This window comes from Euleptes europaea, chromosome 13, assembly GCF_029931775.1.
Source record: "Euleptes europaea isolate rEulEur1 chromosome 13, rEulEur1.hap1, whole genome shotgun sequence".
NCBI classification, from domain to species: domain Eukaryota; kingdom Metazoa; phylum Chordata; class Lepidosauria; order Squamata; family Sphaerodactylidae; genus Euleptes; species Euleptes europaea.
Genome location: NC_079324.1, coordinates 44,470,098 through 44,531,576, shown reverse-complemented (window position 1 = coordinate 44,531,576; position 61,479 = coordinate 44,470,098). Strand labels below are relative to the sequence as shown.

General features: G+C 46.7%; 1 protein-coding gene across 1 annotated transcript; it reads left to right on the top strand.

Moving 5' to 3' along the window:
• Positions 1-18,353: 18,353 nt before the first annotated feature.
• On the top strand, positions 18,354-53,357 carry SEC14L2 (SEC14 like lipid binding 2). Its single transcript, XM_056859408.1, has 12 exons — positions 18,354-18,410; positions 33,290-33,365; positions 40,930-40,973; positions 42,008-42,067; positions 42,207-42,395; positions 43,481-43,576; positions 44,184-44,244; positions 44,346-44,429; positions 47,855-47,961; positions 49,261-49,400; positions 51,026-51,195; positions 53,209-53,357. The coding sequence occupies exons 1-12, from the start codon at positions 18,357-18,359 to the stop codon at positions 53,355-53,357; spliced, it is 1,230 nt and encodes a 409-aa protein (XP_056715386.1). The 5' UTR covers positions 18,354-18,356.
• The last annotated feature ends 8,122 nt before the right edge of the window (positions 53,358-61,479 follow it).

Here is a 61,479-nt window from a genome sequence, read left to right as displayed (position 1 = left end):
GAGTTGTAGTTCCAAGAGAACTTCAGGCCCCACCTGGAAGTTGGCAAGCCTAGAAAGGTGGCAACAGGGCAGTGCTTTTCAGTGTCCTGTAGAAGTAGGGTTGCCAGCTCCGGGTTGGGAAATATCTGGAGATTTTGGGGGTGAAGCCTGAGGAGGGCGGGGTTTGGAGAGGGGAGGGACTTCTATGCCATAGACTCCAATTGCCAAAGTGGCCTTTTTCTCTAGGGTTACTGATCTATATCAGCTGGAGATTAGTTGCAATAGCATAAGCTCCCCAGCTAAGGTTGCCAACCTCCAGTTATTAGCTGAAGATCTGCTATTACAACTGATCTCCAGCTGATAGAGATCAGCTCCCCTGGAGCAAATGGCCGCTTTGGCCATTGGACTCTAGGGCATTGAAGTCCCTCCCCTCCCCAAATCCGCCCTCCTCAGGCTCCACCCAAAAAACTTCCCGCCAGTGCAAAGAGGGACCTGGTAACCCTATCTCCAGCTAGTACCTGGAGGTTTGGTAGTCAAACAGAAATAACTAGTGCCCCAAAGGAGACTGTGAACTCAAAAAATTGAGCACTTATGGTATAAAAAAGCTGTTAAGCCTATTTCAGAATAGTGCCACCTTTATCTAGGTCCTTGACACTTGTAAAATACAGTGTGTAGCCAGCTAGCAGGGGAGCACCTTGCCGCTGTACAATTGTTAACAAGTATCACAATTTACAATTTTTTCACAATAAAGTGGCTTTTCAATATTTGTGGTACATAACACAACACAATAGAAATGTCCACAGAGGCCACCGACAACAGGGTTCCAGTATTTTATCCCATTTCGCGTCCCCTTCTTGGGTCGTGGCGATCCTATGTTGATTGTTCCGACTGGAACTTTTGTTCCATTCGTACAGTGTATGACTTCCTGCTTCTAATGGATGACTGGATAACAGCTTAAAGCTGTTTTAATTCAGTTGTGATCTTAAGGTATATCCATTGGACTCATTTGGCCTGTTTAATTTATTGGTATGGTTTGTTGTTGATTTTGTTGGAAGATCAGCACTTATTTGCCTTCTTGAGTGCTGACAAGGTGCCAAGAGGGAGAATGGAAACAGACCTTGTGTTTGCACTAGCTACATTTAGTATTTATTTTATGTAATGTATTTTTTTAATTGATATGTCACTCAAACAATTTTCAAGGCCGCAATTTTAAAGCACTGGCATAACAGTAACATGCAATCAATGCTTAGTGAGGTTCAGTCCCTTGAGCTTTTTAGCTATTAATTGTTTTAATCGTGAACAGCCTTGGCGACTTTTGAGTAGAAGGGTGGTTTTAAAATATGATCACTAAATGCAAATGCAGCAACAGACAAATCAGCCCCAATAAAACAAAGCTAGTCTGTAATCATGGCCAGGATTCAGTCCATATTAATAAGAGTAATCACTGTTATTGTGTGTGTGTAAAGCGCAGTCAAGTCGCAGCTGACTTATGGTGACCCCTTTTTGGAGTTTTCATGGCAAGAGACTAACAGAGGTGGTTTGCCAGTGCCTTCCTCTGCACAGCAACCCTGGTATTCCTTGGTGGTCTCCCATCCAATTACTAACCAGGGCTGACCCTGCTTAGCTTCTGAGATCTGACGAGATCAGGCTAGCCTGGGCCATCCAGGTCAGGGCAATCACTGTTATTAGGGCCTCTTAAATGCAATAGATGGTTGTTTTTATACACTGTTAGCCGAAATGCTCTTTTAGTGGGGAATTAGCAAGCAAGATGGCAAACTACAATATTTATAAAGCGGTAGCAACCTTTGTATACCAGAGCCGGTAACCGTGACATTTAAATAAAGACAGAAGCAAAGGATTCCGAATTAAGAGAGTTTATGTCGTTCTTTCATTCAGTGATGCAACACAAACAAACAAAGGTTCTAAGAAATAAAGGTAGTAGAATACAGACAGCTGCCCATTTGGCAGGAATCGTTGATGGGGTAATATTTACCGTTCTTGAAGAGGAGTTGTCCAAGTTCCAATAGACTAAGATAGCAGAAAATAAGAGCAAAGATGGGGGCAAGGGATTCCCGTAGACTTGGCCAGCAAGGCGGGAGGGAGCGTGGTCAGGCTGCGCAAAACCAAACCAACAGAGTTACGGCGTAGAAGCCAGGAAAGACCTAAGGTAACCTTATGGGCTAGGGGCACCCCAAATATACTGTTTTTCTGGGGGTGGGGAGAGGGGATTTACCCCTCTTAGGTTCCCAGGTGACAAAAGGTGACAAAAGGATTAATCTTCGGTTGCCGGGGTGGGGTAGTGAGAATTTGGAAATCTATTCTGATTCCAATGGCATTTGCAACCTGGGAGGAACCGGGAGATCTCTGTTGAAGTGATTAACGTTCTGGAACAATAGGCGCGATCTCTGCAAATGTCTGGGGATCGCTGCTGCATAGCTGGAGGAACGACTAATCGCTGATATCAGGATCGCTGCTGATTGCCCATTAAGCTGCTGATGTTGCAATGGGAAAGGGGGGGTGTTGGCACTGACTGCGTGACTGTCTACTTTTCATGACATGGCTGCAGCTGGAACAGAGTCTGCACAGGAACATGGAGTCTCTCAGGTTCACTGGAGGTTGCCCTTGCTTCTGCTTCCTACCTGCCAGCTGCACGAAGCTCGCAGGAGTGGCCGTGTCAGTTTCAACGGAGCACGCAGTGGCCATCCAGTAGCGTTTGGGGCTGGCGCACGGCTGGCACAGTAGTCGTGTGCCTGCATATCAGGTTGCCAGGTCCAGTCCAGGAGTTTAGGCGGCCCGTATGCTTACAACACCTTCTGATGGGGCTAAGTTTACATCCAAGTGAGGGAAATCTTGGCCCTACCTCTGGGAAGGCCCTGTCAGACATACCTGCCTGCCAACCACTGAGGGCAGTGGAACATAGAATCATAGAGTCAGAAGGGACCACCAGGGTCATCTAGTCCAACCCCCTGCACAATGCAGAAGATTCACAACTACCTCCCCCACATACACCCAGTAACCCCGACTCCATGCCCAGAAGATGGCCAAAAAACAATCCTCCATGGTATGTGGCCTTTCCAAATGACATAAGGAACAAGGTAGCTTTCAATAGGTGAAGATGGCCCTTGAAGTATCCTCTTGAGGAACCTTTGTGGTACAATGGCTCTCTACATAGATCAAACCAGGCACAGAAGTGAGAGCTGCCTGTTATTGTGATCTCTTATTGCAGTAATTCTCCTTTTTGCTGCCTCTGAAAGTGGGTAGCTCTACTGTGTCTTTACAGTTTGTGGAATTGGCTCATGTAATCGCTCCAAATACAGAGATGCAGTCAGAGGACGCTGTTAGGGTTGCCAGCCCCAGGTTCTGAAATACCTGGAGATTTGAGGCTGAAGTCTGGGACCGGGGGGTTTAGGGAGGGGAGGGACCTTGGTAGGGTATAATGCCATACAGTCCACCTTCCAAAGCAGCCATTTTCTCGGGGAGAAGTGGAATGCATTTTTTAAATGACTAATGAACAAATAAGCAATGTGTGTAGATTGGAGATCAGTTGTAACTCCAGGAGATTTCCAGCCCCCACCTGGAGATTGTCAACCCTAGACACTACTGTGGCATTTCTGTATGAATCAATGGTTCATAGCTCAGGGTTTGTACAAACATGCATCTTAGACTAGTAAACCACTGTGGTGCTGCACTCATCCCGATTTGGTCAGGCATAATACGTTCCCTGCAGAACGAAGCTCAGGGGAAACAGGTTCTGTTTGTTTCCCGCAGCAGCTGGCTGTGTACCGCTCTGATTGGCTGGCTCTTGTGCCCTTCCACAGAGCTGTTTTCCCTACAGGGACAGGCACGTGTGGTTTCCCCATTGCCGCTGTAGCTGACAATATTGCACAGTGGCAATAGGCCTTCCAGGTGGCAGATATCCTCACATGTTGCCTGCCCCATCCACCTGGCAGCTATTTCCTGCCTGGCTTTTGCTGAGGATTTAAAAACTACAAAACAGGTAACTGATGTAACAATATCCATGTAGTCCAACCCCCTGCACAATGCAGAAAATTCCAAACTACCTCCCCCCCAAACCCCCAGTGATCCCTACTCCATGCCCAGAAGATGGCCAAGATGCCCTCCCTCTCATCATCTGTCATAGAATCAGCACTGCTGACAGATGGCCATCTAGCCTTTGCTTAAAAACCTCCAGGGAAGGAGAGCTCACCACCTCCTGAGGAAGCCCGTTCCACCGAGGAACCGCTCTAACTGTTAGAAAATTCTTCCTAATGTCTAGACAGAAACTCTTTTGATTTAGTTTCAACCCGTTGGCTCTGGTCCAATCTTCTGGGGCAACAGAAAACAACTTGGCACGCTCCTCTATATGACAGACTTTCAAGTACTTGAAGATGGTTATCATATCCCCTCTCAGTCTTCTCTTCAGGCTAAACATACCCAGCTCCTTCAACCTTTCCTCACAAGACTTGGTCTCCAGACCCCTCACCATCTTTGTTGCCCTCCTCTGGACTCGTTCCAGCTTGTCTACATCCTTCTTAAATTGCGGGGGCCCAAACTGAATAAATTTGTTTTCTGAAGTCAAAAAGCTCCTTAGTGGCATGGGAGGGATGGCCACCACAGGGGCTGGGGCAGGGGAAATGGCACACAGTTTGCCAGGTGGAGGTATGTGGCAGCTGGAAGTGCGCAGCATTGGTGCCGGAAGGAAGCTGCCGCCTTGCCTCTGGCAGTGGGGCTCCAGCCTGCAGGTTGCAGGCTCCTGCGAGGTGGGGTGAAACACTGGCTGGTGCTGGGGCACGAGGAAGGTGGGGGGAGAGGGGGGGAGAGAGGCGCGGGTCTTGAGGGGGGGGAAGAGCCACTGCTGCTGCTGCCCCGGTTTGACCCTGTCCCCATGTGTTTAATTTTTTGAATGTGGGATCAGAAGGTGCGAGACCGGACAGGGTCAAACAAATGCAAAAACAGCCATGTGTAAACATGGGACCAGGAAAATCTGGACTTTCCCACATGGTAGCCATTCTGGCTTTCCCGCAATCCTTCCTGAAACTGCACAGAGGGAAAATCCTCCCTCGTGGACTTTCTTTTGCCCCTGCGAATGCAGCCATAAGTGCGTAACACAGAATTGCCCTCATGTGGAAGCAGCTTGGGAGTACTTTCAAGCGTTTCTGCCAGATCAAAAGGTTTGCTTCCAGACTGTCTGAAACTCAGAATCTCTCATTTTACAAGTTGCTGAATTGCCACCCTCTCCCCCATGGATTATGGTTAGTGCATTTGGAATGGACATTGTAATGTACATTTGGAATGGACATCGTCTTCATATGGGTGGAGGCAAAATCAAATCTGCGACTTCTCCTGAAACCAATTTAATTGAAATACAGGGAAGGCCCCTCCCAAAATCTTCTAATCCCAACCCACTCAAATTTGGACAAGCTCTGCTCTCTGATCTTATCTTGCGGCATTCTTGCAAGAGTGAAGCGATCAGTCCCTTCTTAAACTGCCATGATTGTTGTTTTAATTATGTGAACTCCTGAAACACAATGCTGAATGTAACAGGTTTACATGACGAATATAACATTTGGAAGAATACATTGTGGGGGAAAACCCCCAAATATTTATGCTCAGCTGATGTTGAGTCATCACGTGTAGGGTTTTCACTTGGTTAAAATGGCATGCAGATATTGTAATATGTCCTGGATTATTTGTGAGATTCTATATATGTTAACTTGCAACTGAGACAACACCTCCAACATTCCACAGATGAAAGTGAGGGCACTTGGCTCCGCCTAGGATTGCTGTGTTGCTGTGCTAGTAATATCTCTCTGTTCACCTGTGAGAGTCACACTTGCATTCATTTACTTTGCAAATAGTCTCTCCTGCTTGGTTAGGTCTTCTGCTTGGAGCTCTGTAGCTCTGTGTCTCCTCCCTTTAAACAGCAGCAGATTTAACGCTGGTTTCCTTCAACCTGCCAGGTTTTCATTGGCTGCTCTGCGGTTTTTCCTAAACCTGCTTTGCTATGATCTTTTCATACTCAGAGTGCGTTTGGGAAAGTGTGGAAGGGAACTTATGCATTTCCACATCTACTTGCTCACATCCAGCACCATTTCCCCCCATAGTTAAAATGCTATAGTTCTATCAACTACCGATACTACTTTTGCATTCACAGCAGCAATCAGAGCAGAACGGAGAATCGTTCCCATGAAGAAGCTACCTTACTAAACTGACCATAACAATTTAAAAAAGAGACTCATTAACTGAAGATTCTTCAGCCTTTTTATGTTTACTCAGAAGGTTTGCAGACACTTGTAGACCTTGGCAAGACGTGATATGTTGTCTCATTTCTCATTCAGCCAAGGATAAGTAATCCTCCTTGCAGACTTATGCACTTGTACTTTGGTAAACTTCCTTCTCTTCCTAAATGGCCATGACATAAGGACCTTTTGTTTTCTTTTCTTTTCTCTTCTTTTCTTTGCTGTCAAGTCACATCTGACTTCTGGTGACCCCTGGTGGGGTTTTCAAGGGAGGAGACGTTCAGAGGTGGTTTGCCATTGCCTGCCTCTGCATCATGACCCTGGTATTCCTTGGAGGTCTCCCAGGGTCGACCATGCTTAGCTTCTGAGATCTGATGAGATCAGGCTAATCTAGGCTATCCAGGTCAGGGCGGATTTTTACTGGTACCAGAAAATAGGGACTGCCCTGATAAACAGGGACGGTTGGAGCATGGGCACAGGACACACAATTATGAGGGCTCATCTACACTACACATTTATATGTTTATACCAATATAGAGTTTCCTTCTCTCCCTCCCTTTCAGCACAGTTCCCGGGGAACAGCTGTTAAACCACTTCAGGTCTGCTGCCAACCCTCCAGGGCCTTTCTACACAGAAGTTTCCGACATTACTTATTTGGTGCCTTAGTAAGGCAACTGAAATTATGGGGTAGCGCAATCTGACACGTGAGAGGACTGGCTGTCTGTCTAATCTTCAGCCCAGCCTAGAGTATGTTGGTAGAGGAACGCCTGTTAATTCCTTGTTGGCCTCGTTGATAAATGCCAAGTCTCTAAGGGGGAAAAAAAAAAGAACTCGCACCTCCAGGATTTAATTATGGAGGAAGGCCTGGCAACTTTGACTGAAACCAGGCTGGACGATAGTGGCAGATCTATTTCATCTCAGCTTCAGCTGGGTGTCAACCTCAATTAAAGGGACAGGGAATGTGTGTGTGTGTGTGTGGGTATAATCCTTCAAGAAGTTGTTTTTCCTTTCACAGACACTCAGTGCAGACAGTGATGACACGTTCTTTGTGGTGGGTCCCAGGAAAAGGTTAGGGATCCCACTGGTGTACCAACCACCTAGCTCTACATTTTGCTCCCTGGCTGAGCCGATAGAAGTGACCTTGCTGGAGACTCCTACATTTGTGATCTGATCTTGAAGGACCTTAAGATCCTTATTGAGTTATGCTCCATACTTCATGGCTTCCATGGCTACTAATGGACAGTCCCAGGCTGTGTTGATTCCGACACACACAAAAAGGCTACACTGAATTTTCTTTTCTGCACTGAGCAATTTTCTAGGGACATGGCTTAACCCAAATGCCGACAGCTATACCGATGGTCTGTTGGTCAGCGTCTCAGCAGCAATGACCTGATGAGAAAGGGACCCCAATTCCTTCTGGTGTAACACCTCACCCCACTTCCTGCTAATGTAGCTCAAACCGGGCCCTAAGGTTGCCAATATCTAGGTGGGGGGCCAGAGTTCCCCCAGACTTTTTGGGGCGGAGCCTGAGGAGGGTGGGGTTTGGTGAGTGGTGGGGCTTCAATGCCGTAGAGTCCAATGGCCAAAGCGGCCATTTTTCTCCAGGTGAACTGATCTCTATCAGCTGGAGATCAGTTGTAATAGCAGGAGATCTCCAGCTAGTACTTGGAAGGTTCAGCACGTGTCTCAATATATTCACAAGTGAAATAAGAGCATGTTACATCACACACAAGAATATTTCAAAATCAATATATTCACAACAACATTCAAAACTAAAATAAAACATGTTACATCACATGCAAGAAAACCAAAATGTGCAACCCACATTTCCCCACTCAGTTTTGTTTGCCAGCACACCAGCATCTTCACAGGTAGATTGTATGAGGTATGTTTTGTAATCGGACCAAAAAAGTTGCCTTCCCCTGTGACAGAGTTTTACAAAATGATATCCGGGCTAGAGACAAGCGGATAGAGACATTTTTCTTTCTTTTTTAACACTAGAATTTAGGTTCTCGTAGGTTATCCGGGCTGTGTAACCGTGGTCTTGTAACCCACTGTGTAACCCAGTGTGATAGCAAAGAAAATACCAAGACCACGGTTACACAGCCCGGATAACCTACGAGAACCAATGAACTCTGACCGTGAAAGCCTTCGACAATACTAGAATTTAGGCTTTCAGAATTTAATTGATCAACAGGATAGGCAGTATACCCCAGAATATCACATGCTGGAGACAAAAATGAACAAACACAAACCTAGACCTTCAGATCCTGCTGGGTAGAGAGGCATCAGGTTGCCTGCTATCGAAATGACATGTTGGATTTACTAAAGGGATATTTGCTGTGATCCAGCCAGGGAATGTCTGTGTTCCTTTGTGTGCCTACTCTGCATTGTGTGAAGAAGTACTTCCTGTTGTTTGTCTTGAATCAGTTTCACCCCAGAGACCGGTTTTCTAGGTATGTGCAATCAGGGAAAGTATACCTTTCCAGGATCCAAGTGGCCCTGCCTGAGCTGCAAGTTCTCTGCCGTTATGTTGTGTATTTTTGTCATTTCAGAAATAAACAGGCATGTCTCTTCACGGTTGCCAGCCCCCAGGATGTGGCTGGGGATCTCCTGCTATTACAATGGATTTCCAGATGACAGAGATTAGTTCACCTGGAGAAAATGGCTGCTTTGGACTCTGGTATTGTACCCTGCTGAGGTCTCTCCCCTTCCGAACTCTCACCCTCCTTATGCTCCATCACCAAAATCTCCAGGTATTTCCCAACCCAGAGCTGGCAACCCTATGTCTCTTCCATATGAAGCTGCCTTACACCAAGTCATGTGGCTGGCCTACCTTGGTCAGCCATGTCTCCTTGCCTGGCAGTGGGCCTCAAATAGTTCCCAGCATCTGTTGGCTCTGGGTGTCTTCCCAGAGTCATAGTTATGGGGCAGATGGAAGTGAGCACACCACCGCCAACTCTTACTGCGCAGCCAACTGTCATGTAATTGCATTGGCTGCAGTATGGGTTCTTTGATGTCAGTTGTGCGGCATGTAAACCAGGTGAGTGTAAAGAGTTTCAGTCAACAGTCAGAGCAAGGAGAAGTGCCTTCATTTTCTTCACACCCTGTTCTTACCACTGGCGTTTGTGGCCCATTACTTGTTTATGTGTGTTAAGTGCTTCCAACTCGTGGTAACCCTATGAATCAATGTCCTCCAAAACAGCCTTGCTCAGGTCTTGCAAATTGTGGGCCGTGGCTTCCTTTATATAGTCAATCCATCTCATGTTGGGTCTTCCTCTTTTCCCGCTGCTTTCTACTTTTCCTACGTTATTGTCTTTTCCATGGAGATAGATCATGATGGGTAGCTGTCTTTGTTGTCTGTAGCATCTGAAGAAGTGAGCTGTGACTCACAAAAGCTCATACCCTGCCAGAAATTTTGTTGTCTTTTCCAGTGAGTCTTGTCTTCTCATAATGTGACCAAAGTGTGATAGCCTCAGTTTAGTCATTTAGCTTCTAGGGACAGTTCAGGCTTGATTTTATCTAGAACCCATTCATTTGTCTTTTTGACGGTCCACGGTATTCGTAAAACTCTCCTCCAACACCACATTTCAAAGGAATCTACTTTCTCCCTGTCAGTCTTCTTAATTGTCCAACTTTCACACCCATACATACTAATCGGGAATTCTATTGCATGAGTTAACTTGATCTTGGTCACCAGTGACACATTCTTACACTTCAGAATCTTTTCTAGCTCCTTCATGGCTGCTCTGCCCAGTCTCAATCATCTTCTGATTTCTTGGTAGCTGGTTCCCTTTTGGTTGATGATGAAACCAAGGGATAGAGAGTCTTGAACATTACTTGTTTAGGACATGCTAATTTTATTTCTGAATCGGCCTTCCCGAGGTTGTTTATCTGGCTCATTGCCAGCCCTGCTAAACTTTATTCAGGATGCATGCAAAATGTTTGCCAGTTGTTTTCATTCTGAAGGAAAACAAAAATGGTATAAGACATTCAGTACACCTGCATTGCCATTTTATCTCACTCACTCAGAGACAATCCATCCCATTGTATTCTGTTGTTTTCTCTGTTGTCCTCTTATCTCTCCCCCCCACAACCCATTTGTAACAATTTTTAAAAATTCAAAATGCAATTGCAACTGTCCAGTTTGGAAAGCCCATGTGCTTTGGGGGTTTTGTGGGTGGGTGGGTGGGGGGAGAGAAGTTAAGCCCTGCATGTTGCATCATAACCAAAACTATTGCTCAGTTTTATTATCACAGTTTCATAACAATGCAATTATGACTTAAAGGGTGCCTTGAGCTAGCTGCTCTTTCCCTACCTAACTTTCCTCAGAGGAGTATTATGAGAATAAAACGGAGGAGAGAACCATACAGGTCACCCTGAGCTTCTGGGTGGAAAGAGGGGCAGAAATGTAACCGACAGATTTGTGGCATTCGCGCATCCACACATCTTTGGATGTTGTGCTATTGTTGCACTATAGCAGTAAATTGCAACTGAATTTTTCTATCAGGACATGGCAATCCCATTGCGAATAATTGCTATAGTACAACAGTTCTGAAGAGCCCCATGGTGCAGAGTGGTAAGCTGCAGTACTGCAGTCTAAGCTCTGCTCACGACCTGAGTTCGATCATGACGAAAGTTGGTTTCAGGTAGCTGGCTCAAGATTGACTCAGCCTTCCATCCTTCTGAGGTTGGTAAAATGAGTGCCCAGCTTGCTGGGGGTAAAGGGAAGATGACTGGGGAGGGCACTGGCAAACCACCCCGCAAACAAAGTCTGTCTAGTAAACGTCGGGATGTGACGTCACCCCATGGGTCAGGAATGACCCGGTACTTGCAGTTCTGTACCCACAGGGTTGTTGTGAGAATAAACAGTTCTATAGCCACAGGGTTGTTGTGAGAATAAAATGAAGAACAATGTAAGCTATTTTGCAACCCCCACTGGGGAGAAAGGCAGGATGTAAATAAAATAAATAAATAAATGGATGCAGCTAGTTTGCCTGAGGTAAAGAGCAAGGAAATGGGGTTCCTTCCCTGCTTTAGTTATAACATGGTGCTTTATGGGGGGCCCATTCCCCATCCGCTCACCACCATTGGGTTTTGTTTTGGGTTTTTTTTGTCAGCAATCACTCGCAAATAGAAAAAAGGGTTTCATGCCTTCAAGAGGATGCATGGGGATGGGGAATCTGTCCAGCTGTGTTCACTCCCGGATATGGCAGACAAAAAACATTAGCAGGCTTGTGTCCTGGGTGCGATTCTCTTTGTTTGTTAAAATGCTACAGGGCTCAATTAAAAAATAATTTCTGAGTTCAGGAGTGAACACAGCTGGGCAGATTCCCCCACAAACACACACACTCACCCTCTTAAAGGCATGAAACCTTTTTTTCCCGTTTGTCTATGGAAAGATGCAATGGAAATGAACCTGCCAGTGTTTTTCTGTCCTTATAACTCCTACATTGAGCTAGCCTGAAACAAATTGGTGGTGTGTGTGTGTGTGTGTGTGTGTGTTTCCTGACCCATTTCTGCTTTGGTTGTAAAATGACTACATGGTTAATTATAAATGCAAGAATCCCGCTGCAGGGCTGGCAATGTATTTCAAAGAACACACTACAGCCAATTACAAAGCAGCATTGTCATGTGGGAGGGACTCAGAAGCTCCGTATTTTGCTGGGGTGAATAACTGAGGGCAAGGTATTCCTGGAAGATCTTCAGGGCAAAAAGACCCCATGAATAACAGTTTTTAGAATTCAGATCAGAAAGCTTGAGCCACAAACCCAGCGCAAATCTCCCCTGCATAAATTGCCTCTGATTGCCAGATCTTCTGCAGCAGGAATTAGGAGCTAAAGCAGCTGTTTTCTCCAGGGGGCTTAATCACTGTAGTTTGGAGATCAGGTGTAATTCTAGGAGATCTCCCGGCCCTATCTAGAAGTTGGCAACCCTAGTTACCAGCCTGCCTAGTGGGCTCCTCTTCCCGCATGATATGAATGGATCTCCTGAGGCTTGATTTGAGGCTGCACCACACTGAAGTCAGGCCTCATCGTGTCACTGCAGCAGAATGGGAAGGAGCTGCATGACTAGGGTTGCCAACCTCCAGGTGGTGGCTGGAGATCTCCTGGGATTAAAACTGATCTCCAGGCGACAGAGATCACCTGGAGAAAATGGTCGCTTTGGAAGGTGGACTCTATGGCAGTATGCTCCACCCCCAAAATCTTCTGGTATTTCCCAACAGGGAGCTGGCAATCTTATGCAAGACAGAAGCACCCAAGCTACAAAGATCATGCCAGAACAGGCCCCAGGATCCAAGCAGCCAAGGGAAAACAAAGGCTTTCATAAGTCTGATCAAATAAAGTCTGCTGGACTTTGTTCAAATCCTTTTTTTTTTAATTACTTGTAGCTGCTGTTGATGGCATCACATTTTTTCCAGCTTGAAAGCACTGATAATTGAGCACTGAGAAGATGTGATATCCTCTCGGCAACCCAAAAAGGCAAGGCCTGAGTGGGTTAGTGTGCAGGAACTGAGAAATGGTTGCTAGCTAGTCAGGATCCTGCCTTTTCTTTAGGTTACCCTGTGAAGCTGCAGGTTATATCAAATGGTGTGACAGTAATAATAATCATTAACTACTATTCAATTCAAGACCTTTATTGGCATACATCATTAACTACTAATTTACGTAATAATCTCTTGTGCCAAACACTAACCATGCAGAAGTACCCTAAGAGGCTTCTGTGGCAGAAGAATGCAGGCAGGTCTCCTAAACCCCTCTCACCTTATACAACTGATCTGTGGGTATGCACAGTAATGCAGCTGTTGACTTAAACCCGGGGCCTTGACGAATCGAAGAGATCAGTAAAGTGGATGCCAAAATGTTTGGCTGACATGGCCCGGCTCCTGTTCGGCCAAACAGACAGCAACAACAGGAAAGGATTCATTCCTGGAAAGAAGTGAGTGGGAAAAAAGGAGCAAAAAACCAGTTGCTTCAAGGCAAACCTTGACGAAGAGGCCCTACTGAAGGGAGTTGGGGATTGGGAAGCCAAACGGAGCTTTCTGCTGCAGCACATTGATGCTATCTCCTCTGCCTTCCCACCCCCGTCTTCATTAAATAACCACGGTCTTGTCTAGGCGTGTCTTGTGGGTTCTTTTGTGAAGGCAGGGACGGAAGCTTTAATGCCGTGGATCCGGGCTGCATTCTTTAATTAGTTTCACTGGTGGACTCGGCAACAAATTCTTGCACTTGTTAATCACCAGAGAGCAAATTTTAATACACGAGGATCAGTTTTAATATATTGGGGCCGTGGATGTGCAGCATAAGTGTCTACTTCACAAGGCTGTCTCGGGCCTGATGTTTTCGCCACAACAAATGGACAGGATGAGCCAAGGAATGAAAAATAAGATGCCAAAGACAACCTTCCCTTTTAGCAATGAGAGGCAGCATGTTTTAAAATTAAATTCGTAAATTGCATTTCCTACAAAAACTAAAAAAAACCCAACATGCACGAAGATTTTGGAATAAGGCAGCTTTATTTAAATTAATCAGCTGATGCATCAGTTACGAAGGACATTGGCTGGTTGCTTTAGATTTGATGCTATTTTCACAAAATTCTGATTTCAGAGGGTTTTGCTAACTGTTTAAAATAATTTAAACATTTTTTTTAAATACATGGAACAAATAAACTGATCTGGAGATCCAGAGAAGAAAGGTACACAATTGAACGCATGAACACATCAAGCTGCCTTATACTAAATCAGACCCTTGGTCCATCAAAGTCAGTATTGTCTACTCAGACCAGCAATGGTTCTCCAGGGTCTCAGGCAGAGGTCTTTTACATCACCTACTTGCCTAGTCCTTTTAACTGGAGATGCTGGGGATTGAACCTTGGACCTTCTGCATGCCAAACAGATGCTCTACCACTGAGCCACAGCCCCTTCCCATTCTCTGTTCTGAATGCATTTCTCTCTCTCCCCCTCCTCATATTTCCTTATTGTTCCTCCTTTTGCATAGTTCCAGTGCTTGTATTCCAAAGTCATTTGGACAACTTGTGGAACTCCCTGCCCCAGGATTTGGAAGGCTTTAAGAGGGGAGTGGACATGTTCATGGAGGAGAGGGGCTATTCATGGCTACTAGTAAAAATGGCTGCTAGTCATGATGCATACCTATTCTCTCCAGGATCAGATGGGCATGCCTATTATATTAGGTGCTTTGGAATACAGGCAGGACAATGCTGCTGCTGTAGTCTTGTTTGTTGGACTTCTTAGAGGCACCTGGTTGGCCACTGTGTGAACAGACTGCTGGACTTGATGGGCCTTGGTCTGATCCAGCATGGCTTTTCTTATATTCTTAACTGTTATTACACGTACTAAGCACATGAAGCTGCCTTATACTGAATCAAACCATTGGTTTATCCAGGCCAGTACTGTCTACTCTGACTGGCAGCCGCTCTCCAGTGCCTCACCCCTTACTTAGCTGATCCTTTTAACTGAAAATGCCAGAGGTTGAGCTGGGGACCTTCTGCATGCTAAGCAGATGATCTACCATAGCCTCACCCCTTCTGCCCCCCTCCATCCGCAACTGGTGTGTGTCGAATTCTTCCTTCCATTTGCCATGTCAAAAGAGATAACAGCTTGCCACATATGTAATTAATTTGCCACTTGGAAAATGTCTTTCCACATGTTTTCTGTCCGCCTGCACTCAGTCTTAAAATTAGCACACAGTTATTCACTTGTGTTTCAGACATGGGGTTTCTATTCAAAGGTAAAGGTTGTCCCCTGTGCAAGCACCGGGTCATTCCTGACCCATGGGGTGACGTCACATCCCGACGTTTACTAGGCAGACTGTGTTTACGGGGTGCTTTGCCATTGCCTTCCCCAGTCATCTTCCCTTTACCCTCAGCAAGCTGGGTACTCATTTGACCGACCTCGGAAGGATGGAAGGCTGAGTCAACCTTGAGCCGGCTACCTGAAACTGACTTCCGTGGGGATCGAACTTAGGTCATGAGCAGAGCTTAGACTGCAGTACTGCAGCTTACCACTCTGCGCCACAGGGCTATGTATTGTTTCTATTTAGGCAGTATTATTCTGGGATGTCCATTTAAAACTCTGGAGGGCTCATTTTGTGCTGGGAAACTGTGGAGGGGAAAGAGAACTTTCTCTCTTCTATAGGCTGTAATGGCTTGGATAGTCCATCCAGGGTCCCTAGTGGACCACTTAAAAAGAAAAATATGCAGCAATATACACTGAAAGCATGCTGTGATCTGGAAGGGCTAGCCCCTGATCCCAGATTGTAGCAAGGTGACAGCACTCTGCACATGCTTTTAAGCCACCTTTTGTAAGCGCTCTTCATCTTGTCTTACACCCAGCAGGTGGTCTTAGACACTATTTCCTCAGCTCCAGATAATGATCAACGGTTGTAGGGATTTCTGAAAGAATGTGAAGGTACCTGTGAAAGTGCTATTCACACCTTAGTATTAGCAATGTTGTTTGTTTTGCATGTTCCAGGATAAGCCTCTGGAACTGAAAACAGGTTTGGGGGTTCAGAAAACCCCTCCTCCATCTATGGCGTAGTGGTTAGAGTGTCGAACTTGGATCTGGGAGACCCAGGTTTGGATAAAATGAAAGAGAGGAGAGTTTTGTAAGTTGCTTTGGATCCCCATTACGGAGAAAGGCAGGGTATGAAGTACACATGAAGCTGCCTTATACTGAGACAGACTCTTGGTCCATCAAAGTCAGTATGGTCTACTCAGACCGGCAGTGGCTCTCCAGGGTCTCAGGCAGAGGTCTTTCCCATCACCTACTTGCCTAGTCCCTTTAACTGGAATTGCCGGGGATTGAACCTGGGACCTTCTGCATGCCAAGCAGAGGCTGTACCACTCAGCCACAGCCCCCCCCCAAATAAATACAATAATGTGGCTCAGGGGGAATGAGAGCCCCCACCCCCAATTGTGTTTCAATCCTCCCCTGCCATACCCAAGCACTCTGACTCTGAAATATGCAGCACAGGCAGGAGAAGAGGACTTGTAACCAAGAGGGCAAAGCCCTGAAAGTCCAAGGCCAGAGCCAAGAAAGGCAGCTTGGTTCCATGCTCTTATCTGTGTGGGGGCGGGGGGGGGGGGTTGATGCCCCTGCCTGTGTCAGCTGGTGCTAGGGAGAGGGCGGTGCCATTGGCAGCAATTGCCACTTTTGCAACACCCCTTTACGGTCAACAAGGTTTCAGCCAGTCTCAACTCCTACGCTTTGTGCAGCGGCTCCGTGTGGTGGAATTATCCGGTTGCTCCATATAGTTCAAAGCCTCACTGGCTGATTTCTGGTGGTGGAAAGTCACAGCGGACTCATGGCAATCCCCTAGAGCAATGATGGCGAACCTTTTAGAGACCGAGCGCCCAAACTGCAACCCAAAACCCACTTATTTATTGCAAAGTGCCAACACGGCAATTTAACCTGAATACTGAGGTTTTAGTTTAGAAAAAACAACTCATACATTAACATCCCCACTTCATCCCATGCTAGTGGAGTCGCTCTGCAGAGGATCGGGTGGCTGGACAGTCTCCAGGGGGTGCGCCCCTCACCTTATAGAGCGCGTAGTGCAGGTACAGGTAAGGGGTGCATCGCTGGAAGTCGCACAGGGTCTCGGCCGGTGGGTAGTGGAGCTGGAAGATGGGCAGGTCGCTCTTGCACTGCCGCAGGCAGGAGGCGCACCACAGGTCGCGCCTGAAGAGCTCCAGCTCAGCCAGCCCCTCGTCCGGCGTGGCGCCGGGGCCCGGCTCTCCAGGCTGGGTCCCCCCTCCTCCTTCTTTCTGGTCAGTTGGCAACCCGCACTTTACCACCCTCCCTTGTTTGCACTGGCCATTTATGCTTGGTAATTAGCAGCGCGTTCTAGGCTGAAGTGCCCCGCAGCTTTTTTTTAGTTTGGCACGCTGAACCATCATTCAGGAAGTGACTGCGAAGCCGGCGCAGACCTGCTTCGCATTTCTGAAACGCGACCTCTTGGGCGAAAAGGCACGGTCGCTTTATCCTCCTTTAATCCCTGTTTCAGCCAGGATTCAGCCAGGATCGAACACGTGCGTTTCGCCTAATGTGCGTTCGATCCTGGCTAAAAAAGGGATTAAAGGAGGATAAAGCGACCGTGCGTTTTCACCCTGTCTTTGCTCCGCCCTCGCCGCGAAGAATCCCCTCAAGGAAGCATGCAAAATTCACAGCTGCGCGTTAACTATGCAAACGGAGGTTGCTAATGGGAGGATCCAAGGAGCAGGCGAGCGGGGGTGGGTGGGTAGAATTTTTCCTTTTGCGTTGGGGCCGTGAATAAGCATTTTAAAGGTCGCATTTAAAAAAAAAATTCACAGTGGGTAGCCGTGTTAGTCTGTCTGCAGTAGTAGAAAAGAGCAAGAGTCCAGTAGCACCTTAAAGACTAACAAACAAAAAGTTAGTTTTTTGGTAGTCTTTAAGGTGCTACTGGACTCTTGCTCTTTTCTATTAAAAACAAAAAAACAGCTTTGAGCGAGCATCAAAATTGACCCTGCATCTATCTACATATATATATATATATATACACACACACACACACACACACATACACACACACACATATATGTATATACGCACACATATACATATATACACACACATATACATATGTATATATATAATGTATATATACATATATGTGTATATACATACACACACACACATATATGTGTGTGTGTTTATGTATATATGTATGTATACACACACACACACACACACACACACACACACACACACACACACATATATATATATATACACACACACACACACACACACACACACACACACACACACACATTCCCTTTGCCCTTCTGGTTCAGTATAAGGCAGCTTCATGTGTGTTCATGTGTGTTCTTCCCTTCTGTATCCCATTTATTATTAAAAATCAATAAAAAATATTTTTAAAAAACCAACCCTGCATCAATGGCTAAGGGCCATTGAGATCTGCGCCCCGGTCGCTGCGAAGCGCCGCCGCCCGGCTGCAGGCAGCCCGGCGCTTCCCCTTTAAAAAAGCGGGCGTGGCTTGGAGAGGCGGGGCCACCTGGGCTGGCCATCAAAGGCCCCCGAGCCGGCGGCGCCTGTCTTGGCCGCGAGAAGCCGGAGCAGCTGCTGCCGGGGAAGTCATGAGCGGGCACGTCGGAGATCTGAGCCCCAAGCAGGAGGAGGCGCTGGCCAAGGTGCGGGACCGCGTCGCAGTTGCTGCCCCTGGGGGGGATTCCGGAGCAGGGTCGGCCCTCCTTCTCCTTCCATGGAAGGCTTTGCCTTGGAGTTGCCGCCCTCTGGATGCACATTTCCCCCATCCGAATTGTCAAAACTCTGCATGGGGGCTTCTGGTTGAGTTTTGAGAATAGGGATGGGGGAAAAGTGCATCTAAAGAGTGGCAACGCCAAGGCAAAGCCTTCCAAGGCTCTCCGCCTTGGCGCTGCCCCGAAGAAGAAGCCGGCGGCAGATGTTGATTTCCCTGGGTAGCCGCCAGGCTCCCCTTATTTATTGGTTTAATATCCCGTCTTTCTCCCCAGCGGGGACCCGGAGCAGCTTACGTGGTTCTTCTCCTCTGCTTTATCCTCACAGCAGCCCTGTGAGGTAGGCTAGGCTGGGAGTCTGTGACTGGCCCAAGGTACCCTTGCAAGCTTTCATGGCAGACTGGGGATTTGAACCGGGGTCTTCCAGATCCTAGTCTGACGTTTTTAACATCTACGCCACGCTGGCACCGAACTGAGACGATTGATGGTGGAATTTTTAGAAGGTATATATAATGATTTGTAGCATGATCCTCTCCGTGCTGCTTGTTCAGTGTGCTTAGGGTTGCTGTTGTGGGGTGTTCTGGGTGTTTGGTGTCATTATTATTATTTCTTTGCACCTCATGACAGCTCTGCGAGGTGGGCCAGTGTTACCTCTTTGTCGCAGAATAAGGTGGTTTGCCTGCCTCCTTAAACTCATGACAGAGGTGGAATTGGATTTAGGGACATTGTGGCTTTGGTCTCTATGTAGCTCTTCTGTAAGGGAGAGAATCTTCTTGGCGTTTGCCTTTAGAGATCTGGTCATGGTTTACCTAGTAGGAAACTTAGATAAGGACTGCCCTGCAGCATCGGACCAAAGGTTTGCCTAATCCAATATTGTTTCCATTAGTATCGGATAGGTCCAGGACACTTGCGGGTAAAGCACATAAAAACAGCAGCACTTCAGCATCTGGTATCCAGAGGTACGTTGCCTCTGTACATGGAGGATTTGTTTGGCTCTTCTGGCTAATGACCCCCATTACACCTCTCCTCTATAAAAGTGTTCTATTTTTTTTTTAAGCTACCTAACCTAGCGCCCATATCTTGAGGCAGTGAATTCCATAACATCGTCTGTAGCCCTGTTCTCATGTTACAGCGTCAACACACATATATCCTGCCTCTGTGTGTGTGTGTGTGTGTGTGTGTGTGCGCGCGCGCAACTGTTGGTAAGAAAGAACCAACGTGCGTTCAATTTACCAATAAAACCAGGGACCAGACCCTGGATAAATGTGGGGGAACGTATCACACATTCAGGTGTTGATGGGTTGGGAGTGAGATGAGAATTACTCAATACGCATTTAAAGAAAAATCAAGTGTACACAGTACATGGGTTGTATGTGCGTTCACTGTGACTTGTAAACAGGATTACTGTCTTACTTTCAATCCTTTTCCTAGTAAGTCCTTGCACTTAGCTCACCTTTTCTTCTACAAATGGAAGCGATGTTTCCGTTCATCGCAACCCTAACTTCTCTTTCCAGGTTAGTCCGACCCCATCAAAAGATAGGCGAAGATGAGGTGTTTCATCTGCTTTGATCTACATCACTTGAACTTGCTGTGATGTGCACAGTGTCACTTGGGAGGCTGGTCCTTGGCCTTTGCCAAGTGACACGTTCAGTGTGTTGATACGAAACAAAAAATGCATGGATGTCGGAATTCATACCTACTTAAGGAAGAGGTTTGGCCCAGGGGAGAAGCTGGAAGGCATTGTGTGTGTGTGGGTGTGTGTCCTTCCAAACCCCTGTGTGGCATATGTCTAAGAGTCTTGGTCATGGAGACAAAAACAGCCCTGTTGCGAGGTGAAGTGGCCATCTTGCACAACAGGTTTGGGTTGCCATGAAGGGCGGCATAAGCATTCGCTAGAGCCAGCCTCATTAGGGTGGCTATGTGTGGAGTACTGTTTCCAGAGGCCCTGAATATCTAAGCTCTTCCTCAACTTCCATTCATGTCAACAGGGCTTGTGTGGGAGAATGTCTCAGCGGATTGTGCCCTGTTTCCATGATTGAGGTGTGTTATTTGGGGAGGGAGGAGTCATTTCTGGCATCTGACTGTCCTGGACTGCATAGTGAAAGCTGGATTTGGATGGGCAATATGGAAAGGTTCGGGCATGAGAGTGATGCTTGAATCTCAAAAGTGCTGAGAAGATTCTCCAGCCAGCCAGGATTCCTGGGTGCCTGTTTTTCTTTGCCTCCAGCACATCAAGCAGAACTATTTGCATTTTTCAGGTGCCCCATTGATGATTCTGGGATCGATTTTCTATGCTTGGAGAGCAATAAAAGGTGATCGTGATTCACGTGGTACCGTGGTTGAGAGTGTCAGACTAGGATCTGGGAGACCCAGCTTTGAATCCCCACTGTCATGGAAGCTTTCTAGGTGATCTTTGGCCTGCTACAATTTCTAGATCTGGCCTACTTCATAGGGTTGTTGTTATGAGGATAAACTGGAGGAAAGGAGAACGATGCTGCTTCGTGTCCCCATTGGGAAGAAAGGCAGGATAAACATGAAGGAAATTAACAAACGAATAAATAGAGGGCAGCAATATTGGAACAGGAGTCTTTCTCTTGCCTTTCTCCCATTCCTGGGTTTACTTTTGTGGCCGTTCAGGGTCCTAGGAAATGGCGCTCTGCCCATGTTCAGAGCTGCTCTCTTCTTGCCAATTTCTTCACGTGTTGGCAGTGTTCCTTCCTTAGCACTGAACCAAGTGAGCTCTGATGCCAATTAATATCGGGATGGGATGCCAGACTCGCTTAGTGGGTTGGGGGAGGGAGCCATTCAACTCTCCGGAGAGAAAGGATGGCTTTCTCCAAGTCCATGGCTGTGCGAAGCCTCTTTCAAAAAGGGAGCGTGTGAGTCCAAACTGCAGAAATCCTGTTGATTTCACAGGGGGTGGGTGGGGGTGGGAGCAGGATAGCAGTGCCAATGTTGCATAACCACACAAGTGATGATGTGTTAAGAGCACTTGAGTTGCTTTGCCGCTCAGGAGCTGAGAAAACCAGGTGCCCTGTTGCCACACAACAAAATTAACAAGCATCGTTCTCCATAAAAGCAAACGGCCCAGTGCAGCTGTAATCCAGAGCAGTCTTGAAAACAGGCTTAGCCAGTCAGCACCCTCAAAACGCCTTGAAAAATAGAACCATTGTAGGGAAACTATATGCAAGACACATGGTAAATAAACTCACGTTGTGGATGACAGCAGAGAATTTTAGGCCCTGAGCAAGCAGGCTTCTGTCAAGGAAAATCTTCATTGGATTATTGTGTTGTTTTAAGAAGAAGAGTTGGTTTTTATATGCCGACTTTCTCTACCACTTAAGGCAGAATCAAACCGGCTTACAATCACCTTCCCTTCCCCTCCCCACAACAGACCTCCTGTGAGGTAGGTGGGGCTGAGAGAGCATGACTTGCCCAAGGTCACCCAGCTAGCTTTGTGTGTAGGAGTAGGGAAACAAATCCAGTTCACCAGATTAGCCTCCGCCCCTCATGTGGAGGAGTGGGGAATAAAACCCGTTTTTCCAGATCAGACTCCACCGCTCCAAACCACTGCTCTTAACCACTACACTACGCTTAACCTATCTTGTCACCAAATACAGTTGTGGGAAGAGCTCTAAATTAACGGGGGCCTTTTGGGATCTAAGAGGAGCTTTTGGTTCTAGACCTGGAGAACGGTTATGGGATAAGCTCCTGAAGATGGGTATTGATAAGGGATTATTATACCTAATAAGAACGCTCCATATCTCTACAAGTTGTCATTGTCTGTTCACAGTAGAAACTATCAAAGGAGGGAGACCATTGGAGGGAGTAGATTTTATAAAGTGGGGGCTGCCACAAAGGAAGACCTGATCTGTGCCCCCCTTGTGCGTGCAAAGTGCCGTCAAGTCGCAGCCGACTTATGGCAACCCAGTAGGGTTGTCAAAGCAACAGACGTTCAAGAGGTGTTTTGCCACTGCTTGCCTCTGCATAGTGACCCTGGTATTCCTTGGTGGTCTCCCATCCAAATATTAACCAGGGCCAACCTTGCTTAGATTCTGAGATCTAACTAGATCAAGTTGGCCTGGGCCATCCAGGTCAGTGCTGCGCACCTTCCCTTAGCCGTGCTAAAAGAAATAAGGAAGCAGGATACCTCAATGGTCAGAGGAAGGATGGATGCAAAGTGACTTGCATTTTTCGGAACAGTTCTTTCTCTGAAACCTCGAGGAAGTGCAGAAATGAACATCATGCAGGCAGGGAAGTGTAGACATCTCATGTTCCCACCTATGCCTCGGCCCTGTAAAGGCAACACCAGATCCATATCTTGCAAACAGAAGCAATGGCAGAGGGTTTCCTCTGTAACTTGTAATCATGCAGCGCTTTGCAGGGTGTCCCCGGGGATGACTGAGAGAGGAGCTGGCACTTCCACTGGGGGAATGGTGTTGCTTGGAAACTAGCAGCTGGGGAGGCATACTAAGGGAAATGTTCTTGGGGCTTGGGTGCTGGGGAGGCCAAGCTGGCTGATTGTTGTTTGAAGTGTATTTAGGGCTCCCTGAAGACAATGACTTCCTGCTGAGCTTCATCCAGCTCTTGTTAGCCTGGTACCATGTCATGGTCAAGAGGGCGATCTTACTTCGAAAGCGAACAAAGTGTACTACACTGTCTCACCATCTTTGTCCCCTTTTGCAGTAACGCCTACTTGAAGTTGACAGGATTGCTGCAAGTGGTTGTGGGGCAAACTGCTAATTGTGTGGCTAAAACTTGGGCTGCACCAGTTTTGGCGGAACGGCAGGATCAGATGCTCCCCCACTACAAAGCTCCTTGCAAAAAAGAAAGCTGGAAGCCCGGGAGAAGAGTAATCGACTCACTGTCTCCCTGACTTTTGCAAGACAGAACCAGGAATGGTTTACAACATGCCTGACGTGATGTGGTTTTGTTTAAAGGCTTTTTGATCTACCCATCAAAGGAGGGGCCAAGGTGGATAGCAGTAGAAGTTAGAACGATAGTACAGGAATGAAACACAGTTGTTAAAAATGCAATGGAGACCCGCTGAAGAGGGAAGAACAAGATGAGAGCGCTTACCGCTCTCCCTCACGGATGTTGGTGCCATGAACACATGAAGCTGCCTTATACTGAATCAGACCCTGGTCCATCAAAGTCAGTACTGTCTACTCAGACCGGTAGTAGCTCTCCAGGGTCTCAGGCAGAGGTCTTTCACATCACCTACTTGCCTAGTCCCTTTAACTGGAGATGCTGGGGATTGAACCTGGGACCTTCTGCATGCCAAGCAGAGGCTCTACCACTGAGCCGCGGCCATCTTCATGTTAGTGCCGAACTCACCCTGCCAGTGGTCTTGAGGCCAGGGCAGCCAAGGGTTTTGCCACAACATCCCGGCGAAGAAGAGGCCTCTATTCCTACCAGCTTTACTTCCCATTTCCCACTTAAACTGAGCTAAAAATTCCTCTGTTCTTGCCAAAGCCTTGTTCCCCCAGGGAGCTCTGGGCTTTTCGGAATACCTGAATAAGAGAGGGGCAGGTGCTTAGCAGATTTGTTTCCCCATATGGCCCCATATGACCTTTTCAGAATTCCAGGGCAGATGATGCGCCTGGAGTGCTACCCAAAAAATGTCATGTGCTCATGATGGTTGGAACTCCGATCCTGTTTCTTGCAGCTTCAGATAACCAAATGAGGAAAGAAGGTGACTAGGATAGCTCTGACCTGCTACCTCACTAGGCCAGCTCCACCCCTAGAGTGTGTGACAACACCCTGTGCAGGAGGCATTGAGTAAGCCTTCTAGGACTGGAAGCGCTTCCTGCTGAAACTCCCACATCCGAGGTAAAGGTGGCCATTCCTGTTGTGGCCTAGCAACTGCAGCATGCTCTCTCTCTCTCCCCTCCCCCAGTACATTTGCTGTTCCAGAGCAAGTACCCCTATTGAAGGGGAGAGCTGTGTGGGCATGGCTGTCGTGGGTTTTCCTGCCAACGCCTCCTCGGATGAGGAAGAGGTAGAAGAAACTGGCCCCAGCCCTTGGGATGCTGCAGGAAGACCCGCCAGGCAAGGTAGAGACTCCCATCAGGTGCAGAGCTGGAGTCTCAGGCTGAAGTCAGCGCGCTATGCCCTTAGCCTCACAGCCCGGGAGCCAAAGCTGCAGCTGCCAGCCTCACCCCGAGAGCCCTTGGAATGCTGGGAAAGGCAGCATGGAGGGAGGCGCAGGACCCGTGCCATAGCATGTGGTCAGCAGCCCAGTACTGGTCCACCTCTACCTGTGAGCTGACCACAGGATCAGAGCTGACACCCACATAGGTTGCTCAGCCATCGATGAATTGCACCTATCCTTGGGTGACGGGGCTGGCTGAGGATTCGCATTAGTTCCTGATCAGGGTTTTCTTTCTTTCCTTTTTTAAAAATAATTTTTATTTTTTAATACAGAGGGATGCAGAAAAAAGAAAAAGGAGAAAAAAAAGTTATTGGGTGGGGTGGGGGACAAAAATATCCACATATCTGTGCCCAAGACACCGTATCATAATAAATTCTTATCCCTCTCACCTACTTCAGACTTAAATTAATAATCTCTGACCTTTATCCATAACATATCCTATTTCTAAGATGTCTGTGTAAAGTGCCGTCAAGTCGCAGCCAACTTATGGCGACCCCTTTTTGGGGTTTTCATGGCAATAGACTAACAGAGGTGGTTTGCCAGTGCCTTCCTCTGCACAGCAACCCTGGACTTCCTTGGTGGCCCCCCATCCAAATACTAACCAGGGCTGACCCAACTTATCTTCTGAGATCTGACGAGATCAGGCTAGCCTGGGCCATCCAGGTCAGGGCATTTCTAAGATACACATATAATATAAAAAGATTAAAAGCCATTAGTTGATTACTAATTATGAGGTGCCATTATAGTAAAGTTCATATCATAAGCAATGCAAATATTTTCTATGCTAATTAAATAAAAACTACCAACTTCAGGTATTAGATACAAATTCTGCATTTAGCTCACTACATATTCAAAAACACTGGCATTTTAGGCGCATGTGTATCATAGTGGTTGCCACCAGCTTAAATTCATCTATTGAGTTCCTTTTCACCAAATATGTTAATTTTGACATATTGCTGTCAGTGTTGTGTCAGGTATGGTTCTTAGGACAACATCCCATGCAACTTCAGTCCTGCTTGAAGAGCTGCACTTCAGTCCTGTTCCTCTGTTGTAGGACTGAAGTACAGTGAGACCCATTCTTGGGGCTAAGCAGCAACTGCACCTGTTTTTCCATGGCAAACAAGTTGGCTAGAAAAGCACTTGAAAGAAAGACAAGGTACCTACTGCTGCAGGTACCTACTTCTGCATTGAATGTACCTTCATGTTATCTGTGGAATTATCATACATGAACCACAAGAGGAAAAATCCCATAAGGTTTAAAGCAAATTTGTCTGTGTACAGCATCACTTGGTACCTAACCTCCCCACCCTGTGATACTGGGTAATCACGTATTCTCCCATATAAAACATAATACTAACTAAATATACATGCCCTGTGGCTAAAATTTCATAATGTTGAAGGCAGTTGATATCGCACTTTGTATTCCCAGCGTTGTATTAAGAGTTTGAAAATGTTGTAAAAAAACATCGCTTTAAAAGGGTTTTTGGATACCACAGCTTATAAATGGTTGGAAGACGTCTTCACAGCTAAAGGGGCCAAAGTGCGAACAGTATTTTTTATAACATTTTCAAACTCTTAATACATCGATGGGAATACAAGTGCGGTAACCCCCATTGTTTGCCAGACTTCTGATAAGGTACAGAGTACTTCTTATTCTGCCCTCTAGGGATAATTAAGAGTTTCTCCCCTACCTAATTTCTCTCTATGTTCTGGGATTTTGAGTTGCATGAGCTTGTTTTTGGAGCCGCCCCACTGCTCTTCGGTTTTCATTTCTGGGTTTTGTTCAGATGGGTGGTGGATGTGGGAACTGCCCTGATGATACCACAAAACATTAACCTTTTGCTCAATTGCATCAAGAGTCCTTTTTTGTGCAGTGATTTAATCGATATGTGTTGGTGCACCTCTGTGGGCTGTGAAAGAACAAGGTATGAACTGAAAACTATGCCAGACTGTGCATAGTTTTCAGTTCATTTCAAATTTCAAAATCAGCAGAGCAAGATACGGGACAGAGCAAACCCATGACTAAACGGTGGAATCTGCTCACCTGTACTCTATAAGGAATTCAAAGTGAAAGCACATTCTACTCAGTCTTAACACTTAAAGGCTTGTGTTTAAGTAGGAATTTCCCAATGCCCTTTGCCTCTGCAGAAAGAACCATTCCAAGCATGCCTACTCATTAGAAGAAGGCAAGGGCTCAGTAAACACTCTTTGTGGGCGGATAATTCTCTTAATGACTGTTCTGTCGTATATCCTGCTTCCATTCGGTCTCCTGGATGCCACAGGAATTGTGTGTCGTCTTGGACCTAATCTGAGAAGCCCATTCATATTTCAATTAAAAGTGATCTGGGTGGGGGAGTCTCACCCCTGTGCAATTTAAACAGTGAGGGGGACTTCTTCATTTGCCCCCTAATGTTCTAAGCACGGAGAGTTCAGTGGCTTTTGAAGACGTGTTTCCAGGGCATTTTGTAGATACGCTTGTTTGCATCCACGAAGACTGAGGCTCTTCATTTATAGCAGCTCAGTGGTACCTGAGCATATTTTTAAACACGTGCCCTTTGGACCAACTGGCTGGAATTGATATCAGGAATAGTTTGCTCTAGTAGCTTCATTTTTTCGTGCTCGCCACGTTGGTGTGCCTGCTTATACTTATTATCTTACAACTCCTCATCTTTCTAGAGCCTTCTGTTGAGCTAGACTGAATGCAAACCCTTCTATGGTCCTGCAAGACAGAATTTTGAATATCCCATACCCAGACAGGACCTGTCCTTGCTCTTCTGGCTCTATTGATTCATTAGCTCATGCCCTTTTGGAATGCCGCTTTTATGAGGAACTTAGATCACGTTATATCTTTCCCCTTTTAACATATAAACCTAATGCCTCTGTGTCTGACATAATGGCTTTTTTATTAAGTGACAGGGTTCCCAAGGCTACATTGTCAGTGGCAAGATTTATTTGGGTCCTTATATCCCTCAAACATTAGATCTAAAAGTATGCTGCTCAAGATCAATGGATCAAGGAGCTTCTAAGGGATAAAGGAAAGGTAGCTTCATTTTTATCTGGCTGATGAGTTTCGGAGGGTGTTGTTGGGAATGGTTGATCGACACCAGGGCTCTTGTGTCATGAGTTTCCACAGGAGTCTATTCTAACACACACACACACCCCATACTTTTTAGTATTTCCACAGGACTGTTGGGAATACAAAGACTTGAAGTTGGGAGATTATCAATAAGTTGAGGTGGTGGGTATCTGGCAGATGTGCCTGGAGCTGATAATGGGCTATGTACTGTCTGAGATTGTCAGCTGAGGCCCTGCTCCTTGTGCCTCCAGATGGATGGCTACTAAGGACAGGCCCTTCTCTGTTGTGTGATCTGGCTTGTGGAATGTCCTCTGTCCAGTGCCAAATGTGTTAACTTTTTGGTACCATGTTAAAGCTTTAAAAAACATTTTCCCAAGCATTTGTAACTTGTTGATTTGTGGTGTGTGTCCCCTTTCAGGCTGGTCTTCTGTTGCATTTCAGGACTTGAGACTTCTTAGATCTGTAATTTTCGTTTTAACCTTTTGCTGTTGGTCACAGTCTAGTTTTTTTAATACAGTTGGGTGTGTTTTTTTTGCTGTTACACTTTTGATGTTGTGCTATGCTGCTTTTATTGTTAATGTTGTTTTATATGACTTTATTTGGAAACCACCTCAAACATATTTTGAGAGTAGTCTATGACTATATTCATCTATCAATGCCCCTTTTCAGTAGCGGCCCCTGAACCTTTGGATGGACAGTCTGAGATTCCTGATTGGCTGGTATTTAAAGCTAAATTGGCTTGAATGTCTGTAGTTGCTGGTTGGTTTGGACCCTCTAACATCAGTGGCCAGCACTCAGGTGTGGGAATCTCTCACCTCCCCCTTAGTGATGGTCCCTTGCTGGACCTGATTATTTATTTATTCAAATTTAAAGCCCACCCTCATCTCTAGCAAGCCAGGCTCAGGGCAGGTAACAATCATTAAAATACATATGATGCTATTTTAGCCACTGATGTGCAAGATGGTTGCAGCACTTAAGAGAGTATCCTAAGGTATTCTTCTCACCTTGCAGGTTCTGTTATCGCCTGAAAGGTGGGATTTAACTCCCCCCACAAATAATTTTTATATAATGGGGTACAGGGGAAAAAGGGAAAAGGAAGGGGGAGAAAGTCGAATAAAAACAATATGTCGGTGTCAAAGCTTCAATATAATAATGATTACAGAAATGGATGCAGTCTGGGGGACAAGATACCGGCTCGACCCATCCTCCCGCCTCTCCTGGCGCCGCTTTCTGGCGGCGCCAGCACAGGCTTCCCGGGGGGCCGACCAAGCTGATACCCACCTCGTCAGATCGGGCTCGGTCCGCTCTCTCCGGAGGCAAGCTTCCCGGGGGCTGAAGGGAGTCCCAGGTGGAGGATGGAGGCGGATTACGCTATCCCCTCTCCCCCCTGCTTTGTAATATGTCCAAGTCTTGATGTGGCAGTCTTGGCATCTAAGCACCGACTAAACGGCCATCCAGGTCCCAGGCCCCGGCAGTGGCGTTGAAGCCACGCCTCTGCACTCAGTGCGAGGGGAAGGCCGAAGGGACAGAATAAAATGATTACATCCATCCATCTTCAATTTAAAACTTACACTATTAAAATCCTATATTGATTATTCATTTATGAATCTTCTAAGCGACATATTGAAAAGCAAAGATATTGGGAGCTCTGGTTGCTTATTAATAATCGGGTAATAACTATTGCAGTACAACTATACATACCCTTTTTTTTTTAAGAACAGTATTCTAGAACCACAGACTTCTAATGCTGACTACTGGTTTAAAGTTCAGCCTCTATACCTGCAAAAAAGCCAGAGAACTTGAAACAGATGAATATTTGTCATATAGTGGTTAGGTAGGATTTAACTTTAATTTCTAGTTATGTCATGGAATCAGAATAAGGAATACAATTTCTACAGGTAGCTTTGGTTTTGTTTTGCAGATTTAAAAAGTAAAGTAAAGGTCCCCTGTGCAAGCATTAAGTCACTTCTGACTCATGGGGTGACGTTGCATCCCAGTGTTTACTAGGCTGACTGTGTTTATGGGGTGGTTTGCCAGTGCCTTCCCCAGTCATCTTCCCTTTACCCCCAGCAGGCTGGGTACTCATTTTACCGACCTCGAAAGGATGGAAGGCTGAGTCCACCTTGAGCCGGCTACCTGAAACTGACTTCTGTCGGGATCAAACTCAGGTCGTGAGCAGAGCTTTTGACTGCCGTACTACAGCTTACCACTCTGCGCCACGGGGCTCCTGGGATTTAGCCAGGAGGGAAAACCTGGTTCCTATTTTGGGGGGTAACAGAAGCTAGGTATCTGGAGCTTTGCTCCCCAGCCACCATAAACTGCTCCAAACTTTGATACTCTAACTTATGCCAGTGGTGCGGTTCCAGTGCTCAGTGCATCCAGAGCGATAGCCAGGCCTTCTGGAGCCCCCCTCTTGCCCTTTGTGAATTGGTGGGGTACTCTGGAATGCACTAGCAAAGACTTGTGGCCGCCAATTGCATGGGAAGATTGAGGGCAATGCTGGGGAAAGCTGCTTTCCAGGGACCCTTTCTTGCCACTCCTGGTTGTCTAGATGAGAAAGCCCAAAAGAAACCCCAGGTTCACCAAGCATGAGCAGACCACCACCAGTGTCTTCCAGAGCTACTAAATCGCTGCTTTTGTTTTTGCTTTTTTATTCCCAGTGTCTCATTCTTAACTTTTAGTGCTTTGAGAGCCAGCATGGTGTAGTGGTTAAGAGTGGTGGTTTGGAGCGGTGGACTCTGTTCTGGAGAACCGGGTTTGATTCCCCACTCCTCCACATGAGTGGTGGAGGCTAATCTGGTGAACTGGATTTGTTTCCCCACTCCTACACATGAAGCCAGCTGGGTGACCTTGGGCTAGTCACACTCTCTCCGCCCCACCTACCTCACAGGGTGCCTGTTGTGGGGTGGGGAAGGGAAGGTGATTGTAAGCCTGTTTGACTCTCCCTTAAGTGGTAGAGAAAGTCGGCATATAAAAGCCAACTCTTCTTTTTCTTCTTTGAGAAAGCACTTTGAATTTTGCTATTAGGTAGAAAATATTTTGACTGTAAGGAATATCTTCTCCTTTCCACACTAAATGGCAGATTAGAGAGGAAGGTGATGTTATGTGGCCATTGTGGTGTAGTGGTTAAGAGTGGTGGACTCTAATCTGGAGAACCAGGCTTGATCCCCTACTCCTCCACATGAGCGGCGGACTCTAATCTGGTGAACTGGGTTGGTTTTCCCCACTCCTCCACGTGAAGTCTGCTGGGTGACCTTGGGCTTGTCACAGTTCTCTCAGAACTCTCTCAGCCCAACCTACCTGACAAGTTGTCTCTTGTGGGGAGAGGAAAGGAAGGCAATTGATTGTAAGCCACTTTGAGACTCCTTAAAGGTAGAGAAAAGCAGGGTATAAAAACCAACTCTTCTTTTTCTTTTTTCTTCTTCTTCAAACTTAACATGCTTCTCAGCCCTGCTGTCTCATTCTTCCTAAAATCAGCAAACCACTCTCAAACAATGCCTCTAGTTAGGGAGAGGAAGATGATTATTGGAATCTATCAAAATCTCTGCCAAGCCACCTATGCTCCCAACTAGAGTCCTGTCCTTACTTGCTGCAATTCGAGGGATGTTGTTGTCAGGGGTGGTCAGTCCTTGGCTTAATTACACCTAATTTCAGACTTGATAATCTAGTTAATTTATTAAGGAGGGAAGGACATGGTACAATCTGTTCTGTAGGAGGTGGGGTTGGAAGATTAGGAAAGTGAGTTGGCCTGTTTCCAGACTCTTCTGTTTGCCTTGCTGCTGACCTGAGGGTATTGTCAGATAAGTAGGATTGCCAAATGAAAAGTTAATGATCCTTCAGCGGGTACATAGAAGGGGGACTGTGGGGAACTTTCATCTTGATGAGCGAAGCTGCATCTGTTATCGTACTTGTGATTTAGTGAGTTTAGAGTATCAGACTAGGATCCAGGAGAGCCAGGTTCGAACCTCCACTCTGCCATGGAAGCTTGCTTGATGATCTTGGGCCAGTCATGCACACGGCCTACCTAGCCTGCCTCACTGGATTGTTGTGAGGATAAAATACTCTATCAAGCTACTTTGGGTTCCCGTTGGGGAGAAAGGTGGGGGTATAGATGAAGGAAATAAACATACTTTCCGACCTTTCATGGATGAAAACAGGGGCACGCTGTTCACCCCCAATAGCCCTGTTATCACAGTAAGGATCACTGACCACGTCTCGTACCTCCCCCTTTATACAGGCCTGACAAGGACTCCAAGAGGAGGGTTTGTCAGCCCTGCCCAACCCTGTCGAAGTGGTAGATGCTCACACACTGCTTTCAAAGGCATCCCCAAGAGCAAAATAAGGACACTGATTACAGGGGACATCTTTGCAGTACTGCAATCCACTTAGATAAAACTTTCATGGTGCTTCAAACGCTTGCTTTTGGATAGAGTCAGTTCGCACATTCAGTTTGGGTAGAGTCAGTTCACACATTCAGTTTGCACCTTTTTAAAAAAAATGCATACTAGTAGCTTATCACTAGACCACTACTGCACTACATGCTTGCTTGCACATGTGAGGTGGGCTATCGCAGACAGAACTTTCATAAAGCTTCAGATCAACTCTGATGAAAAGCTTTATCATGGGAATGATTCACACATTCAGCTGTACAATAATCCAGTTTACTGAAACCAAGTGATGTATGTTTAATATGGCCATCTCCATTACGTGCAATTGAGGGGGGCAGGCATGAGAATCTGGCCCCATCCCCTGCCTATGCATGATCACCGGCTTAATGAACATGCACAGACAAAGTCTTTGCAGATACACACAGCTTCTGTAACCGGGAAGACTTTTTTTAACATTCCCAATCATGGAGGTAGGGCCTGTACATGTGGATTCCATGCTTATGAACCAGTAGAGGTGGGATCTGTGTGCTCATGCTCTTTTCCCTCTATGCACATTGATTTCATGAGTGCAGGGTCATCTGTGTGAATCATTTTGTAAGTGTTTGCAGAGAGGCCCTTACACAGTGTTAGAGCACCTGCCTTGAGTGCATAAAGCCCTCTCAGGTTCAGGCCCAAGCATCTCTTGCTAGACTGATGGTCTGATGTGGTGCAAGACATCTGCTTGGCATGCAGAAGGTCCCAGGTTCAATCCCCAGCCTCTCCAGTTCAAGGGACCAGGCAAGTAGGTGATGTGAAAGCCTGAGACCCTGGAGAGCCACTACTGGTAGACCAGTACTACTGAGTAGACCAGTAGTTCCCAAAGTGGGCAGTACCACCCCCGGGGGGCGGTGGGATCACCTTGGGGGGCACTAAGAGGCAAGGGGGCAGCAGGGGCGTCCTAGAGGTGAGCCCCTTCAACTGTGTTGTTGGATAGGGTAGGGGGCGCTGGAGTTGAGTTTGTGGAACCAAGGGGGCGGTGGCCCGAAAGGTTTGGGAACCACTGGAGTAGACAATATTGACTTTGATGGACCAAGGGTCTGATTCAGTATTAGGCAGCTTCATGTGTTCATGTATTCAGTACTGTATGTTCGGAAGCATGTGAAAGTAAAACCCAGTTCATGGATTGCACCCACTAATATATTTCTTTTTCTCTCAGTTCCGTGAGAATGTCCAAGATGTCATCCCGGGACTGCCTGCCCAAGATGACTACTACCTCTTGAAATGGCTCCGAGGTAAGAGGCATATCTGGGAATTATTGCTATGTAGAAATGGGTCTCCTGCCAACCAACCCAGGATGCACAGTGTGGAGGTGCATCTAAGATTTTGCTGCAACCCATAAGTGGGTCTTTCATCACCACAGGTCTGCCTTTATGAATATGCCCAGATCAACAAAGTGTGCTTATCTGAGAAAGGAATGTAATCCGAAAATAAAGATGCTGCTGTTGGCCTCTGTTACACAATCTAATTTTCTTCAGTTAGACGCATGTTTACTCCTGCCTTGGTCTGAAAGGCACAGAAGCCTTGTTAGCCTCTGTTACAAAATCCAATTTTCTTCAGTTAGACACATGCTTGCTCCTGCTTGATCCAAAAGGCTCAGGAGAAGAAGAGTTGGTTTTTATACGCTGACTTTCTCTACCACTTAAGGAAGAATCAAACCAGCTTACAATCACCTTCCCTTCCCCACAAAAGACACCCTGTGAGGTGGGTGGGGCTGAGAGAGTGTGACTAGCCCGAGGTCACCCCGCTGGCTTCATGTGTAGGAGTGGGGAAACAAATCCAGGTCACCAGATTAGCCTCCGCCGCTCATGTGTAGGAGTGGGGAATCAAACCCGGTTCTCCAGCTCTGAGTCCACCGCTCCAAACCACCACTCTTAACCACTACGCTGGCAGAAGCTTTGCATGAGCAGAACTGGGAGACAGATCAGTTGCTACCAATCCAAACAGGTAGATGCAAACTGCCTTGCTAACAGCCCCTTCTTAAGCACTATGACTTAGAAGTAAGAGCCCCTGAATTCAGTAGGGCTTTCTTCCAAAGGAGTATGCTTGAGACCAAGAGTTCCCTGCCTATCAGGCAAACCTTTTGATGGCTGCAGCTCCTTAGCCTGGGCATACAGTAATTGGGGAAAGGGGGGGGCATTGCATATTGAGTCTTTGCCAATTGTGAAACTGATTGAAGCACAGGATGCCAAGCTATGCAGCTGGCAGCAGAGGATCGGTGTCCTGACCAAGCAGGTTGCCTTCCAGCAGAGTATGTCTCCCCCTACCCTTTTAACCGTGCCACAGTGTTGGGCAAGAATTTATTTTAAGGCTGCATAGATATAAATATCAGGACATGCAAGTGAAGAACACATGCCCCCCCCTCTCTCCCCTGCAATGAGAGAGTCTACACAGATTGCAAAAGGAAGGATGGTGGTGCTTAACTATTACACCTAGCAGCCAGTCTTTCCCTGAAAGTCTCCTTTCCCTACCCCTTGTTTGCAAGGTAATAAGGAAACGCTGGCATGGGAAAAGCAACCAAGGAAGGGGCAATGTTTAAAGTGAAAATGTTTAAAGTGAGGGGTCTGGAGACAAAGTTTAAAGTGAAAAGGTTTAAAGTGAAATGTTTGAAGTGAGGGGTCTGGAGACCAAGTCCTATGAGGAAAGGTTGACGGAGCTGGGTATGTTTAGCCTGAAGAGGAGAAGACTGAGAGGGGATATGATAACCATCTTTAAGTACTTGAAGGGCTGTCATATAGAGGAGGGTGCTGAGTTGTTTTCTGTTGCTCCAGAAGTCGGATCAGAACCAATGGGTTGAAATTAAATCAAAAGTGTTTCCGTCTAGACATTAGGAAGAATTTTCTAATAGAGCAGTTCTTCAGTGGAACTGGCTTCCTCGGGAGGTGGTAAGCGCTCCTTCCTTGGAGGTTTTTAAGAAGAGGCTAGATGGCCATCTGTCAGCAATGCTGATTCTATGACCTTAAGCAGATGATGAGAGGGAGGGCATCTTGGCCATTTTCTGGGCATGGAATAGGGGTCACTGGGGGTGTGGGGGGGAGGTAGTTGTGAAATTCCTGCATTGTGCAGGGGGTTGGACTAGATGACCCTGGTGTTCCCTTCCAACTCTATGATTCTGAAAGCAGCTAGCGGTGACAGTTCTTGGTTCTGCTGCAAAGCACTCCTTTTTCTCTTCCAGTGCAGGGTACTAAAGCCTTCTTTCTGGTCATGGGAAATCTTACTCAGAAACGCTCGCTTTCAAGCATATCTTTTCCAACAGAAAGGGCTATGAGCTTACTTTTAAAAGACAGGGAGAGGGAGAGCTGAGATTCATGAGAAGGTGAATTCTGCAGCTTTTCTGCTGCCCCGCAGAAAGCAGTCCTTTGCAGAGCTCTGGAAAGGCATCTCCTGGTATTGTCTGGTCCAGAGCCAACAGATCAGATCATGAAGCCCGATTGCAGAAATAATGCAAGGGGCTTTATCTTCCCTCACTGGGATGTGTAAAGGCATATGAGTAGGCAGGTACTTAAATTAGAGCTGCCAACTCTGTGTTAGAAAAGTCCTGGGGATTTGGGGGTGGAGCCTGGGGAAAGGAGGGAGCTCAGCAGGGGTGTGATGCCATAGAGTCCGCCCTCCAAAGCTGCCATTTTCTCCAGGGGAACTCACTGCTGTAGTCTAGAGATCAGTTGTAATCCTGGGAGAATTCCAGACCCCACCTGTAGGTTAGCAACCCTACTTGTGTATGTTTGTGTGTATATTTTAATAGATCAGCATATGCAAATAAGGCTTTTTGGGTGGAAAAATGAGCCTTAGCCTTAGAATGCTGAAGGCAAATGGCAGCCCAACACGGAGTACACCTTGCTTCAAGAGACCACAGGGCTAATATAACATTGTGGCTAAGAGTCTAAGCTGAAGAGTCTCCTCTCCATTTTATCTTCACAACAACCCTGTGAAGTAGGTGCGGCTAAGTGTGTGTGTGTTACTGGCCCAAGGTCACCTAGCAGGCTAGGGATGCCGGCCTCAAGGTGGAACCTGGGGGTCCCCTGGAATTACAATTCCTCTCCAGAATACAAAGATCAGTTCCCCTGGAGAAAATGGATGCTTTGGAGGGTGGACTTTATGGCATTGTACCCCACTAAGGTCTTGTCCTCCCCAGGCTCCAACCTCAAATCTCCAGGAGTTTCCCAACCTGGATCTGGCAACCCCCCATCCCCTGCCGGTGGCCGGGGGGGGGGGAGGGACCTGAAAACCCTACAGCAATCATCCATGGCAGTGGGGATTCGAACCTGGGCTTCCCAGATCCTAGTCCAACACTTTAACCACTACACCATGCTGGCTGTCGATGGTACTGGGTTGTTGGAATGAATGAAAGAGAAAATATACGTGAAGCACTTTAAAGTGTTCAAAATGCTAAAAATGTGAATCAAACAAAATTCCATACATGTAACTTGTGCAAATTGGTTAAAAACAAAACAAAAAACCAATGGCCCACCTCATTTGGGGAGGGGCTGTGGCTCAGTGGCAGAGCCTCTGCTTGGCATGCAGAAGGTCCCAGGTTCAGTCCCCAGCATCTCCAGTGAAAGGGACTAGGCAAGTCGGTGATGTGAATGACCTCTACCTGAGACCCTGGAGAGCCGCTGCCGGTCTGAGTAGACGGTACTGACTTTGATGGACCAGGGTCTGATTCAGTAGAAGGCAGCTTCATGTGTGTTCATGTGCTCTTTGCAGGCCTCTTCCTATTTTCTGCAGGCCACTCCACCACTTTGCTTATGGAGAACATTTGCAGTCATGAATTCCCAACTGCTTGGTCTCCTTTCTCCCAACTCAATCGTCTCCAACCTGGGCAGGGTTGCAAAGTACAGCCTTCGATGACCTCTCATTAGTACAGGTTCTACTACTTGGGAGTGTGTTCTGCAGCCCCGCTTCTTGGGAAGATCAGGGCCAAGTGACAGGCTTTTTGATGATTAAGATGATCACAGGTCATACTTTATCTGCTGTGGCGATACGGCCCTGATAGCCGCCAGATAGTTTTAAGTCTTGTCAGCCTTTTCCCGCAGCCTCCAGTGCATCAAAGTTGGCTGCGTTTTGAACATGGGTCCCCCATCAGGAAGTCCGTGAACTACTGATAGCTAGCTGGCTGGCTAGCTGCAGAGTACTTTGTGCATCCAAAGATCACGGAACTGCTCTAGGCAGGCTGTTTTTCTTAAGCTTTTATTTCCTAGGATTTTTCTCTGGGCTTCTTATCTGATAACGTCTTTTCTGGTGCTCTTCCTATTTCTGTTTCTGGGACACTACAAAACGTGTGCCAGGGGTTGGTGGGAAGTAGCTGTCATTACAAGAAAAGGTTGGTGACTAGAGTTGCCAACCTCCAGCTGGTGGCTGGAGACTTCCTGGGATTACAACTGATCTTCAGGAGACACATCAGTCTACCTGGAGAAAACATCCTTTTTGCTCTATGGCATTATACCCCATTGAAAACTCTCCCTTCCCCAAGCCCTGTCCTCCTCAGGCTCCACCCCCAAAATCTCCAGGTATTTCCTAATCTGGAGCTGGTGGGCTCTATGGCATTATACCCCATTGAGGTCCCTCCCTTCCCCAAACCCTGCCTTTCTCAGGCTCCACCTCTAAAATCTCCAGGTATTTCCCAAAACAGAGCTGGCAACCCTGTCGGTGACCCCTGAAGTTATAACTATATAGGAGTGAGGAAGATGAAGGACAAGTAGATCACTGCGCCTCTGTGACGAGGAAAGGTTTGCATCCATCAAAGCAGGCCCATCAAAAACCCCAACTGTGATGCTTCCACTCTTGTTCAGTGAATATGATGTGTGACTGCGCCTCTGGGTGGTGCTGTGTGTGTGTGTTAAGTGCCGTCAGGTCGCTTCCGACTCAAGGCAACCCTAAGATCAAAGTCCTAAATGTCCTATCAAATACTCCAAAATGTCCTATCTTTGACAGCCTTGCTCAGATCTTGCAAATTGAAGGCCGTGGCTTCCTGTATTGAGTCAGTCCATCTCTTGTTGGGTCTTCCTCTTTTCCTGCTGCCCTCAACTTTTCCTAGCATGACTGTCTTTTCCAGTGACTCTTGTCTTCTCATAATGTGACCAAAATACGATAGCCTCAGTTTAGTCATTTGAGCTTCTAGAGTCAGTTCAGGCTTGATTTGATCTCTAACCCACTGATTTGTTTTTTTTGGCAGTCCACGGTATCCTACCTGACAATTTTCTCTGCCAGAGCTAACTATTGGAGAACTGGGTTTCCCTCTGAAGTGGTAAATTCCCCCCTCATAGAGCAGCATTCCGATGACTTTCATTGGCAACAGAGATTACATGCCTTTGTGTACTGGAGCAGAGTCGAATAAAAAAGAAAAGGGGAATGAAACCCAACCTAAAAAACAGAAGCTGGGTACCCAAGGTTGGGTGGGATAAATAAAATAAATTGATAGTGCCTTAAATAAATCATATTTTCACTATGTCAAGATAAAAGTTATTTAAAAAAATAGTTAAAACAGCACAATGGTATTTCCTAAGGCTGATATACTGTAACCACACACCAGACGTGTTTTGGCCTATTTGGCCTTCCTCAGTGGTCAACTGAAACCCACGTAAAACATACACACATATTTACAGATATATAAACATATACAGACATATATCAGACCAGGCATGTATATAGATCTGGATAACAGCTGATTCACCAATTTCGTGTCGGTGGGACTGATGCGTGATTGTGGCCAGTGCTTGTGCGTCTCTGAGTGTAATGTTGTGGTCTCCCTCTAGATGCAGTAAGAACAATATTATGTCAAAGTGGTTTTCAGGGTTCACCTAAAACGTCTTGGAAACTCAGGCAGAAAGTCTGACTGTCCAGTACCTTGTATTACACATCCCATACAATCTGGCCCATGGGGGTGGGATGTGAGTCTCCCACAGAAGCCCTATTGAACTGAACGGGAGCAACTTTCTTTTGCACGGCTCCTGTTGGCATCAATGCAGGGCTTGGGGAGGAGAAATTCCCGGTGGATGATGCAATGTTGGCATCATCGGTGTCTGCTTCTCTCAAGGGAATCCATAATTGGGGGACCATCTCAATTAGATGTGTCCGTGTCCCCAAGTCTGACCCATGGATACTGCTGCCATTTTAAAGCTTTGAGGGCCCAATACTGACTGGGCCTGCAGTGTGGTGGGATGAGACGCTCTTGCCAGCATGGTGTAGTGGTTAAGAGTGGTAGACACTAATGTGGTGGTTTCCCCACTCCTACACACGAAGCCAGCTGGGTGACCTTAGGCTAGTCAGAGTTCTCTCTGAACTCTCTCAGCCCCACCTACCTCACAGGGTATCTATTGTGGGGAGGGGAAGGAGAGGCGATTGCAAGCTGGTTTGATTCTCCCTTAAGTGGTAGAGACAGTCAGGATATAAAAACCAACTCTTCTTCTTCTTGTCCCCCTTCCCTGTGGCTCTTCGGGTGCTAAAACAGCTGCGGGGAGAGGGGGTACAGCTATTTTGGCACTTGAAAAGGTATACAGGGGAAGCAAACAAAAGCAGGTCATTCCATGGCGTTGTGGGTCTGCTCAAGCTGAGGCCTTCGCAGCACTTTTAAATTACCTCATTAGAATAATACCTCATTAAATTACCTCATTTAGGCTTTAAAATAGTGGCAGTGCCGCCCATGAGTTGGAAGCTGCCGCCTCTAGTTTGGCCCTCAGCCTTGTAAGTGTGCTGCCTCTAACTTTACACCTAGGCAAAGCCTTCAATAAGTATAATTTTGTTTTATGAGCAGCTAATCAGAGAGTCTGATTATCTAACTCCCCCCCCCCCCCGGACATACTGCATATGCATCTCGGTTTCCCCAGAGGAATAAGGACCACTCTGAGGGAAGGAAGCCTGATTTGCTGTTATGTTGAAATGTGCGAGCTCTTTGTTCTAACACTAAACACCTTGCTCATGTTGCAAGCAGGAAAATCTCATTCCACCATCCGCCCATCATATTGGATCACGTTTCATTTGATGGTGAGAGAGAGAAACAGGAGCAGGCCCCCACCAGCAGTCACCTGTAATCTAGGGGCCAAACCGGTTGTACTAGTAGTTGCTTGGCCGTACCTGATAGCAAAGCATTCTCCATAAGACAAAAAAAAAATTGCTGATCTGAGACTGTAAGAAAGTCATGGATGAAAGTGTAGTCCAAGTAGTCGAATTTTTGAACGTTTTGCTATAACCTTGGAAAAGAGGAAAGGGAGGGCGAGTGTTTGAAAAGCTGAAATTCTTAGCTAAAAACTGTTTGTAAAGGAGTAGCCCTTGAGAGGGCTTTTCCCCCACCCTGCCCCAATTGTTTGTTTAACGGACAGCCAACTATTAGTTTTCTTCTTCCACCGGTGATTCCGATTGCTCAAAGAGTTTCATGTCGCACTCTTTCCTGCTCTTGATCTGCTAATGATAGGCATGGTTGGTGGGGATGATCCAGGATTTAGGAGGGTGGATTTTAGCATTATGCCAAAACGGCCCTCCTACTTGTATCTAGGTGAACCTCCTCTGCTGGGCAGAGATAACCCCCTAAGCACAGTTTGTTGCTAGTCTGCCAAGTCCAGAGAAGAGGAGGCGCATGGCATGCTTTAACCATTTAAAGGATTCCAGACCAACTGAAGAAGATGGAGTGTCTCCATTGGCTCAAAGCACTGTCAGTCAATACATGGGCTATTTCCACTGTCAGCAACTCTCCCTGTAACTTTGAGTGCAACGGTGAACACGTTACGTGTTCACAGTGTGTGTGTATGGAGGGGGGGGAGAGTAGAATTGTAGTGCCTCTTTCTAACACCGGTGATCTTGTTGCAGCCAGATGTTTCGATCTCCAGAAATCTGAAGCCATGCTCCGGAAGGTAAGACATTTTCAATATTTCCCCCTGGTGTCCTCCTGCCTCCTAGCAGGATGCTCACTTCTAGATAAGCCCCCTCCCATTCAGCATCCCAGCATCTCCTTCCCTGGAGGTTTTTAAGCAGAGGCTAGATGGCCATCTGTCAGCAATGCTGATTCTATAACCGTAGGCAGATCATGAGAGGGAGGGCACCTTGGACATCTTCTGGGCATGGAGTAGGGGTCACTGGGGGTGTGTGTGGGGGTAGTTCAGAATTTCCTGCATTGTGCAGGGGGTTGGACTAGATGACCCTGGTAGTCCCTTCCAACTCTATGATTCTATGTACTTCTCAAATATTTGGCTATCAGCAATTTCTGCAGTTTTTGAAACATCTGAACACCTGTGGTATATTGGTCTTAATACAACTTCGTAAATGTCACGCTCATTTTGCAAAGAATCAGAAAACAGAATATAGAGAGTTTGTGTGTGCACATATCTACCTAATCTATTTAAAATCTGACTCCCGATTTGGCTCCAGGTTGCGCAGGGGAGCCACAAACAGTCTGGGGAGATGTTTTCTGCAAACCTTAAAGGTTTAAGAACATTAAGAAAGCAGGGGGTGAGGAGAAGTTTAAAAAATGTCTAGGTTGCCTAGGTAAGTCAAAATGACTCTGCTGCAGTTTCACTTTGAGACGGGAAGTGAGTTGAGGAGAAAGAAGTGAGCAGGCAGGAAAAACAAGAAAGATGAGGAAACAGGAAATAAAAATGGAGCAAACGGGAAATAGAGACTGAAGGTATGGAAGAAAGCAGGAAATGAGGAGAGGCTACGATGGGGAGGGAAAAGGACGGAAGGTGAAGTGGCAGATAAGCAGGAAGCAGATAAAGGGGAGATGTTGCAGGGGTTGTGAGGAGTGAAGGAGGGAAAGGGTGGGGTGGGGGTTGAGATTCTGCTCGCCATGAATTCTCATGGGTCTCCTGTTTGTATTCTACTCTGATTCCAGCACTGAACCATTTCTCTCTTTCACACCTGTTCCCTCTTTGGGTTTGTTTTTAAACAGCATGTCGCATTCCGGAAGCACATGGATAGTGAGCATATCCTCGAATGGGAATGTCCAGAGGTGAGTTGCCTAATGACTTGGCACCCTGTGTGCATTACCTCCAACCAGTGCTGGATTTCTCCACAGTTCTAGTAATGCTCACCCTGCTGTATCAGTCCTTTTATCTGAATGTGTGTGTTTTTCTCCACCACCACCCCAGGTTGTTGACAAATATATGACTGGGGGACAATGTGGTTATGACCGGAGTGGTTGCCCTATCTGGTATGAGATCATCGGACCTCTCGATTGCAAAGGGATCCTTTTCTCAGCTTCTAAGCAAGATTTGCTCAAGAAAAAGTTCAGGGATTGTGAGAATATACGGAAATTGTGTGACCACCAGACAGAGATGGTAAGGCACTGACATGCCAACAGTGGCGCTTGTAGTACCGCCACTAGAATATTTGCTCTTTTTGTAGTGGTGTAGTAGTTAAGAGCAGTGGTCTGGAGCGGTGAAGTCTGATCTGGAGAACCGGGTTTGATTCCCCACTCCTCCACATGAGCGGTGGAGGCTAATCTGGTGAACTGGATTTGTTTCCCCACTCCTACACACGAAGCCAGCTGGGTGACCTTGGGCTAGTCACAGCTCTCTTAGAGCTGTCTCAGCCAAGTTGGTTTTTACACGCCGACTTCCTCTACCACGTAAGGAAGAATCAGTCGGGTTTACAATCACCTTCCCTTCCCACAGCAGACACCCTGTGAGGTAGGTGGGGCTGAGAGAGTTCAGAGATAACTGTGACTAGCCCAAGGTCACCCAGCAGGCTCCATGTGTAGGAGTGGGGAAACCAACCCGGATCACCAGATTAGCGTCCGCCGTTCATGTGGAAGGGGTGGGGAATCAAACCTGGTTCTCCAGATTAAAGTCTGCCGCCCCTAACCACAACACCACGCTGGCTCTCAAGACTTTGTGTTCATGTGTCAAGCTTATCTGATTTTGGGGGGGTTGTATTGGATTTGATATAAGGGAGAGATAGCATGGAGTAGATTGCTTAAAGTTCTTAATCATGTGTTAGATGCTTTCTTTCAGTCTTTTAGATATTAGTGTTTTGAAGTTGACTTGTACACTTCGGAGGTTGTGGGTCTTATTTGAAGGGCTTAATCACACATGACAAAGCCCTCATGCATCCCTATGCATCCACCCTGGTTCTGTTGAGCAGACTAGGCAGTCCCATGCTCAGAACTTAATTCTGAGGTGTCTGAGGACCCAATCTGAATTGGGACAATGAGAAAAGAGTGTTTAAGCCTCCCACCACCGCCGCTGTGTTGTTTTCCCAACCTGAAGGCCCCACCAAGCTGCTGTTTACTCTCTTGGAGAAGCTTGCACGTACTGATGGGCTGAACAGTACATTCCAACCTGTAGAAGGATAAATAATTCATGTGTGTACTTGATGATGTTTTCGTCCTCTTTGGCTCCCAATTCTGTTCTTTCCTCTTTAGCTTGGGAAGAAGATTGAAACAGTCACGATGATTTATGATTTCGAGGGGCTAGGCCTGAAGCACCTCTGGAAGCCGGCCGTAGAAGCCTATGGAGAAGTGAGTCTGGGGGGGGGGCTGCATTGGCACACAAAGTCTTTTTCTTGGTGCACTGGTAGGGTTGCCAACATCCAGGTGCTAGTTGGAGATCTCCTGCTGTTACTACTGATCTCCAGCCAATAGAGATCAGCTCACCTGGAGAAAATGGCTGCTTTGACAATTGGACTCTTTGGCACAAGTCCCTCCCCAAACCCCACCCTCCTCAGGCTCCACCCCAAAAACATCCCGCAGGTGGCAGAGATGAGCTTGGCAACCCTATGCACTGACTCACTAGACTCCAGTTGGAAATGTGTTGGAGGAGCACAGTTCCCTTGGGACTCCATAACACAGGTGGAGAATAGAGAAATCTAGCACAGTTGGTTAAAGGGGGGGGGGAATGGAGGAGAGAGATTAGCCTGTCAAGACCTGAGAGCTTACAGAGGTCTGGAGAAGATTGATTTGAGGAGTATGGAGGAATCCCCCCCCCAGTTCTTCATGGGGGGCTCCAGCTTGTGTGGGCATGTATTTCTTTTGTAAATCAGTTTGGATGTGCTTAGAAGAAAATTGCTTGAGAAACATTTCAAATAAACAATTTGTCCCTCTTGATTTTATTTCCTTGCATTTACAGCTTCTTGCCATGTTTGAAGAGAATTATCCTGAGTCCCTGAGACGTATTTTTGTTGTTAAAGGTGAGCACTGCTTTTCCGGGCACTTTGCATATCAGCTTTGAAAATGCTCATGGCAGCTATCGCAACGCTACATGTTGGCACTGTCTTTTGCCTTGTTGCAGCTCCCCGGCTCTTCCCTGTAGCTTACAATCTGGTGAAACACTTACTGAGTGAAGATACTCGCAAGAAGATCGTAATCCTGGGATGTGAGTAACTCAGCTTTGCTGGTTATTTCTAGCACCATTCCCTATCTATACGATTAATTCCCACATGTGCCTCCTGCCTGCAGATACCTAAATCTGCAGATAGGGAGCACACTCACCCCAACAGGTTTTTCTGCAGACTTGGGGTTTAAATACCTCCAATTAAAAAAAAATGTCTGCACATGTGCGGACAATGCTCTTACCTGTTGAAGTGGCAGTGGCCATCTAGTCCAACCCCCTGCTTAATGTAGGACCAGCCTAGAGTATCGCTGACAAGTGCTTGTCCAGCCTCTGCTTAAAGACTGCTGGTGAGGGAGAGCTCACCACCTCCCTAAGTAGCTGATTCCACTGTCGAACAACTCTTACTGTAAAAGGTTTTTCCCTAATATCCAGACTGGAGGGAGAGGGCCATAGTCTTGCAAAGGGGAAAGCAGCCATGACTAACACTGCAATCCTAAGCAGGTCTTCTCAGAATCCTATTCTGGTCTAGTCAGTGGAGTTTAGTCCCAGGAAAGAGTTCTTAGCATTGCACTCTGAATGACCAATTGAATATCAAGTGTGTGGTGACAGCGGAAGATGGAGGAGTCCCAGCTAAAGCCTGAGCCTTGAGCCTGTTCTAGAAGATCAAGGATAACAGACCCAAGAAGATTCTGCTTCCTGTGTCAGACCACTGGTGCATCTGGCTCTGTGTCTTTTACTTGGGCTGGTTGCTGCTCCTCAGGTTGTCTGGCAGGAAAAAAAGGATACCCAACATCCTGTAACTGGCAATGCCAAGGATTGAATCTGGGACCCTGCAGCCAAAGCGGGGTCTCTGGCATTGGGTCGCAGCCCCCTTCCCTCTTTTCCCTCATGGGAGGGCACACTTGTTGTTTTTGCAACCAGCCTGGAACTGCAAAACTCCAGCTTCAGGGCAGTGAGTGCTGAGCACCAGGCAATTAACCTGCATTTATCTTGCTGGCTTTTGAACTGGTGGTTCACATAGGCTGGATCTGCACAAAGAGTTTTTCCCCCTTGGCAGTTTACACAGTCCGTAGAATCAAAGTCTAATAAAGCGTATTCTAACTAGCCAGATAATTCTGCATTTGCTAGATTTCAGTCCTGACCTTTGGATTCTGTTCCACTGGGTTTCATCTACAGAGGGAGAGGCTGTGGCTCAGCGTTAGAGCATCTGCTTGGCATGCAGAAGGTCCCAGGTTCAATCCCCGGCATCTCCAGTTGAAGGGACTAGGCAAGCAGGTGATATGAAAGACCTCTGCCTGAGACCCTGGAGAGCTGCTGCCGGTCTGAGTAGACTGACTTTGATGGGCCAAGGGTCTGGTTTAGTAGAAGGCAGCTTCATGTGTTCATGAGTCCCTTGATGCTTTCTTGAGGAGCACCTGGGGAGAAAAAAAAAGAAACAGCTGATTGATATGTAAATCATTTCCCACTGAGTAGGACTGTGGGCAGGAAATTCCCCTCTGTAAAGGCCAGTCACGGTTCTCTTGGAACTTTCTCAGCCCATGCGGAGACAGGCAATGGCAAACCACCTCCAAACTTCTTTTGCCTTGAAAGCCCTTCAGGGTTGTCATAAATCAGCTGTTACTTGACGCCACTTTCCACCACCAAAGGACAAAAAAAGATGCCTTGTTTTTTAGCCAAACTTTTTTTTTCTTTTTTCTTTTTGCTCTGGAGGGCAAATTAAGCACTCTCAAACTGTCTCCTGGCTGGTGTTCTGCTTCTGGGCTTGTGATTGCCTCCACAAGGACACTGTATTCTGGACAGCACGGATGAACCCGTTCAAGAAATCTGCACTCAGCTGCTTATACTCAGATTCCCCAAGTGGACGAGAGCAGGACTGCAGCCACTGGAAGAAGCGATAGAGAGCATGCTAATCAAATTTGCAGATGACACCAAGTTAGGAGGGGTACTTAATACCCCGGAGGATAGGGGAGAGAGTTGGCTTGACAGCAGTACGTGTGAAAGAGATCTAGGAGTCTTAGTGGACCACAAACTGAACATGAGTCAACAGTGTGATATGGCGGCTAAGAAGGCAAATGCAATTCTAGGCTGCATCAATAGGAGTACTGTGTCTAGATCAAGGGAAGTAATGCTACCACTGTATTCTGCATTGGTCAGACCTCACTTGGAATACTGTGTCCAGTTTTGGGCTCCACAATTTAAGAAGGATGTTGACAAGTTGGAGCATGTCCAGAGGAGGGCGACCAGAATGGTCAAAGGTCCGAAATCCATGCCCTATGAGGAGAGACTTAGGGAGTTGGGTTTGTTTAGTTTGGAGAAGAGAAGCTTGAGGGGAGACATGTTAGCCATGTTTAAATATTTGAAGGGATGTCATGTTGATGAGGGAACTAGCTTGTTCTCTGTTGCTCCAGAGACTGGGACACGGAGTAATCGATTTAAACTAATAGAAAAGCGATTCCACCTAAACATTAGGAAGAACTTCCTGACGGTGAGGGCTGTTCGATAATGGAATGCACTGCCTCGGAGGGTGGTGGAGTCCCCGTCTTTGGAGGTCTTTACGCAGAGGCTGTATGGCCATCTGTCGGGAGTGCTTTGATTTTGGGATCCTGCATGGTGGGGGGAGGGTTGGGGTCACTGGGGATGTGGGGGGAGGTAGTTTCCTGCATTGGGAAGGGGATTGAACTAGATGACCCTGGTGGTCCCTTCCAACTCTGTTTCTAAGTGGCTGTCTCTGGTCTCTACTCTTCTTAGCTCCACAGCAGGGCAGAGAGCCTCTACTACGCCCTTCCTTTCATAATTGGAAGCAAATGGCTCAGAACAGATTTTAGGCAATAATGTATATGTACTGCTCTTTTAAAAAAAAATCTACATCTTTCTTAAATTATAGCACTGAAGGAGAGGTGCATCTTTCTGTCCTATTATAATTATTGTTTTTGTGCTCATCGTCATGAGAGCCAGTGTGGTGTAGTGCTTAGGGTGTCAAACCAGGATCTGGGGGATGCCATTTCAAATTCCCTCTCTACCACGGAAGCTTGCTGGGTGACCTGGGGCCGCTCACACATACTCTCAGCCCAACTTGCTTCACAGAGTTTTCATGAGGATAAAACAGAGGCAAGGTGAATGATATAAGCCACTTCAGATCCCCGTTGGGGAGAAAGGCAAGATACAAATGAAGTAAATAAATCACTGTGGAATGGTAAAGTGTTAAGAGGGGGTGTGAGAGCACTAGAAATACCACTCCTCCCTTGTTGCTATGCTACATTGGCCCAATATTGGCGATCACAGAGCCGTGGAAAGTCAATCCTTGTTGTTGCATTTTATAAATGTATAGTTTTTATACAGTTACCGAAAATGTCAGAACTTTAGCACTTTAACTGTCAAATGTTAAGACTTTTCAGGCGAAATCCTCTGATGAGCAGAAAACAATTCTGCTTTAAGAAACTGGTAACCGTCTTACTTTCCCCCTCTAGCCAACTGGAAGGAGGTTTTACAAAAACACATTGACCCTGACCAGATCCCTGTCGAATATGGAGGAACTCTCACTGACCCAGATGGGAACCCCAAATGTAAGACCAAGGTATGGACACTCCAGGTCAGGTGTTTGGTACCTGCACCCTTTCAGGGTTAAGCCCTACAGTTAGAAATGCTAGGGATCTGCATTTGTAGTCCAGACGAAGAGCCAAAGCTAACTGATACACTGGAGAACAAGAGATGATACTGCTGGGCAGGGAATAGAGCAAGTGGGGGGGGGGGTGCCGCAAAGAGAGAAGTCATCTAAATTGAAGAAATGGAATAAGTCCTGGAGCTACATGCCTGATCACCTGGCTCCACAACTCAGGAAGATTCTAGCCAGCTGTATCTGTGACCTGATCGGGAAGGTCCACAATCTGCCTGCCTCAGTTTGGAGAGCAGAATCGGACAGCAGAGAATTCACATCTGGCTGTGAGATCCCAGAAGTCCCTGGTTTGCAGCTGATTCACTTTGCCACGACACCTGCTTGCAAATAAGTGAGGCTTGATTTCAAAACAGGACATTGGCTAGGGCGAAATCCCTTTCCCATTGGATTTGGCAGTCACGCAGTGTCTCATTTAGGCTGGTATCTGCGCAGAGGTGGCAGCTGAGTTTAAACAAGCAAGTGCAAAATCCCTTAGGAAAGGGCTCTTGTGCAAATGTTGCCTTCTTGAAATCAAGCCTGAGAGTTTTGCCTATGGAAGATTATGCGAAATCTGTGTCTTTACGTCTGTGTTTTGGCAGCCACCAGGTAGGAATCCTTCTTGCCGCAGGTTGGCTACCCAATCAGGTGGAGTCTATTTTTTTAGTCCATATAGAGGTCATGTAAGTCCTGCAGTCCAGCAAGCGGAAGCAGAGGTCCATATCCAAGGAGACAATTTGTAGCCAGGCAAGAGAACTCGAAAAGCAAGGAAATATAGGTCAGGCAGTTTGAGGCTTGCTGGCCACAGATTGTGGATGCAGTGACCGCAGCTACCACTGGCCTGACTCAGAAGGGGTTTGAGATGTTCCTCAGCTGCTTAAAGCCATACTAGAAGCCAATTACAATTTTTGCAAAGAGAAGCAGAGACAGTTCAGTGTCATCCTGGCTAGCCTATTGGCTGAGGCCTCTCATTCTAGAACCAGGGCAGACACAGCTTGTTGGTTGAGATTAACATGGGATACTCCTTTGAGAAGGCTCTGATTAAGGCCTGGAGCCCTCCAGTTGCTAGCACTGCAAATGCTTTATGAGATGAGCGATCTCACCATCCGCAGAAGAATGGGAGGAAAAAGCAGTGGAGGAAACTTTCAGATGGATTTTTGTTCCAGTGTTTGTTTGTTTCTGGTGTTTTTCCTTGCACAGCCACTAACGTGGTCTCTTGTTTAGCTAAATTATGGCGGAGAGGTCCCCAAGAAGTACTATGTACGAGACCAGCTGAAACAGCAGTACGATCACACAGTGATGGTGAACAGAGGATCCTCCCATCAGGTGGAATATGAGATCCTTTTTCCAAGATGTGTCCTTAGGTAAGCTGGGGGGAGGGGGGGAGGGGAATGTATCCCTAGGGTATCACTAGCATCCAGCATGGTGTAGTGGTTAAGAGTGGTGGTTTGGAGTAGTGGGCTCGAATCTGGAGAATGGGTTTGAGCCCCCACTCCGCCACGAGTGGCAGACGCCAATCTGGTGAACTGGATTCGTTTCCCCACTCCTCCACATGAAGCCAGCTGGGTGACCTTGGGCTAGTCACAGCTCTCTCAGCCCCATCTACCTCACAGGGTGTCTGTTGTGGGGAGGGGAAGGGAAGGTGATTGTAAGCCGGTTTGATTCTTCCTTAAGTGCTAGAGAAAGTCGGCATGTAAAAACCAACTTTTCTTCTTCATCATCATCCAATCATAGCTCTTCACTCACCCATCAAGCACCCCCTCCTTCTTACCTTGGAGCCCTGCATTTTAAACCATGGCAGAACTTATCTCCAAAACCTCACATTAATTCATAGAAAGAAAACACACAGTATTTACATACCAAAACATTTACAGGGAGATCGAGGCCTTAGTATGCATATATTGGGAACTAATTAGTTTATTTTTTGCTTTGCCTTTCCTACGTGGATCTCAGTGCAGCGTAGATGGCTATCTGTCAGCAGTGCTGATTCTATGACCTTAAGCAGATGATGAGAGGGAGGGCATCTTGGCCATCTTCTGGGCATGGAGTAGGGGTCACTGGGTGTGTGGGGGGGAGGTAGTTGTGAATTTTCTGCATTGTGCAGGGGGTTGGACTAGATGACCCTGGTGATCCCTTCCAACTCTATGATTCTATGTGACTCTCCCCCACTCATTTTCACCTTGTGAGGTTGGATAGGCAGGGAGACAGTGGATGTAATGGCCAAGTGGGCATTTGTCTAAGATTGGCCCTGTAACGATAACACTGCTCTGGCTCTCACCAATTAAATAGATCAAGGCTTTGCTCTTTGAGCACAACATACCCACCTACAGTGCTTCCTCCTAAGTCCCTATACAGTGGGTGTGTTATGCTTTCATCCTGCAGGGTCCATTGTGAGGACTTTTGATTAGCGATACCTTGCAAGGTCTGTGCTAGGAACTCTGTTCCCAAGCACACGGGGGCCTCATTCAGATTGGGATTGTGTTGTGCAGGGAGAGGGGGTTTAGGCTTGCCCCCAAGCCATTTTCTTAACCTGTAACCGCCGTGAGGAGCACTGATTGCCCCATAGGGGAAACTTAACATGATGGCTACATGTAGATTTCCCCAGTGGAGCAAACAGCAGCTCCTTGGGACCATTTCAGGTTGCTTAAACAGTATCAGGAGCAGGCTGCCACCCAATCTCCTTGCATGCTGCAAGGCCCCCATGTACCTGGGGAATTAGACTCCTAAAATAGAGCTTGCAAACCATGTCTGACTGAAAGTCCTCGTGGAGGACCTGGGGGGAACACCAGGGGAATGTAACATACGGTAAGCCCTTAGGGTCTCCTCCAGTGGGCCTGCAGCCCCTTTCCCTTTGAGATCTGTACTGAGGCCCCATGTAAGCTGCACTGTCTAGAGCTGCTCCACTTCAGACCAGGGTAGGGGGAAGGATTGCATGAATGAATGGGCACTCCTCCAGATCAGAATTCCTCTTTGTTTTTCTGTCTTACAGGTGGCATTTCATGTCAGATGGGGCTGACATAGGCTTTGGAATCTACTTGAAAACCAAATCTGGAGCCCGGCAGCACGCTGGTGACATGACTGAGGTATATCCCAACCAGCGCTACAATGCCCACATGGTGCCTGAAGATAGTTCCCTCACCTGCGCAGATGCTGGTGTTTGTAAGTATGCCTAGTTTCCACTGGTGGATTCTCCTTGTCCACCTTGGAAGGAGAAAATGCATTTGCAGGGATATCACTTAATCTGATTCATTTACAGGGATATCACTTAATCTAATGAGCAAGGGCTGCCCCCCCCCTGCCCCCGGTGTACAGCCAAGTCCATGCACTGGGGCCAGCCCAAACTATTGCTCAGGGTTTGGCAACCCAGGGAAGAAACCCTCAGTTTTACAGAAAAATCTGCCATCTGTTGTTGTTGGTTTTTTTGTGTGGGGGGTTAATTTTGTAGTGAAATCCTCCAAAAAGTCTTACAAAGTCTGCACATTCAAAGATATTGCATAAAGCAACCCACTAGAATTCAGATGGTTTTCTGGGTTGCCATAGAAACCCCAAACGGTGCGCAAACACTATGGTGGCAGCCAGGGGCAGGAGTAGGCAATGGCTAGATGAAAAACAAGGGATGGGGGAGAGCAAAGCCAGAGACAGAATAGACCTCTTCTGCACTGCATTTTGTGGGATATTTTTTTGAGTATTTCATGCAGTTTGGGAGGGGCTATGGCTCAGTGGTAGAGCCTCTGCTTTGCATGCAGAAGGTCCCAGGTTCAATCCCCGGCATCTCCAGTTAAAGGGATTAGGCAGGTAGGTGATGTGAAAGACCTCTGCCTGAGACCCTGGAGAGCGGCTGCTGGTCTGAGTAGACAAAATACAAACTTTGATGGACCAAGGGTCTGATTCAGAATAAGGCAGCTTCACGTGACTCATGTGAACATTCTATAATGCTGCTCTCCAACATTTAACTTCTGTACAACATATTCAGGCACGCTTTGCAAATCTTGCCATTCAGTTCCACACACTGGCTGGAGCTCTCGTTTGTCCTCTGGGTAGTTTTTCTGTCACGAATTGGGTTTGACCCAAGATAGTGGAGCGCCTGAACTGGAAAACCCAGAATGCTCCCTATCCTAGGGAGGACTAGCCAGTCCAGATCCCTTAAGATCCCTTAAGATCCCTGCTGTTTTACCCCAGACTGCTGCGTGGGCAGCACAGTTTTTGTGTAACTGCTGCCATCCTTAGCCAGATAGACTGAGATTGGGTTTTAAAGCACTGAGTTCCATAGTCTATCTGGATAGGCAAGGGACTTATTCCTTTCGCAAAATCAAAAACATGTTGCGCGTGCTCAGAAGAAACTTGTCCTTAGGATCCTTCCTGCTTACATTGTTATCCTCCCTGGGTTGAACACAAGGACTTTCAGTCATCTGCACGCTCTGTGTTAGGAGGAGCTCTGTACATGCTCAGTGGTACTCAGTCCTGAATGCCAGAGTCTTTCTAATGGGGGAAAGCCAGCCCGATTCTCTTTTCTTTTTCTTCCCCCCCCCCCAAATATTTTATTAGAATTTTAACAAACATACAAATACACATACATTCACACAGTTTATACTCCTTCGGGGAGTCTGTTTCATCTTAGATTTCCAAAATCTACAATATCATAAGCATAGTCTACATCTTAACCAATATATTCTTTTTGATCTAAATATTAAATTAAGTTTCATCATCTAAGTTTTACTTTTAATCATCTATCTTTTTTGTTTAACATAATCAAAATATTCTTTCCATTTCCATTGGAATTCTTCAGTCATCTTTTCTTTCATCAAACTGGTCAGTCTGGCCATCACAACGTATTCGTCAATTTTTTGTTGCCACTTTTCTAAATCTGGGGTGTCTTCCAACTTCCATGATGTTGCCAATGTTACTCTAGCCACCGTTGTCAAATATCCAAATAGTTCTCCCATAGTCTTGTCCAGATTATCAGGTTCGATCCCTAATAACATAATTTCAGGATTCAGAGAAAATTTAAGTTTTAAAATTTCCTGCATTTCTTGATTAACTTGTATCAAAAATTTCTTTACTTTCTTGCATGTCCACCACAAATGGAAGTATGTCCCATACCGATTCTCTTTTCATAATGAAACACCGTGTGTGCTCTCTCCTTCTCCTCACTTCCACCTCTTCCTCCCGCAGATGTCCTGCGATTTGACAACACGTACAGCTACATCCATGCCAAGAAAATCAGCTACACGGTGGAGGTATTACTACCGGACAAGAAATCCGAAGAGGATTTCGAGCAGCTGGAAGACCAGACGAAGGAGTTGAAAATTAACCATGCCTGATTGAACTGTGGTCCTTTCCCTATGCAAAAACCCAATTGCCTCTCTCCAGCCTATTTGAAGTGGTGGTGGTGATAGGGTGTTTATAGGGGGAGGAAGCAGAATGAACTCTTCAAAGGTAGAACATAGGAGATTTGGGGAGGTAATTGGGGGTTGGGGAGGGCTAGCAGCGGCGGGGGTGATCTTGCCTTGGAGCAGCTGGACATGACAGCATGTTGTTCCCCTTCCAGCCCCACATGCTGTGTGAAATGACACGTCCCCCGCCCCTGTGGCTGAAGGGGAACAGACAGGGCAAAGCTTATGCAGTCGGGAATTTGGCATTAAAAAAGCCGATCTTTGGGACGAACTGCCCACTCTGCCAGTCTAAACTGTCACAGACTAGAATCTGGTGGGGTAGCTTGCCTCTGCATTCACATAAAACCCAGACATCAGGAAAGCTGGGGGGAAAAGGACAGCAACCAGACAAATGCCTCCAGGAAGCCCATACACAAGGCATGAGAGCAACAGCCCTACTCACTTGTCAGGGATGCTCTAGGCTGATCCTGCATTAAGCAGGGGGTTGGAATAGATGGCCAGTATGGCCCCTTCCAACTCTATGATTCACTTGTTTACTGCCTCTGAACATAGAGGTTCCTTCTCGTTAGCCATTAGTGGGGCTTTTAGCAGATGTACCTTGGCTTTTTAAAAGGATCACACATCTAAGCTAGTGCCCATCACTGCCTCTTGTGGCAGCGAGTTCCACAAGTTTATTTCATGTTGTGCGCAGCGGTCCTTTCTCTTTAAAGCCTTAGTTTTTTAAAACGGGCCTACAGAATTTGCACCCTGCTGAACAACCAGGTGCCGTTCAGCAGCCATGTATGATGGCCGGCTAGGTGCTTGGCAACCCTGCTGTTTTTGCAGTTGAGGAAGAATTCCGTTGACTGTCTGAAAAGGTGTCCAACCAGCTTCTTCCACACTATGGTTTTGCTGCTAGTCAGTCACCTTCAACAGCTGAGCGTCGGCCCAGCTCACCTAGGCTTGCAAGGGCAGCATATTACTGAAGTGCAATCCAAGGGACCGCTGACCACCCTCTGCACAGTGCTCACTTTTGAATGTAGAAAAACCGTGCCCAAGATTCGTAAGCAGTTTGCACTACAATGACTGGCTGCTCCTTTTTGTAACTGACGAAAGCTAAAATCGGTTCTATTGTATCTGCCTGTGAGCTCTAGAGAGAGAAGAGGAAAACCGTCTGCCTGTCCAGCTCTTTCTTTAGGACATCTCTGTGGAAGCTTAGGCCATTTTTGCATGGTAATTAGCAGCGCGTTCCCGGCTGAATTGCCCTGCATATTTTTTTCAATTTTGAATGCTGAACCGTCATTCCAGAAGTGACTGTGAAGCCGGTGCTTACCTGCTTCACATTGCTAAAGAGGCCATTTAACTCGACCTTTGGTGTTTGCCACAAAGAATCCCCCTCAAGGAACAATGCAAAACAAGAGGCTCATTAGCTATGCATATTCTAATAGCTATGCAAACAGGAACAAAGGAGCAGGCGAGTGGGGAGGGTGGAACTTCTCCTTTTGCATGGAGACTGTGAAAAGGCATTTTTAAAGTCGCATTTTGAAAAAGAGCTTTGAGCGAGCTTCAAAATTGACCATGCAAAAATTGCCTTAGAGTGTCTGATCAAGATGGGAAACTTCTGGATTGCAACATGTTTAAAGTATGGCCCTTCTGCTGGCCCTTAACTGTGCAGCAAAACCGAAGGATTCTCTGCCCTCGCTGGACTATGCAGAAGCAAAATAGCACTTTTGTACTCTTTGTCTTTATTGTGGTTGTTTCCTATAATCTCAAACACTAGAAATCTTAATAAATTGATGTCTGTCAAGTTGGCGCTGTCAAGCTGGTATCGTCTGTCTGACACGGCAGTCCAGAATGGGCATCTGTAGGGGTTTTGGGGTGGGTGGGGACAATTTGTGCTTTGTGAGCTGGATTGAAGGCTACGAAGGGCAGAAAGGGGCCACGGAAAGCGAAGATCTGGCCCAGAAGAAACAGCCAGGAAGTTTTCCTGTGCAATCACGGCTGGAATGAACGGGAGCCCAACCCCAGCATTGCACTGTTCCCAACTGATTTCCGGTTTTGCTTTGGAGGCGCAGCAGAGTTTGTTGGGATGTCTGAATTGGACGTACACCAGGTACTCCAAAACAGGAAGTACAAGAGGAAGTGTGTGCACACAAGGGGAGGGGGGACAGACCAAGCACCCCATGTCTGAATATGATCAACAGCTGAAGTTTACTTTGAGACAGGGGTGTCCAGTCTTTTGGCTTCCCTGGGCCACAATGGAAGAATTGCCTTGGGCCGCACATAAAATACACTAACGATAGCTGATTCATAATGTTTTAAGTAAGTTTACGATTTTGTGTTGGGCCGCAGTTTGGTCAAGCCTGCTTCAAGATTACCACCTGCTCCACAAGTAAAGCTGATCCTTAGATCTATTGTTTGCACTGCCTGGCTTTGATAGCTGGATTAAGAAAATCAGCAGCTGGCTGGAAATGTTGCAAATCTCTAGAAACACCAGTAAGGCAAGCTGAGTGACAAAGAAGAGCCAACCTCCTTCTCAGTTCGGTACTTTGCCGCCTACAAAATAGGAGGGAATGGCTTAAGTACCATGAAAGGCCCTCAAATATAACACAGTGGCATCTTTTTAGACTAGATGAAATGATTTTATTGAGCCTGCCCTTTTCGTAGGCAATGCCTACTTCCATCAGATGCATTGGACTTTCATCAAGCAGCGTGATCCTAAATCCTCTGGGCTTAGAAGAGTTGAGCTCTGTAAAACAGCCAGTGTGGTGTAGAGGTTAAAGAGTCGGGCTAGGATCTGGAAAACCCCACTCTGCCACGGAAACTGGCTGGATGACCTTGGGCCAGTCACACACTCTCAGCCTCGACCCTGAAAAATATTTGGATGGGAGGCCTCCAAGGAATACCAGGGGCATGGCGCTGAAGCAGGCAATGGCAAACCACCTCCGAACATCTCTTGCCTTGAAAACCTCACCAGGGGTCACCATAAGTCAGCTGTGACTTGACGGCAAAAAAAACCTCTGTTCAGGATTACATTGAAAGCCCTATACAAACACTTGCTTTTCAATAAAATCATTCTTATTAGGCTGAAAAGGTGAAACTGGTCCCTTAGCTCAAGTACCCAACTCAAGCCAGGTAAACATCCAAATGACTCATACAGAAGAGCTAAGAGCTCCTTTTTAAAAAAATGTTTACAAAATGTGGCTTTGAGAGAGGAGTTGGTTTTCATATGCCGACTTTCTCTCCCACTTAAGGAAGAATCAAGCTGGCTTATAATCACCTTCCCTTCCTCTCCCCACAACAGACACCCTGTGAGGTTGGTGGGGCTGAGAGAGCTGTGACTAGCCCAAGGTCACCCAGCTGGCTTCATGTGTAGGAGTGGGGAAACAAATCCAGTTCACCAGATTAGCCTCCGCCGCTTATGTGGAGGAGTGGGGAATCAAACCCGGTTCTCCAGATCAGAGTCCACCGCTCCAAACCACCGCTCTTAACCACTACACCACGCTGGATCCTAGTTTATCTAGAGAACAAACTGGGAGAGTTTATTTACTTAATTTATACCCCACTTTTCTCCCTAGTGGGAACCCAAAGCAGCTTACATTGTTCTCCTCAACTTTATCCTCACAAAAACCCTGTGAGGTGGGTTAGGCCGAGAGTCTATGACAGAGCCCAAGGTCACCCAGCTGGCTTCCATGGCAGAATGGGGATTTGAACCTGGGTCTCCTAAATACTAGTCAGACATCCTAAGCGCTACACCACGGTGACTTCAACTCCATTTTTCCCCCAATTAAGATTTGTCTTCGCCTTTCTGCTAAAAGGAAATAGTTTTTGGGGAGGGACTTCAATGCCATAGAGTCCAATTGCCAAAGCAGCCATTTTCTCCAAGTGAACTGATCTCTATCAGCTGGTGATCAGTTGTAACAGCAGGAGATCTCCAGCTAGTACCTGGAGGTTGGCAACCCTATTCATTGTATCTTTGCATCCTTTACAAGCGTTCTTTTACACTCACCCCTTCCGCCTTCTGACTGGGATAAAAAGACTCAGACCTCCATTCTTATTTGTGGCTGAGGAAGGGAGCTTTGACTCTAGAAAGCTCATACCCTGAAACTCTTTTTGATCTCAAAGGTGCTACTGGACTCAATGGCCATTTATTCATGGAAGATTTTGCATTGGATTTGTCACTCTATGTGTGTGTGTGCGTTGTGCTGTCAAGTCGCTTCCGACTCATGGCGACCCTATGAATGAAAGTCCTTGCTCAGATCTTGCAAATTGAAGGCTGTTGCTTCCTTTATTGAGTCAATCCACCTCTTGTTGGGTCTTCCTCTTTTCCTGCTGCCCTCAACTTTTCCTAGCATGACTGTCTTTTCTAGTGACTTTTAATGCGAGCAAAATACGACAGCCTCAGTTTAGTCATTTTAGCTTCTAGGGTCAGTTCAGGCTTGATTTGATCTATAACCCACTGATTTGTTTTTTTGGCAGTCCACGGAATCCATAACATTCTCCTCCAACACCACATTTCAAAGGAATATTTTCTTCCTATCGGCTTTCTTCACTGTCCAGCTTTCACACCCATACATAGTAACAGGGAATAGATGCACATTTTCCCCATCTGAATTCTCAAAACTCTGCATGGCGGCTTATTGTTGAGTTTTGAGAATATGGATGGGGGAAAAGTGCATCTAAAGAGTGGCAAATCCAATGCAAAACCTTCCATGAATAAATGCCCAATCTCACTGTTCTACTGCAGACTACCGACTTGGCTGCCCTCTGAAAGAACCAGCAGAAAGTGTCTGTCCAAGAATGCAGCTTGACGGAAGGAAAAAGAGCTCCTTGTTAAAAGATGACAGCTCTGCGGGATGCTGGAATTTCTGCTTTATTCTGCATTCCGATTGAAGTCTGTAGATAGATCGATGCTGCTTGCTTTGTGGCAGCCAAAAGGAGGTCACCTTTAAAATGACATTCATTTCATTACTGATGCTAGACGGTGTCACAAGATCGCCATCTAGTGGCGGAGATTGGCTTTTTGTCCATAAATCAGAAGCATACAGGAGCCTTACCACCCCTGTTCATTTCATTTCAGTTCTACCTCTCCTTCTGATGTTTTTCTTCCACATGCTCCTTCCTCATTTGAGGGCTCCAGTTTTAAAACTGTACCTACACACCTCTTGTGAATTGGGTTGATCTTTTGGTCCCTTCACAACTGTGAAGGAGCCATCTTCCGGTTCTAGGAATCGACAGTCTCTAGCTTCCAGGTGGGTTCAGTTCTCACATTTACCAGCTGATAATGGAAGCATTCAGTGACTGTTTGCAAATGTGAAGGGGGCATCGCAACTATCATGCTGCAGACAGAACTTTTTCACATCTCCTGACATGCAGTGTGTTTCGGTAGAGGTCATTCATGTATTCAGCTGCCCATCACCAAGGCCTGCTTTGCACATTATACTTAATTGCTGACAGCTAAATATGTGGATTAAGATGAACGAGGATTATTTGGGATGGCCTTGTTCACATATTGAAATCATCACTGAGTCTCCCTTTTGTGCTAGTTTACTACTTGCATGGAGTTTTTAAAAAAGTTTTTAGCATAGAAGAAAAGAGAATTGATTTTTTTATATGTGAGTTACTCTACTTTTTAAGGAGAATCAACCCAGTTTACAATCTCCTTCCCTTCCTCTCCCCGCAAGACACCTTGTGGGGCTGAGAGAGTTCAGAGAGAACTGTGTACAGCTTTTGGAAGGGAAGTGCATGTTACCATGACATGCCATAAGGGCTGTGGCCAGTCACCGGAGGGAAGGTTCCAAGTCAAGCAGCCTCCTATCATGGAGGCAGCTGTTTTTGGATGTATGCTCCCTGCAAATACAAAGGTGATAGCAACTCATGGACTCTCCTGAAGCATTTCCTGCTGCAGCCAAGTAGAGGAAAGCTAGGACTGGCTCTTTGCTTTCGGAAAGGTGTCAGGAAACCCCATTAGTGGGCACCACACTGGGAATCACTGGTGTTCAGGCTTCAAAAATCCAGCATGTTATATAGCTTGCTGTTCACTTTGCTTTATACAACTGTTCAGAAGCCAGAATCTAACACTGATTATTACAGTGGAAAGAACAAAGCCCTTATTAAGAGAACCAGTGTGGTGTAGTGGTTAAGAGCGGTGGTTTGGAGTGGTGGACTCTAATCTGGAGAACCAGGTTTGATTCCCCACTCCTCCACATGAGCGGCAGAGACTAATCTGGTGAACCAGGTTGGCTTCCCTACTCCTACACATGAAGCCAGCTGGGTGACCTTGGGCAAGTTACAGCTCTTAGAGCTCTCTCAGCCCCACCTACCTCAAAGGGTGTCTGTTGTGGGGAGGGGAAGGTGATTGTAAACCAAATTGATTCTTAAGTGGTAGAGAAAGTCAGTATATAAAAATCAACTCTTCTTCTTAATCACCACCACAATGTACTTAGCACAGTACATCATGGTCAGAGCTGGTGTCAGTCTTTTCCGTGCCCTAAGCAAGGTTAACTACTTGTGCCCCCCCATTGCTAACCAATTTTCAAAAACAGATGTCTTGTAGAAAAAATAAAAGCCGAATGCATTCCTACAAAACTTTTTATAATACATAATTAATTATACTCCATAGCACTGTTGTGGAGCGCAGGCAGGATGTGCTGCTGCACTCGTCTTGTTTGTGGCTTCCTAGAGGCACCTGGTTGGCCACTGTGTGAACAGACTGCTGGACTTGATGGGCCTTGGTCTGATCCAGCAGGGCCTTATGTTCTTATGTTCTTACTTATCTTAAAATAAAAAAAATATAAATTGCCAATTGCATTTTTCAAGAAACCAATCTGTTTAAAACTTCGCCCCTCTGAGGTCTGCGACCTAGGCGACCGCTTAGTTCGCCTAATGGTAGCACCAGCCCTGATCATGCTACTCAACCTCTTGCTATTTGGTACTGAAAAGAAAATCCATAAATTAGATAAAACAAACAGCAATGCAAAAGTGAAGGCTCCTCCCTCCCTTCCCGGAGCCCTGAGCTAGCTGGATCTAAAAATCCTCGCACAGCTAACGCCATGTATGCCTGGGAGGTTTGGCCTTGGATTTGCCTCTCTTTGGATGCACATTTCCCCCATCCCAATTCTCAAAACTCAACCATAAGCCCCCATGCAGAGTTTTGAGAATTTGGATGGGGGAAACGTGCATCCAAAGAGCGGCAAATCCAAGGCCAAACCTCCCAGGCATACATGGTGTGTGGATGCACATTTCCCCCATCCCAATTCACAAGACTCAACAATAAGCCCCCATGCAGAGTTTTGAGAATTTGGACGGGGGAAATGTGCATCCAATGAGCGGCAAACCCAAGGCAAAACCTCCCAGGCATACATGGTGTTTGAATGCACATTTTCCCCATCCCAATTCTCAAAACTCAAACATAAGCCCCCAGGCAGAGTTTTGAGAATTCAGATGGGGGAAATGTGCATCCAATGAGCGGCAAACCCAAGGCAAAACCTCCCAGGCATACATGGTGTTTGGATGCACATTTCCACCATCCCAATTCTCAAAACCATAAGCCCCCATGCAGTTTTGAGAATTTGGATGGGAAAAATGTGCATCCAAAGAGTGGCAAACCCAAGGCCAAACCTCCCAGGCATACATGGTTGGATACACATTTCCCCCATCCCAATTCTCAAAACTCAACCAATAAGCCCCCATGCAGAGTTTTGAGAATTGGGATGGGGGAAATGTGCATCTGAGGAGCGGCAAACCCAAGGCAAAACCTCCCAGGCATACATGGTGTTTGGGTGCACATTTCCCCCATCCCAATTCTCAAAACTCAACCATCAGCCCCCATGCAGAGTTTTGAGAATTGGGATGGGGGAAATGTGCATCCAAAGAGTGGCAAATCCAAGGCCAAACCTCCCAGGCCTACATGGTGTTTGGATGCACATTTCCCCCGTCCCCATTCTCAAGACTTAACCATCAGCCCCCATGCAGAGTTTTGAGAATTCGGACGGGGGAAACGTGCATCTAAAGAGCAGCAAAACCTCCCGCGGCCGTCCTTGCAGGGGTGGGGAGGAAGTTGGGTGGGGGG

Excerpts from the sequence above, each read along its gene's own strand:
- SEC14L2 (XM_056859408.1), top strand. The coding sequence starts at position 18,357 with ATGAGCGGGCACGTCGGAGATCTGAGCCCCAAGCAGGAGGAGGCGCTG. Across the intron at positions 42,068-42,206 it reads TCGAATGGGAATGTCCAGAG|GTTGTTGACAAATATATGAC; the intron begins GTGAGTTGCCTA and ends CCACCACCCCAG. Across the intron at positions 51,196-53,208 it reads CTGCGCAGATGCTGGTGTTT|ATGTCCTGCGATTTGACAAC; the intron begins GTAAGTATGCCT and ends TTCCTCCCGCAG.